Genomic DNA, 72,089 nt, shown 5'->3' on the forward strand with positions numbered 1-72,089 from the left:
GGTAGAATGCCCTGTGTTCCATCTGCAGTACCACAAAAAAAAAAAAAAAAAGAACCATTTTAGCCACACAATGTGGTGCATGACTGTAATCGCAGTACTTGGAAGGCTGATATAGAAACACAGATTCCAAGCCAGCCTCAACAACTTAGCAATATTCTGTTTCCAAATCAAAAATAAAATAGGGTTGCAGTATAACTCTGAGACAGAATGCTCCTGCATCAAATTTGATAGTACTATACCCCCCCCAAAAAAAACCCACAATTTCACATATTCATTCCAATTTTAGATTTGTTTAAAATCCCATATTTTGTCTGGAGCTCAATATTTAGTATGTGAATGTGCTTTCAAGAAGAGCCAAGCTCAATACTTTAGCAGTCTAAGAACAATACCTAAGCCAAGGTCCTGAGCTCAATTTCTGAAAGGAAGTAGAGGTATTTTGGGGAAAACCCTGTCATTAATGTATTTAAAAGAACTTAGTAAACTTCCTGTCTTGCATAATATCCTCCCTGTCTTCTTTATCCTCTTCCTTTCTCTTTCCTCTTTTATCTCTCCTCCTTCTCCTCCTCCTCCTTTTTCTCCTTCTCTTTCTTCTTCCCCTTCTTCTTGCTCCATCTCTCGCTCTCTATCATCTGACATCAGCTGCATAAAGGAGTCTGAGAATTATCCCTTGTTCTCCTCTTCACCTATAAAAGGAACTGACTGATACTCAATAATTATTTATTTCTGAAATTGATACCACAAAATGTATAAAATGAAGACATTACACTTCTTTCCTGAAAAGCCGGCCATTTTGTAACAACAACAACAACAAAAACAATGCAGCCAAACACTGCCCTGTGCAAAAGAACAGATATTAACAAACAACTACAAAAAATAGCCATACATCTGTCCTGTAAATTAAATGAGGCCCCTGACTCCTGTCCACTCAGTGCTCTGACACCTTGTAATAAAGAATTTCTTGAGGTTGCTGGAATAAGAGCACATGCAGAGTTATTGTACTGTGTGTTGTGAAAGGTTGAAAATAAACCAGTAGCTGTTCAGTATATAGCCTGCATCCCTGTAATTGGTGTTTCCTAGTACATTGTCTGGCAGGCAAACTACTAAAAATCCAAAGTACCTGGCGTTTTTAATCATTGCGGTAGTAAACTCTTGGCATTTGGTTTACTTTTCTGAGCCAGACCATTTTGTACTACTCTTAAATATTTTGGCTTTATCTCTCTGTTTTTTTGATACAGATAATTTCTCTTGTTATTTCCCTGTTTCCCTTATTGCTGCCCTGTGTTTAACTGCAATTTGCTCTAATTGAGTCATCCCTGTGATCATGGAGAATTTGTTTAGCATTTCAGTTTTTAGCCATAATCTCATTTTAAATTGTTTATCCTGATGATTAACATTATTGCATGAAGACTCAATAGAGAAAAATATTATGTGGGAAATTCATTCTTTAGTAGTTAATACCAGTCTTTAAATGCTGAGCGTCAAAACCTCCTATGTGTCTTTGATCCTTAGAAAGCTTGTCAATGAAGACAGTTGTACAGAAGAAGCTGTATTGTAACAGACAACATTTTTTTTTGACAATTGGCTTTGAATCTTGATGATTTCAAAATTTGCATAAATGATCTGAATCTCAACAAGCTCTAAATTATAACAGCTTGTCATCAGAGTGATAGTTGTCTACAAATGTAATAAGTCAGTTTTAAAATATGTCTAACTCTGCAGTAATGTAATATCACAGTGGTAACTTTTAATCAATAAACTGAAATAAAATTAGGAAATATATAAACCTGCATGAGTTCAGCGAAAACTGTGAGCAGCAACAAAAATAAGGAAAACATAAAAATCCAATTGAATCCTGTGGGAAAGCTTAAAGAAAATTCAGCTGAGGATCTGCTCTAATATTTCTCATGGGAGTGAATGGACCACACTACAGAGAAGAGGTACTTGGGAATCTATCCAGAGGGGTTTAACACTGGAAATTTTCATCAAACATAAAGAATATTACACCCTTTTTCTTATTATCTGATGTATGTATCATGTTCTCTTTTTTATCCTACTAAAGACTATCTGAAGCTGTTGGATTGGAGGCATCTCTATTCTACGTCCAACTTGCAGTTAAGAATGCGGGCAAATTACTCAATCTCTTTATATTTTACTTTGACCAGTTAGAATTGAAGTGCAACGAGATCAAATTTAGGTCATTTCTGTCTCTAAAAGTCTATATTGTATGGAGATATCTAGTCTGCAGTCAGTTACACACATAATAGTTCAAAGAATTCAGGATGAGTGACACAGACTTGAAACTTTTCTTTATATCTATGCTTATTAAAGCTCAAGGCTAGATGGGTTCAACAAGCTCTATTTGTACACAAAGAAGAATACAGGACTCAGGAAATAATCTAGGACTTTCTAGGACTTGAACAAGAAACCAGAAACCGAGATTAATAGGAGAGTGTTATTTGTCTCAGAACAAAACAAAAGAAAGTTGGATTTTGGAGGTCAAAAAAGAAAACTCTGAACATAGAAGCAGGTGATGAATTATGTTGAACACTTCTGGAATATTGTAGACAAGAACAGAAAACATACCTTTGGATCCGGCTGCATGTAGATTAATAAAAGTTAGCTCATGTAAGTAGTGAAAACAAAAGCTCAATCAGAGAGGACTAAGGAGTGGATGGAGGTGATGAGGTAGATATGATGTGCACAGGTAGCTCTTTCTAGAAGGTTGATTCTTAAGGGTAGGAGAGAGACAAAGTAGAGCTGGGAAAGTGGTTCTTGTTCATCATCTTCTTTGCTCCATAGTTGGAATTGAATGACATTTTTTAGGACATAATTCAGTAGGATGGAAGAAATCAATGGTGAAGAAGAGAGATTAGATAATGATTCAAAATAAATAAATTCTCAGTATATATATGACTCTGGGCTCTAACACACAAGGAAGTTGACATCTGATAGGAATGGAGTTGCTGCATGTGCATAATAATTATTTTTATAAGAACATTTAATTTATAAAATAGATTTAGGAACCAAAATGTGTGTGTGTGTGTGTGTGTGTGTGTGTGTGTGTGTGTGTGTGTAATAGGTTTGGATGTAAAATGCATTTTTTTATTATAGGTCCTGGCCAAAAACATTTTAAATTAAAATGTTTTTAAAGATCTGCATCTAAAAAATGCAGGATGTGGGATAATCATCAGAAATAATATAAATTGAAAAAAGCAAAATGGGACAGAATTTTTGATACAGAAAATTAAATAACAAATTAAAGAACTTCAGAGAGTGACAGCTAATCGACATATCTAAGTTTTTAGTTTAATTAATTAATTAATTAGTTTGTTTGTCTATTGGACTGAGAATGGAACCCTGGAATGTTCTACCTCTGAACTACACATCTTTATTTTTTTTTAGCCCCATTACTTGGGAGGCTAAGACAGGAGGATGACAGATTCCAAGCCAGCTTCAGCAACTTAGCAAGACCCTCAGAGAAATTGTGAAGTCTTTAATTTAACAGTCATTTGCAATGAAATGTTGCTTCAATTATATAATACAAGAACAATGCATTATAGTGTGAAAAAACAAACATAATTTAAACACTTAAAATAATCTTTATTTATAGGACACTTTTTCAAAATATGAGTCACAATCTGTTACTCAGTGATAAGTAGTAACTAGATTAGGTACAATTAAATTAATGTTTTTGAGAGAGCTTTTTACTAGACTATCTGGGTCTTTCCAAGGAAATCACAACAGTCCTTAGAAGTAGAAGAGGGCACCAGAGAGGGGATTCCCTTGAGAGTGAAGACTGACGCAGAATGTAAAAGGCTCCACTGGCCAGTGCTGGCTTTAAAAATGTGAGGGGACCATGAACTTTGAGGTATGAATGGCCATCAGAACCCAGGAAAGGCAAAAAACCTCCCAAACGTTTCCCCCAGTGAATCCCACTTTGAAATTCTAATCCCTATAAGGTATTTAATTTCTATGTGTGCTTTTCTATATTTTCATTGATGTATTTTTGTCTTGCATTGTATTGTACTGCAGAGTGGGAGTGACTCGTGATGTGCTTACACTTGGTGAACTTCCCCCCAGCCCCTCCCGCATTCCTTCCTGTTCTCCATACATGATCTTGAGATTGACATTGGTGTTCTCACATATGTACAGAACATCAATGGACGTTTCTCCACCATTACTTCTACCCCCCTCACTACCACCCTCCTCTAGACCAACTCCTGCACTCCCATTATCTAAGTCCCTCTTATTTTCCAATTGCTCAGAAGCTTCCACATATGAGAGAAAACATATAACCTTTCACTTTCTATGGCCAATATCACTTAGCGTAATGTTCTCAAAGTCTTCCAAGTGACATAATTTTTATCTCTTTATTTCTGAGTAGAATTCCATATTGTGTCCACATCCCATAATTTTTTAATCCATTCATCTGTTGATGAAAATGTAGGGTTGTTCCATAATTTGACTATTGTGAATTGTGTTCCTATAATCATGAATATGCATATATTACTATACTCTTCTGATTTCTGTCTCTTTTTGAAGATACTCAGGAATGGTACAGCTGCATCATGTGGTGGATCCATTCCCAGTTTTCTGAGGATTATCCACTCTGATATCCATGGTGGCTTCACTCTTTGCAATACCACCAACATTGTATGAGAGTTCCTATTTCCCTACATCTTCACCAGCATTTATTGTTGTTTGACTTTTTAATAATTATCATTCTAATTGGGGTTAGATGGAATCTCAGTGTTTTTTATTTGCATCTCTATGCTTGCTAATGATATTGAATATTTTTCCTTATATTTACTGGCATCTATATTTCTTATTGTGTGGAGTGTCTAATCAATTGTTCATTTCTTGACTGGGATGTTTGTTTTTGTTTTGTTTTATTGCTGAGACTTTTAAGTTTTGTGTATGCTAGATATTAGTCCCCTATCAGAGTAGTAGCTGGCAAAGATCTCCCATTCTGTAGGCTTTCTCTTTACATTATTGATGGTTTCCTTTGCCGAAAAGACACATTTTAGTTCAAAGCTATCCCAATTATTAATTATCATTTTTATTTCCAGAGCTTTGGGGTCTTATTTAGGAAGTTTCTACCTGTGCCTATGTATTGGAGTGCTGTCTAGTAACTTTAAAGTCTCCAGTTTAACTTCCACATCTTTGATCTTTGATCTTTGCCAAATTTGCTTATAGAGAAAAAGATTCTTTAAAAATTCTATCTTCTGAGTTTGTTATGGGCTCTGTCTTCCTGACATACTCATTTATTTTACACAATATGTAAATTGTAAATATGCGCTCCTTTGTATCATTACTTGATTAATGCTTCTGCTCTAAATTGTAAGCTCTTTTATCAAATTGTGTCCACTTTGACCTGGTTTTGTATTGCACTTAAACGATAACTACTCAGTGAATGAACAATAAATCAATAAAACAAAAGCAAATAGCGCCACCCTTCTTATCTGGTAGGGAAGAGAGAAAGAATGACTATAATAAAAATAATGGAAACAAACTCTTTAGAAGGCAAAGTGATATGTGAGTCTGAACCATTATGGGCCAGACGTACTAATTCAACTCACACAGATTTGAAAGATAGAGTTAAGGGAATGTTGGTGAGTGAAAGATTCTGGGTTCAGTGAGCAATGTAATTTAAAGTGAGTTGATGTGAAAGAGCAGGTCAAATTACAGACCCTAGAATCACAGTCTGAAATGGTATAGAGAACAGAGGGATAGAAGAGGAAATAAGCTCTGGGAATTTTGTGGAGTCAAGTCTATAGAAAGTTCCAGATACCATAAAAACCTGTATAAATAAATTCTATGCTATTTTGTCTGGTTTTGTTTGTTTGCAACGAAGAGACTGATTTTTTCAAATATATGAGTGATATAACCTTTAAGGTATTATAGGAAGTTAAAACATAAGGCAATTATACCAATAAAATGATATTCATTCAACATCTATTCAACAAATGACTTTGTGTTAATTACTAGAGTCCAAAATAAACACTAGAGAAAAGAAAATGAGAAAAAATACAGGCATGATTTTTGCTCTCATTCAAAAGTTCTTTTCAGCTAATCTTTATAGTTATTTTGTCTCCATGGAAATATTACAAGTTCATTGAGGGCAGGGGAAAAAATCATTTATATTTCTCCTGTTTCAATCATGATAAAGAATTGGGTAATCAGTAATTAAGCAATAAAACTCAAGGATATGTATCAATAAAATAGTCTAGAAGTTTCTATTTGGCAAGAATTGATGGAATGCAATACTGATACCTTAAATCATTACAGATCTTGCTTATAGAAAGATATGAAAGGGAAAAGAGATTCAGGTTTAAAATATTCTTGGGGGGTCTTAATGATCCATATTATTTTTTGTGGCACTACAGATTGAACCCTGGGGCATTCTACCTCTGTGCTGTACCTCAGCCCTATTTTTTATTCTTTATTTTGAAAAAGGGTCTCACTAAGTCTTGGAGTACCTCACTATGTAGCTGAGGCTGGCCATAAATTTGCAATCCTACTATCTCAGCCTCCCAAGTACTGGGATTACAAGCAGGCATCACCAATCCTAGTAAGATTCTTTTATCAAATAAGCACAACTGTGAAATTTTATATCATGTTCTGTGTTGTCTCTCCACAGAGTATCATTTTAAAATTGAAATTTATCAGTACAATGAAAATTGAAATTTATCAGTACATGAAAAGTTTCATGTGAGTTGGCATGATAGTTCCTTGACTAAATTATATGGGTTATCAGGTGAAATTGACAGAGCTGAATGAGAACAGCACTTACAGCCTAATTCCTACCAGAAATATACTGATGAATAATATTCCTACCCTGTTCTCTTCATATAAAACATTTTTCATTTATTTTTTTTTTTTGGTGGTACTGGGGTTCCTGGAAGTCCTTCTACCTCCGGGCTACACTCCTGGACCTATTTTTACATTTTTATTTGGAAACAGGGTCTCCTAAGCCAGCGCGCACAGCTGGCTTTGAACCTGCGCGATCCTTCTGTCTCTGCCTCTCAAGAGCGGGGATTACAAGCGTGCGCCACCACGCCCAGCCTATAAAACATTTTTCAATTGGTTTTATTGTCACATATTTATATACAACAACAGCAATTATAATTTAAATTTTTTGTCATATAAGCTACTTAAAACTTACTTTTAAGAGCATGACATAGCATTTTTATAAGGAAAATAAAAATCTATAAACGTTGACAGGAGGAACTCCAGAAATCTACAAATATAGTTAAAGACTATATACTTTAACTTTTTGACAACTTAGGAGTATTTGGTTGTACTTCTACAAAAGGAACTCTTAAAAGTGGAAAGGTGAGAATTACTATGTAATTCGTAGTATATATAGTGCCGTATTATCCAAAATGGTAGCTGCTAGTCATGTGTGACGTCTTAAATTTAAGGTTTATCAAAATTATTTAAAATTTAAAATTCAATACATCAGCTACATCCGCCACATTTCATGCATTAAAAAGTTGCATGTGGATAGTTGCTATGATATTTATAAGACACTACATGTATAGAATATTTTCGTCATCTTAGTCCCATGAACAACACTGCTTTAGTATTAGTATTTGGTATGATTTCTGGACAGGTAACAAAATTTTTTGAGGAGGAGAAGGAAGAGGAATGTCACAAAGTGAGAAACCGATTCATTTAACTATTTGTACAAATAACAACTAAGTGATTTTCAGAGAGTCAGTGTTATTGGAGCAGGTTTAAGTGGGGTTGGCATAGTCCAAAGGGAATCAGCAATCAGGAGACTATATACTTAGTTGTTTCTAAAATCGCTTTATTATGATTCACCAAGGCATGTTATGACGCACCATCTGCATTTTGAGATGGGATAACTTATGTATAAGGTGATATGATTATAAAATTGGATGCTTCTAAAAATGAGCCCTAGCATATTTCTAAGAATGGAAAACTTTTATTTTCCTTCAGAGAACAATGATTTTCATTATCCAACAGTGTCTAGATTTATTTCCAAACCATGCTTAGGTGTGACCTCTATACCCAAAGTTTATCCTGATATTATACACAATGGACCTATTCCAATAATATTGATCCTATTTTAATATATGTGGAATCCTTATAAGAAATTCCAATAAAATATTAATTGACTTCAAAACAACTATTATAATCAATAGGATATATAAATAATATTAATTGCCAGTGGAAATACTGATGTCCATTCTAAGGAAGACTTTAAGATGTAATGTTCTAGCCCTGAAACCAAAGGTTATGCAGATATGTAAGCCAGGGGAATTATAGTTAATTTACACTGAGGGATTTTCTTTTTCCTTTTTTTAGTTGCTTAATCTGTATTGTCCTTTTTGAAATATGTTATAATTTGCAATTTGTTTTCTGATATTACTTAATTCCCTTGAGGTAGCATCATATCTAATGTTTTAGTCAGCTTAGGTTTCTATAACAAATTAGACTATACTGGATGGTGTAAACAACAGATACTCACTTCTCATAGTGTGGAGTTCTGAAATCTGGGAACAGGGTGTCAGCGTGGTTGGTTCTAGGGAGAGCTTTTTTCTTGGTCACCTTCTCCCTGTGTGCTCACATGGTCAAGAGCTTGTTCTCCTATCTCTCTCTCTCTCTCTCTCTCTCTCTCTCTCTCTCTCTCTCTCTCTCTCTCTCTCTCTCTCCCTCTCCCTCTCCCTCTCCCTCTCCCTCTCCCTCTCCCTCTCCCTCTCTGTCCCTCCCTACATCCTATTAAAACAACTAATTCTACCATGGAGGCCTACCCTTATGATATAATTTAGCCCTGATTACCCCAAAAATGTATCATTTTTTTAAAGTGTCATTTTGGGGATAAGGAATTCAACATATAAATTTTGGGAAGACAAAAATCATTCCATTTTCCTTGCCTGACATAAAATATAGTTCAGAAGAAAAATAATGACTTGGTTTGCATGAAGGTGATCCAAAAATATTTTTATTCTAAGAGTATAATGGGTTGTTTTTGTTTTTACTATTTATTTCAACATCTATTACCTTTTTAAACATATTGAGTATGTCCTCATTTATAAAGAATAGTGGCTAAGATTTCTGGGTTGGGATTCTGGATCCACTGCTTATTTGTTGTATGCTCTTAATTTTCTATGACATAGTGGACACATATGTACAGTTGAGATGATAATATGAACATTGCATAATTCTGCTGGATGTGTTTTAGGAGGCTGAGACAGGAGGATCACAGGTTCAAAACCAGCCTCATCAACAGTGAGATTCTCAGCAAACTATGAAGACCCTCTTTCCAAACCAAAATTTAAAAAGGGCTGGGGTTGTAGCTCAGATGTAGAATGTCTGTAGATTCAATCCCTAGAAAACCACAGAGACACAGAGACACAATAACATACACACACGTACACGCACATACACAATATTATCTTATTCATGTTTTTTTAATGATTGAGTAAGTTAATTACATTTAAATCACTCATAGGGTATGGTTTAATGTAAAAGTTCATTGAAAGACAAGTTATTACCCTTTCTAGTCTTTGAGTCTTTGATTAGTGTAATTGATTATATATATATATATTTTTTTTTTGGGGGGGGTGGTACTGGGGTTCCTGGAAGCCCTTCTACCTCCGGGCTACAATCCAAGACCTATTTTTACATTTTTATTTGGAAACAGGGTCTCCTAAGCCAGCACAAGCAGCTGGCTTCGAACCTGCGCGATCCTCCTGTCTCTGCCTCCCAATCGTGGGGATTACAAGCGTGCACCACCATGCCCGGCTAATTGATAATATTTTATTCTTCTTTTTCTAGTATTACTTTCTCATTCACTTTGTTTTGTTTTCAGTGTACTGAATGTTGAGTCGATTCTAGAGGTATTGTTTCTCCAAAGTATACACACATCACTTTTTCTTGGTGGTGCCAGGGATTGAACCCAGGGTCATTCTACCTCCAAGCTACACCCCAGACTGATTTTTTATTATTTATTTATTTATTTATTTATTTATTTATTTATTTATTTATTTTTGTGGTACTGGGGTTCCTGGAAGCCCTTCTACCTCCGGGCTACACTCTCAGACCTATTTTTACATTTTTATTTGGAAACAGGGTCTCCTAAGCCAGCGTGTGTGGCTGGCTTCGAACCTGCGCGATCCTCCTGTCTGTCTCCCAAGCGCGGGAATTACAAGCATGCGCCACCACGCCCGGCTTATTCTTTATTTTAAAACAGGGTCTCACTAAGTTTTGAAATGTGTCACTAAGTAGCTGAGGCTGGCCAGGAACCTAGATCCTCCTTTCTTAGCCTCCCAAATATTGGGATTACAAATGTGAGCCATCACACTTGGCTTTGAAAGTCAACGTTCTTTATACATTATTTTGCATTATATATTTGCTTATTATATATGCAGATCCTCCTCAAAGGGCGGGGCTTACATCTCAACAAACCTTCAACCTTGAAAATGTCATAAGCTTAAAGGTCCTGAATATATCTAAATTTTTGAGAGTTAGCTAAGATTTTTTTAATTTTATCAGTGTTATTTTATTTTTATTGGTTTTTTAACTTTTATCAGTGCCTCCTAGTCTCACATCATAATGTGGCTCACAGTGATAGTGACATACGTGCACACAATACTTGGTGAGCTTCCCCCAGCTCCCTCCCCACTCCACTCTTCCCCCTACAGAATGAGGGTATCACCTCCATTCACATTGTAAACATGCAAGAGAATCCCAATGCCTCGCCTACTGTTGAATACACCCAGCCTGGCCTAGCCCCATGGCACACTGTCCTGCATTGGTTGTCAGCTGCATGCTGTTGTGGCTGACTGGGAGCTGTACTCTCTCCACCTGCTGAGCACTGCAAGAAGTATCTTAGTGCACATTGCCAGCCAGGGAAGAGGAAGTCTAAACTCTGAGTAGAGTTGTTTTTGTTTTATTTTCCTGGATGCAATCATTTTTACACCATTGTAAAGTCAAAAACTCATAAACTAAACCATCATCCTTTGGGAACACAAAATGTAGTGAAAATTGATGCAGCGGTAATTGAGCATGATTGGAAAGATTTTCAAAAGGAAAATGAACTATATAGTCCCTTAAATATGATTATTTTTCAACGTCTTGTGAGTTTTTGTTAGATTTTGGGGAGATGCTGGGGATTGGACCCAGGGCCTCAGCATGCTTAAAGTTTTATGTTTTGATTTACGATATCTAATTTCTTCCAAGATTCTTGCTTGATTGTTTAACAGTATCTCAGACTGAGTAGGTTGTCAAAATTGGCAACTTTTGTCTCTAGTGTATACCTTTTTAATGAAGAAAATCAGTTCCAAATATGGATGTTATATGGACAAGAATGGGAAAGAAACTGATCTGTGCCTTGAGAGGTTGGGATAGCAGATGCTTGTGCTGGGGAGGGGTAAGGATCCGAGGCTGGAATAATGAAGGAACTCATGAAGATGGTTAAACCTCTGTGTTTTCAGGTGAGAAACAATAGGGGTTAAAAATTTATCAAACTGTACATTTGATGATGTGTGTTCTTTTCTTGTAGAAATGAAACCCAGAGACATTCTATTTCTGAGCTTCACCCCAATCCTATTTTTTTTTAATTTTGTAATCAGGTCTCTCTCACTAAGTTTTTGAGGCTAGCCTTGAATCCTGTGCCCTACAGGTGTGCCCCACCATGTCTGGTTTTTTCTTATAGTTATACCTCAGTAAAAAGATAAACATATACACATATTCATGTGTGCATGTACATGTATGTGTGAAGGCATTTAAATTTAACTCATTATCCAAACTTTCATAAAAATCCATTTCTCCCAATATGCTAAAACTAAGTTATTTAAAGATAGCAAACTTATTAAACACTACAAAATTTTTCAAACCAATTTATATCAAAGCATGATGTTATTGAAAGACTTAGATTTATGCATCACTCTTGCGTGATGGAATGCTAAGTAGATCCCATCCACTGCTTCCTTCAGAAGTACTTCATTTCCAAAATGCCACCGAAGCATAAGTTAATTAAATTACATAAATTCCAGGCAGTGATGGGAAAAGTAATATTTGATATAAGTGCATATTCCTGCAAAAAATCTCTCCACTGCAATGTGTGCTGATACATCAGCTACTCAACTGTGCTGTTTAGTTTTTGTTGTTGTTGTTGTTTTTAATCTACCAAGGGGAAGACACATTTAAGTGGGTTAGTTATCCCTCGGCTTGGGAAGTGCTATCGTTTTTGTTGTTTGCTAATAGTCCTGTAGGGCAGTAGTCATTCAAAGCCAGGCAGGAAATACGATGATATAAAACCTTGTGTTTACAGTGCAAATGCTCAGAATTCACGGTGGTACTGTGTCATAGGTGGTAGGCTCCTACAGGCATTCCATTTCACTTGATTCATGATAATGTTTGGTGTTTTGAAATTGAAATCAACTAAAATTAATTCTACTTGTGAAACTGCCCTCTAGGATACTGTCCGTGCCTATGTGTACAAATGTTCTAATAAAGCGATAGCATTTAAAAGCTTGACAAAAATGTAGCTATCAGCAAATGAAACATTAAAAATGGCTTTTTTAGCAAGTAAATTTCAGGGAGGTGGTGGTGTAAAATCTAGATAGAATTATGTATGACTTTCCAGACATTCATGTAATATTATTATATCAGTCATTTTCTATTCAGCTCGAGTATTTATATGCAAATCAGCACATCTATAATTAAATTAGGCTTTTGATTTCTATTTAACAATTTGTTGAGTCATAGAGTTGGGAAAAATGTGGACTCTAAGGTAGTTTTATACTACCTAATTCAAATGAAATTACAGAGAACAAGTATTTAATCATAAAATTTAAAGAAAGTTTTTTTGCATGGTTATTTTATTTACTTATTCCCATTCATTTATCTAATTATTCCACAAATATTTATTAAGTACTAAGGCATTATCCTCATTGCAAGAAATATATGACATGGTACCTTAAAAAGTCAGTAGCCCTTCAGTCAGTATCCCTGCTATAAATGACAGAGAATTTTAGGATTTAGTGGTAGAAGACCAGCTCTGCCACTTATATTGTATAATTTTAAACATTGGCCAATGCCTTAGTTTCCTTGGCTCCAAAATAAATATATGAATAATGCCTATCCCCAGGGAGATATTTAAAGTCACAATAGCTGACATATATACTTTATAAAGTGAAGCTTTCCTCATCCATTTGTTTCTGTAAGTAATTCTGATATTATCCATCTGTAGTTACCAGAACAACACAGGGAGGAATTAACCATGATATAAATAAGGAACCAAGAGTGGGTTAAAAATAATTGGCCCAAAAGTTGTATTGGGTTGAAATCATACTAGTACAAATAATAGTTCAGGAAATCTCAGTAAATTATTGGAAGCTCTAGAAACTCAGTGGAAATCTTTGTATGTATCAGGAAGCTTAAGAAGAAGCTGTTCAACCCATTTCATTTTAGGAATGCATTAGAACAAAAACAGCCATGAAACCTGAAAAGGACTCAGTCAATCTCTTTGGTTGTAGAACTAAGTTCCTGCTTGCTGACAAATTAGAAACTGTCATTATCTTTGCTTGTCAGGAGGTATCTGCCCAGCTACTGATTATTTCAGGATTATACCTATGCTATCACATCTGCATTAATTAAAAACATAAACTTGAAAATGATTAGATATTCTTGATATGTAAGGTGCTAATTTATTTTGAAATGTTCTTCATAACCACAAACTATGCAGGACAGAGATGTAATTTTTAGTCTTTAAACTCACACGAATATAGCCTAATGAAGAGAAAATTATAACTGTTTTATATAGTTAAGGATCAACTATTAAGCTTACTTGTAAAACCAGCTTTTTTTAGAATGTTGTGATTGATATGTAGTATAATGTTTTTATACATATATCAGTTATTGGTTCTCTATCAGGAGAGTGGCTTGAAAATATTTTCTCCCATTATGGAGGCTATTTCTTCAAACTCTTTATTATTTCCTTTGTTGTCCAAAATGTTTTTAATTTCATGTTATCTCACTTATTGATATTTTTATTTTTTAGGCTTTTGAGTCTTATTGAGGAAGTCTTTGCCAATGCCTACGAGTTGGAAAGTTGGTTCTATTTTTTCTTCCAGTAATTGCAAAGTTTGGAGTTTAATTTCTAGACCTTTAATCTATCCTGAGTTAACTTTTGTGCAGGTTGAAAAATGGGTCTAATATAATAATTCTACATATGGATATCCAGTTTTTCAACAGCATTTGTTGATAAGACTATTTTTTCCCTCCAGTATATGTTTTTGTCTCCTTGTAAAAAAATCAACTGGTTTAAGGATTTACCTCCAGACCTTCTATTCTATGCAATGGTCTATATATCTATTTTTATACTAATATCATGCTGTTTTATTACTGTAGCATTGTAGTATATTTTGAAATCATATTAAAGATAATGATTTTCTTTCTATGCTGCTGAAATGTATTTTATTAATATTTTCTCAGTGAAAACAAATGTTTTCTCAAATGTTTTATAAACATTTGTTCTAGTTTTTTTAAATAAATAGGATTCCAGAATAATATGATAATAAAAGAATATAAGAATTAGTGTGCTTAGACAACTGCATCAGTTATTCAAAAGTTTGGTTCGAACAGCTACATATAAGATTTATGTGTATATTTAGTGTGTTTATTTATATCAGTTATATATAGTTATATTATTATATGTAGCATAATATCTATATATATGTATATATGTATATATATATATATGTATGTATATATATCTCACAGTATGTAAATATATACTGCTTTTTTCTGGGTATTGCTTCAAAAAATTAGTCCATGCATATCCCACCCCAATTACCCAATTTTTTAGACTACTCCAAATTGAGACTATGACAATTCCAACTGGAAAACTGAACCTCATAAAATTATTATATTATGTCAAGTAATATTTCTTTACATTTGCATTCAATTTTCCTCTTTCTTGCTTCAAAGCAGGTTCTTTTACACTGAATTCAGTTAAAATATATTCTTGGCCTTCATAATTGCAGAATCATTCCTTCACCAACTTCACAATTTTTTTTATTCTTGCTCTCTGCAATCTACATCATTTAAACCTGTCCTCAGAAGATAGACCCCTGTTCCTTTGATGTCCTTTGCATGCAGTGATTTGGATCTAAAATCCTTTCATTTTCTCTTTCTCGTGGTGAAACAATACTATATGTAAGAAAAAGGTAGAGACTTAATAATTTACACAAAAAATGATTTTGTATGGTTTATCATGGTTTTCCAAAGATGTATGTGTCATTTTGTTTGTGTTCAATTCTGAATAGTGTAGCATATTAATTTTCTTATTAAAGCAATTCATTAAACCATGAACACATCTGGCTAAATATTTGATCAAAGGGAATGTATTATAGGAAACAAAGCCTATAAACAAAACTAAAACAATTAATTAAACACATGCTAGGGTAAAATTCTTCTTCATTAAGAAGCCCAGGTGAATAAAAAATTAATATTCATGAATCTGTTGTGTCTAGAAACACACTTTTTCTGTGTTTCAGAAATAACAAAAATCTGTCTTTTAAATACGTTCTAGTAATTCCCACACTGTTGTCCAGCCTTTTATTTGTAGCCACAAGTGGTAGCTCAAAGTTCTCCTTGGCTTCCTGTCAGGAGGATGAGGAATAACGTTTTCTGTCTGATAGTTGCTAAACAAAACCACTTCACCCTGAGTCAGTGCTCAAACAAATGACAGTTCTGTCACAAATCAATGCTAGTCTGCCTGTTGGTTGCTTCTGACTTCTCACTGAATGAGCCCCATCCAGGGCCCTGAGCAGGCAGGTTGTCTTTCTCAATGTAGACAGGACAGGCTCAGAGTATTATTTTTAATACAGTTTCTGCATGAGATGTGTTTGAAATTCATATGTTGACGTGTATATATTTAAACAAGGACTCTTTTCAGCAATGAGGGTTGACAAACGCTCAACTTTTTCTTTGCCAGGTGATGTGGTGCACACCTGTAATCCCAGTTTTTTTCAGGAGGCTGAAACAGGGGAATAACAAGGTGGAGTTCAACTAGTGCGTGTTAAGAAAAACCTGTCTCAAAATAAAATAAAATAAAATAAAAAAAGATTGGTGACGTAGCTCAGTGGTAGAGTGTTTGCCCAGATTGCACCAAGCCCTGGGTTCAATCCCCAATACCACAAAAACAAACAAACTTTGTCCTCAAATTTCTATCTATTGGCAGGAACAGTTTTGGAGAAACTACAAGATACATCATTTGCTCAAATATAGCTTCAGAAGATAAGGGGCCAGTTGGGAGAAAACATTCCTTTCTTCCTTAAAAAAAAAAATGAATTAAAGCCAGAATCCCAGCATTTGGGAGGCTGAGACCTGAGGATCCCAGTTCACGGACAGCCTCAGCTGCCTAGTGGCCCTCTGCAACTTAGTGAAACCCTGTTTCAAAATAAAGAATGAAAAAATAGGGCTAAAGATATAGCTCAGAGGTAGAATGCTCCTGGGTTTCATCCTCAGACTCTAAAAAATGAGAAAATAAAGAATCACACACACACACACACACACACACACACACACACACACACACACACGACACTTGGGGGTATGCATACAATTCTCTTCTTTTGTTTTCTGTTAATATGCTTTTATTCTAGACTCATATCATAGTGTAGTTCAGAATGACAGGGACACATGCAGGGAGCACTTGGTAAGCTTCCCCCAGACCCCATCCTCAGTCACTCTCCTTACCCACACAGGATATTGAAATTGACATTGATACATTTACATATGCATAACATCAGTGGAAGTAATAAAAGCACAAGAATGGAAGGATGGTTCTCAGTATCTACATTAGCACTGACTATTTGCACATCAACTACATTGAGGTAACGGTTTCAAATTCAGAAATAATGTAGTTCAGAATCCTGGCAACCCCAATTTGACAAGTCACTTCTCTTCAGAATCTTGGTATCCTCATGGGCAAGATGGAAATAATAATTCAAACCACTGTTTTAATGATTATATAATATGAATGATATCTATCTAAGATATTGTCTGCTATATTATAGACACAATAATTACCCATTTAAATGTGCATTTTTCTCTTATAGATTTATTTTTTTTTAACTTTTCTTTGTGTGGTATTGAACCCAAAAACTTACACATGCTAAGTAAGTCTACCACTGAGCTATTTCTCTAGCTCTTTTTTATTTTGATACAGGGTCTTGATAAGTTACCTAGGCTGACCTCAAACATAGGATTCAACTGTCTCAGCTTCTCAAGGAGCTGGGAATTACAGGAGTGTGCCACCATGCTAAAATCCCTTTTATTTTTATAATAAAAAATAGCATACATACATAATTCAGGTAGGACAACTTAATAATGCAGAATATAAAATTGCAGAATACTGGGCTTTAAAAATACTATAAAGAATTAATTTTAGCTCTATCATTTTCTACTTTTTGAATTCTTCAAGTGTATTTTTCTCTGTCTTTAAAAGGAATTAATAAAACATACTTTTCTTTCATTGTCAGAATTATTGAGAAAATTGAATTTAATAACATATAAAAACTTATATTCATTTAGTTTCTAACCTTTTATTTCCAAAATCATGTATACAACTTACATGTATGTGAAATATACATTTACTAAAGATTACCTCTCTACCAAGGTATAGTTCTCTTAGCACCTGAGAATACATATTAAGTTATTTAAAATTTATTTTGATATTTTTACTTTATGGAGAATGTCGCTTTGTCTCTAGAGACTCATTGAAAAAGAACAAAACAAATACTGTGTTGGTTGGGTTCTCTAATGGCCTCCAAAAAGGCTCACGTGTTGAAGTCATGTCCCTAGTGAAACAATATTCAGAGGTGAAATCATTGAATCAGGGCTCTAATCTATCAGTAGATAAAGCCACTGAAGGTTTGATCATTGAAATGGATTTACTGGGTGGTAACATAAGCAGGTTGGGCATGGCTGGAGCAAATCTGTTGCTGGGGGTGTGGATTTAGGGAGCACATCTGTACCTAGTGGCTTCTGGTGGCTTCTTTGCTTCCTGGATGACATGAAATGGGCTACTATTCTCTGTCACTTGCCATGCCAACGTGATGTCTGGCTTGAAGTTGGCTAACAATGGATTGTACCTCAGAAGCTATGAGCTCAAATACACTTTTCCTTCTGTATGTTATCTGTGCCAGGTATTTTGGTTTCTGAGTTGGAAAAATGAACTAAAACAGGTATAAAATAAATAATTGGATTCTGAACACATTGAGAAAGATGATTTGATGATTAACCTTGGGATTCATGACTCAATCTCTCTTTTTTTCCCTTTTTTTCTTTCTTCTCATCAGCTGTTATTTTGATTAGACCTACAAATTAAATATTTTTCTTATATATAGTAGAATTTTAAAATATTAATTAAATACTTAAAATTCATGCCTTCATTGTTACTTCTCAAATTTTCCATTTGAGATATTGTCTTTCCTTAAAATCCCCTAGTTTTTATTTTCAGTGGCAAAATCTCTTGATTATTGTGTGACAATGCCATATTCTCAAACTTGTTCAGAGTTAAAATTTCTGGAAAATAGTTATTTCCTCTCGGAATACTGAAAATAATATCACACCATTTATCTCATTTAGATACTAAAAGATATGGTCTACTCAAACGTCACTTCCCAAGAGATGATCTAGCTTTTCTCTCTGCCTTCTTTGAGATACTCTCTTTGTCTTTGATTTCTTAAAGTTCCACTTAATTGGTTGGGGGGAGGGATCTCTTAAGCTTTTCTTTCTACTAGTACTTCCAATTATAATGGAGTTTCTTTCCTCTTATATTTAGTGACGTTATGACGTTATACTTTTCAGAACCTAATCTAGGAATCTTGAATGATTTGGATTGAATATATTTTAGGAAAATATATTTTAATTAGATTCCAAATTATTATCAGGGCACACTGCCAGTCCAGAACCACCTTAATTCTATTTCTTGGAATGGGAGCCAAGATGAAAAGGGAATATAAATTCAATACCTAAAATATGAAATATTAGGACCACAGTTGTGACTCTTTCAGGAGTCTTTTATATACAAGTGAGAAAGGAAGAGAATCTAAGAGTGCTTTCAGCACTCCTTTGTCCTCAGGCAGATTTTTATGCCTATTTATACCCTCATTGAAACTATAATATTTAAAGGTATCTTGGCCTTATTTATCAATCTGTGTGTCACAGTCTAGTTTTTGTAGCAGTATGAGCCCTAGTCTCACATTTCTTTAAGGGTGTATTACCCCAAACATTCTTAGCACTAGCTTTACTCCCAAGGTTATATGGGCTGTGAAGCCTCTTTTAAGTTTTAGCTCTATTTATTTTAGCCCTTGAAATTTTATGTATTTTCTGCTGAACTTTGCATTAATTTATCATGTATTTCTTTGTGGGGTGTGTGTGTGTGTGTGTGTGTGTGTGTGTGTGTGTGTGCGCACGCTTTATTTTTCCCATATTTTCATCAGTTTTAATATCTTTCCCCATTATTTACATTGCATCTGGTGGGATTCTTTCTCTATAGGGTGAAACACTCCTCATTTTAGTGGATACTCCGATGTGCACAGCACATACACCAGGCTATCAGTTGGCACCTATCTAAAACTACAGACAGATCCTGAAAACAACCATCAATACAGAAACCTTCACTCTGCATGCAGCAACATGAAAACTTTACAGTATCCCAAAGGTACAATCCCACCCCTGGATACATCACCAATGATACAGTCCAGCAAGGGTGAACCAACTCAGCCCTTAAGACACCTTAATTAATTTCTGACAGCTTGACTGGGCTGAGCATGACATCTTTCAAGAACTCGATGTATCTAAGATAATCAGGGATTTTTCTATGTGAATATATTAAAGACACCAAGTCCACAAAGTACCCCCCCAACAACATGAACATCTTTGACTATCATCTTGCCTCAACCCTTGTAGAGTCTAGTGTCTGGGTGCTTTATACTGATGGAGGGCCCACCAGAATCCCTAACCCTATACACTGCAGTGGGAAGTGCCATTAATTCCTTAGAAAGTTGAGCAGCTTTTATCTATTTGAAATGCCATTAGTGAAAAATGAAGTTGGAAGTATTAAATAATTATGAATTATCAATAGCATAGACTATCATGGGATCAAACCAATAATTTAGGAATAAATCATAGGAGAGCAAATTCAAGCATTAAAATATAAAATGATTAACTCTTTAATGACATTTAAGTTCTACAGCTAGAATTTTAAGTTTTTAGACAATATTACTTAGATTAAAAAAGTTAGCAAGATTATTTTGACAATACATAGCAATTTCCAAGGCTATACAATTTTAGGCAAAGGATTTTTTTAAGCACACCTTTTCCAACTTGAGAAGAAAAAAAAAACAAGAATTGACAAATTATAGTGAATGTCACTCTGTAGCTTATTTTCAAATTCAAATATAACACTGTGATATAAGTCAGAATTCAAAGAATAAATGCCTCATCCATTTGTACTGGATACTGCCATGAAAATTAAAATAGATAAATGTAAAATGAAGGGAAACTAGCTATGAAATCAAAAGGGACCTTGTAGGTTTAAATAACTATTTTGTGTTACTAGCAACAGTAGTCTTTGGTTTGGATTGACAATCAAAGTGAGAGTAATAAATACATTTCAGCCAGCAAAAACATTGCTAGCCTTAAGAAAAGATGTAGAGAAAGTGAGAAGATAAGGATCCCGGTGCGGTTATGCATGCCTGTAATCCCAATACTTAGGAGGCAGAGACAGGAGGATTGTAGGTTCAAGGCCAGCCTCAGGAACTTAGCAAGATCCTGTCTCAAAATAAATTTAAAATAGGGCTGGAGGTATGGCTCAGAGATAGAACGTTCCTGGGTTCAATCCCCAGTATGAAGGAGGGAAGGAAGGGAGGGAGGGAAGGAGGGAGAGAGGGAGGGAAGGAAAGAAGGAAGGAAGGAAGGAAGGAAGGAAGGAAGGAAGGAAGGAAGGAAGGAAGGAAGGAAGGAAACGAAACAGAGTGAAGTCCCATGAGTCCCTGTCCTAGTCATCTTATTCCAGCCTCTGAACTCAGCACCTCTATTCTAGAGCACAGAGTGAGTGTTATCAACCTAATGTCTTTTCCCCAGCTAGTCAGATGTATCCTGTGCCGTTTCATACATGTAGGTTCCTCATTACTTTAGTCTCAGTTTCAACAGTAGAATAAGGAAGTTTGACCTGGTCTATATCATTATTTAGAAAACTCTCACTCTTTATCTCTACCTCATTCTTAACAATGCTTCAAATTAATGTTTCAAGGGGTAAAAACAGCATAAGACAAAATACTATCCTTCCCTGAAGCTAGATGTTAGCCCTGTCCTTCCATGTGCATTTGACAATAAAACATTATCTATACAATAGAGTGCTGAAAGGTGCTAGGAAACTCTTTTCCCCACCTCATCCTAAATAATGCAGTATTTATGTTAGAGTCTAGAGGACAAAATAGAGAGTATTCTGAAACATTCCAGATGTAGCAATGGTTGAATGTGAGAGTAGATCACATACAGATAAGAAGCCTCTCAGTGGACACCCTTTCATAAGAATAACAGTGTTTAAAAGTAAGTGACATGGTTTCAGGGTCTAAACTATAATAAAACCAAGCTGGGCAGCGTAGCAGAAGTGTTCCTGACACCATGGAAATTCTCTCAAATGTTACTAGCATCAGCACATATTTTTGAGCAAAATATTTTGCACCAATAAATGATCTCAGAAAAGAGAAACATGAAAATTACTGTGAAAAATCAATTTGTTGTTCTTTTTTTTCTCATCTGTTCAATAAGCAAATAATTTTCCAGGGCCAAATAAATAGAATCAGTTGACAAGAGAATATTTGAAATACCTTTGGAAATAATACTGACAACTCTCAGAATATCTAGGACAGATAGTAATGTGAAGAAACTGAAGACTATAGTTTTATTAAATCTGATAAGTGCATTAATTTATTTTACAACTATTATAGACAAGTCAGATTATAACAAGATATGAAAGGGTATAAATTACTGGAACCCATATAAAAGTAAAGAAAAAAACATAGACTTTCTATATGTAGTACCATGGGTATATAGTAATACTCAGTTAAGTCCCTCAGCAGAGACAGATTTTAATTTGATTAAATTAATATTTTCATATATAATATGCAGTACGAATTCAAGAGAACAAGTAATCCCTTCATTGGAAACAGGGCCCAGTTTTGACTCTATTTAAATCTGTGTGCAAAATGAGTCAGAAATTATCCATCTGAGATTTCCAGTTTTGGGTCACATGAAATAAGCTATAAAACCTGGATAGAATTCATACAGAATCTCTTAAAATACTATAAATAAATAAATAAATAAATAAATAAATAAATAAATAAATATAGATAGACAGACAGACAGACAGACTAGAGAAGTCTGAATTCAAAGATCTACCGAACTCATTTTGAATTTATCTTTTTTTCTTTTGCTCTAGCCTAGACCTTCCAAGACAGCCCAAAACATGGAAGTGGGCATGGTATGGACAGAGGAAACAGCAGTAGGGACCCTCTAGTTTGTGCTCCAGATATGAGAAGAGGGGTTGGCAGTTAAGAACAGCAACATCAGCAGCCAGGCCTTGGAGGAACCTGAACTCTCACGAAGCACTCTCTGCTTCTCCAAGTTAAGTAGCAGTGTCCTCAAGACAGCAAGGCTTTTGACTCTCTTTATCCTCCTGGTTTTCACTCTCTCTTTGCCCACTACCCCCAGATCAGAAAGAGAGCACCAGAATGGGATAGATAAATCCCCAGCTTTCTGGCTAGAAGACCAAGTAACTGGACAGTACTGGTGAACTCAAAGAGAGAGACGAACTCGGGAAAGCTGTTTCTTTTCTCATATAAATTCCTGAAAGTGGGCAGAATATGGCTGAGACATAGATTTTTCTTGGCCTAACCTACAAATCTACAGCTCTTATTTTGTGCTTCTTAAGGAAATTTTAGGAAGTTCACTTCCAAACTCTGTGTTTTTTTTTGTTTTGTTTTGTTTTGTTTTGTTGTCCTTCAAGTATGCCAAATCCCTGAAAAGATTATATTTTAAACTTCTCTTTTATGTCAAGGATTTAAAGTGATCCTTTTGAAATGTCCACTTGGGTCCGCACTTATTTTTTAGGATCAAGCGTATGTTGCCTTCCCGTTGCCTAAGGCTGGATTGATTGCAATTTCTGGAAGCAGAAATGAAAAACCTCTGCATTGAAAAGGAGATTCTAAAGTTCAGTAGCTTCTTAATTGAATCTAAGAGTGATTTACCTATAGAACTTTGCATTAAAGATTTTTCCCCGTAGTCTCTGTCTTCAGTTTGATTTCTTCCCTTTACTTGGCCACTCCACAGAAGAAATCCTCTAAATAATCTACCATGTATTCTCATGACAGTAGGCTTTCCACATGCTGCTTCCTCTGAATTATAAAAATATTCTTGCTTCATAATTCACCCTAATAAGCTCTCCCCATTCCACTAGAGGATATTAGGATACACTTCCTTTGATAAACCTGATCTAATCACTCTCTTCTTCTCCCAAGATTGATCAATGACCTTGTCAGTCAACCCACCCAACATTTGTCTTCACAGTACATTGAGGTCTGTCTTTTGACTTATACTGTCTATTTTAATTTTGGCTACTTATAGCACAACCATATTCTCTCATCAATTCATGTATTTCTAACTTTTTTCTCTTATAACAAAAAGCCATTGAAATTTAACATATTTTTGATGGGCAAATATAAAATGAATGTATGATAAATGAATTAGGTATCCCTTGGCTTCAGTACCTTCAGGATAAGACGTCTATGAAGCATTCTCTATAAAATGTTTTTTCATTTTATAGCATGTGAAGTATTTCAAAATGTGTTATTTACAAAAGCTGGCAGAATAGATGAAATCCCTTCTCACATAAGAGTGTGCAATTGTTTTCATAACCAGTTTAGACAACACTGAGTAAACTCACACCCACTCTACCTGTAACATCTCTGCTATGATGTTAGCAGAATTCCTGAAAGCAAACTGAAGTTATTTGCAAGTTATGCGATTGAGAATTGAAAATGTTATAACTGGTATACTATTTGAAAGGAAAAAAAATGTTGAGTTATCTTTATTTAAAATTAGATGGAAATAGCCTTGCAGGGTCATAGAAATAGACCAAGGGGGAGTAACTTCAACAATCTAAAGGAAAAAAAAAACCCTCATACATTTAATGATTTTACATATTTTAATTCCTTAAAATCTGAAGTAGTTATACATTTGGAATCCATTAAACCATTTCATATGTAATTAGTGGGCTATTGTTTAAAAGAAGGTCCTATGTATAAAATTCAGTATAATAAAGCAATCATTATTTGCTAGTTGCCCAGATGAACAAATGCATATGTATATAAACAATCAAGCACATGTGAACACACATAAGTACATATAACACACACATACATATAATAGGTATAAAAAAGCATTAAGTCAGACAACAAGACACAAACAATTTAAAATTCTTAATTACTCTCTTTAAATTGGATACAATGGCAAAGGTCACGAACAAGCAAACATAGAGCTATTAATTCAAGGAAAATAAAAATGTATTATGCACTGGGAACTGTTCTAAGAGTTTCACAGATTTTATAGAATACAATATTCAAAATATTGCAAAGGATATTTTCCCTTATATATATGGAAACCTGTACAGGGAGGTTAAGTAACTTGCCTAAGGACGTATAGTAGATAAACAAACTATTGGTAGTAGGAATCTTGAGTTTAAGTTCTTAAAAGCAACATTCTTCCAGGTATTGAAAAGCAAACAGATGAACAAAGGTATCCTCATCTCTATCTGTTAAGGAGAAATATTTTTCCCCTGAGAATGGCAATCATTTTTGTTTCCTGAACATGAGGATCAATGATAGGGGACACTGAGAAATGTCAGCAAAGAGAATCAGGGCTATATAGAAACAAACTTGTAACTGTGCTTGAAAGAAACAATCATACTTTACTATTTAATAGAGTATGCACTATAACATATTATAAATGTGGCAAGCTTAATATTCCAGAATATATGTGATTAAGAAGCATGCTATTTTGCATGTAAATAATATAAATAGGGATCTCATGATAATCCAAGGGTTACTTTACAAAAAATCAATAAAATTTTTGAAATGAAAACATTGTTTTATGACAAATATTTTATGTACACTGCCTTTGCTTCAAACGTGACTTCTAGATATATTTTTCCTTTTTCTTTATTTATTTTTGTTGTTGTGTTATTTTGAATAGGCTGCATGTATATATTTATATTCATATATTTAGTAATTATTTAACATGAGCAAGATGCCTTTTACCTACAATTTATATGATCTAATTTGATAGATGTAAAAATACCCATCACCCCAATATCTATACACCTCTGATAAGAAGCTGAAGGGTTAAAATTAAAAAGGTACATGAAAAGGGATGGTTGAGAATGTGGCAAAAAGGAACTGAGTCCTCAGATGCTTTGCTGAGATAATCCTTTCTGCATTGAACTCTTACTGTGCTACTACCTATAATTGAAATTTCATATCAGTTAATTTGTATTGTAATTTTGAGAGGCTCTCATTCTTTTCAGAACTGATAAACTGCAATACTAAAAAAGGTTTATTTTTTCTAGTATTAAACAAGGATCTTTTTAAAGTTGTTTTACTTTTATGTGGATCATATTTAAAATGGCATACATTCAGACTGTGCTTGGTGCTCTCCCCCCACCCACTTCCCCTTTTCTCCCTCCCAACAATGACTGTCCAGGTTAACCATGCTACATTCATACTTTTAAACATATTCAAATGTAGCTCCTCCATTAATCAACCTCAGCCTGTTTCCTTTCCTACCCTTCTATTCTAGCTTTGCTGAGGTTTCCTCTCCATTATCTGGAGTCCCTCTTGTATCCCCAATACTCTCTAGTTTGGGCATATTAGAGAAAACATATGTTTCTCTTTCTGTGCTTGGCTAATATCACTAAACAATTTTCTCCAGGTATTTCCATCTTCTTGTGAATGACATGATTTTATTCTTCTTTATAGATGAGTAGAATTCCTTTGTGTGTATTTCCCATAATTTTGCAATCCATTCATCTGGTAATGGAGGCCTAGGATGGTTCCATATTTTGGCTATTAAAAATTGTGCTGCAATATTTGTATATGGGATTAGGTAAGGGTCCAACTTTATTCTTTTCCATGTAATTATTATTTTTCAACATTATTTAGTTAAAAGATTATTATTCCCACCACCAAATGTTCGTGGAAACCTTGTCAAAAATAACTTGACAATATAGGAAAGAATTTAGCTCTAGGCTTTTATTTAACTCCAATGGTTTATATATCTGCCTTTAGAATAGTACTACACTGTTTCAATTATTGTAGCTTTATATGGTTTGAAATCAGAAAATATACATCTTCTAGCGTTGTTCTTTTTCAAGATCGTTGTGGGTACCTAGAGTCCATATTCCATATTAGGATAGATTTTTTTCTGAAAAATAAATATATAAATATATGATAGTTTCACCTAAAAAATAGAAAAAATAGATTCTCTGGTAAGAAAGAAAGCAAAAAGAAATATTGAAATGTTATCTTTAAGTCATCAAAAGCTTGGTATCTGACAAATGAAACTGTTATGTGAGATTATCATTTTTAATTTTTAATAAATTGCTATAATACTAGATGTCAATCACTAAGCCAAGCATGGGAGGGAGGGATAGGGAGAGAATGGGGTGGGGATCGGGTAGGGGCTGACTGGGCAATGTGTGCATGTATGTCTACAAAAGTATGTATCCCACTATGATGTATGAATACAGTGCACCAATTAAAAAAATTAAATAAATATATAATTAGTGATGAGAAAAAAAAAAGAAGACAGGTGTCTTCTTCATACATTCATAGGTGCCTGGCACATAGTGGGGCTGCAGCAAAGAGGGCTAGCATAGGAGATGAAGAATAAAATTAGTGTATGGTCATAAAAAAAATAAATAAATAAATAAAAAGGGCTGGAAGCCTGGCGTGATGGCACATGCTTGTAATCTCAGCATTTGGGAGGCTGAGGCTGGAGGATTGCAGTTTGCGGACAGCCTCAGCTACTATTAGTGAGGCCCTTTGCAACTCAGTGAGACCCTGTTTCAAAAAATAAAGAATAAAGCCAGGCATGGTGGTGCACACTTGTAATCCTAGTACTTGGGAGACTGAGACAGGAGGATTACGCAGGTTTGAAGCCAGCCTAGGCTACTTAATGAGGCTCTCAGCAATTTAGTGTTTCCAAATAAAATATAAAAGAATAGGCCAGGGGTATAACCCAGAGGTAGAATGCCCCTGGGTTCCATCTCCAGTACTGCAAAAAATAAATAAATAAATAAATAATTTTAAAAAGGACTGGGGTGCCTCTCAGAATTAGAATGCCCCTGGGCTCAATCCCCAGTACCAGTAAACAAGCAAGCATAGCATTTCAATACTGACCTTGGGACAAGCTTGTTGCCAAACACAGGCCTCAGTTTTCCCTTTTAAAAATGGGTAACAATATCTACCCCACAAGCCACTGTCCTACCAAGCAAAGTACTTAACATTGTAAGCTTTAGTTATAATTGTTTATAAACAGTTATAAATTACTGGGAGTGTCCTGCTTTGCTTTCTTTATCTGGTGTCCTTGCTGTGAGGATAAAACCCAACCTTGCCTTTTACAGTTCCTGGCAGTTTGAGCCTTTAATCCATGCCAGACACACCAAACGGGTGCTTAGATGCTCAGTAAAAAATGTTTGTTTGACGAAGAAATGTAAATAAGCATATATATATATATATATATATATATATATATATATATATATATGTATACACACATATGCTACTACATTTCAAGCTAATACTAATAGTGACTGATATTTTCTTCGGAAAATACACTGGATTGCTACAATGAAAAAAAAAATTGTGCTGCTATGATCATGGGTATGCATATGTTACTGTAGTTCTCTGATTTCAACCCCTTTGGAAAAATACGCAGGAGTGGTATAGCCAGATCATATGGTGGATCCATTCCTAGTTTTCTAAAGAATCTCTATACTGATCTCCATAGCAGCTGAACTAGTTTGTACTCCCACCAACAGTGTAAAAGAATTCCTCTTTCGCCACATCCTAGCCAGCATTTGTTGTTATTTGATATGCTTGCCACTCTGATTGGTGTTAGATGGAATCTCAGCATAGTTTTGATTTGCATTTCCCTAATGGCTAGTGATGTTGAACATCTTTTCATGTATCTATTGGCCATTTCTCTCTCTTCTTTTGTGAAGTGTCTATTCAATTCAGTTGCCCATTTCTTGACTGGGTTATTTGTTTTGCTAGTGTAGAGTCTCTTGAGCTATTTGTAGATTCTGGATATTAGCCCTCTATCAGAGTCGTGGCTGGCAAAGATCTCCCATTCTGTAGGATTTCTCTTTAGGTTCTTGATGGTTTCTTTGATGAACAGAAACGTTGATGCTATTCCACTTATTAATTCTTTCTTTAATTCCCTGTACTTTGGAGGTCTTGTTGAAAAAGTTACTGCCTGTGCCTATATGTTGGAGTGTTGAGCGTATGCCCTCCTCTAATAACCTCACAGTCTCTGGTCTAATTTCTAAGTTTTGATACATCTCAGGTTGATTCCTGAGCATGGTGAGAGGTAAGGATTTAGTTCCATTGTTCTACAAATGGATAGGCAGTTCTCCCAGCACCAATTGTTGAAAAAGCTGTCTTTTCTCTAGCTTATAAGTGTGGCCCCTTTGTCAAAGATTAATTGACTATAGGTGTATGGGTTTGTTTCTGTATCTTCTATTCTCTTTCACTGGTCTGTGTGCCTGTTGTGGTGCCAATATCATGCTCTTTTTACTACTATTGATCTATAGTATAATTTGAAGTCAGGGATTGTGATGCCTACTGCATGGTTCTTATTGTTGAGAATTGCTTTGGCTATTCTGGGTCTTTTCTTTCTCCATATAAAATTCATGACTGATTTTTCTAGGTCTACGAAGAATGTCATTGGTATTTGGAAAATAATTGCATTGAATCTGTAAACCATTTTGGGCAGATTAGCCGTTTTGATGATATTTATTCTGCCTATCCATGAGCAAGGGAGATCTTTCCATCTTCCAAGGTCTTCTTCAATTTCTTTCTTTAATGTTTTATAGTTTTCATTATAGAAGTCTTTTATATCTTTGATTAGGTTTACTTCTAGGTATTTTATTGACTTTGAGGTTATTGTGAATGGCATTGCTTTATTTCTTCATTGTGAATTCATTTAAACAAGGATCTTAAAAAGGATCTTGTATAAAGAAAAAAATGAACATGAGTAAAACATAGGGCCACACACACCACAACTGATCCCCAGGTGCCACCTGTGGGCTCGCTCTCTCTCTCTCTCTCTCTCTCTCTCTCTCTCTCTCTCTCTCTCCCTCCCTCCCTCCCTCCCTCCCTCCCTCTCCCTCTCCCTCTCCCTCTCCCTCTTTCTCTATCAGAAAGAATTATCAGTTTTCTTACAGTGATATCTCAGGCACAGTTGGCACAGGCCTCAGGATATCCAGTCTTCTACCTCCAAACCTCTGTAACCTAAGCTTCCTTGTGAGGATCAGGACACTGTAGGATCAGGAGCTGCTGCTAAAATATCTGCCTGTAGGTTTCTTTAAGTGGAGGCGCATGTCTCTGACTTCTAGATCTCAAAGGATCAGTGGCATATGCTCAGTTTCCACCAGTAATGAACTATGAAAATTCATTCATCTGAACTTGAAAGTGAGAGATAAGTAAGCATGCCTGGACTGATATATCCTCGTTACCATGGCTATCAGTCCATGACAACTTGGCATTCCTTCCCAGGCATCCATCCTGTTTGAGTCTCTATTCTTTCCTCTACGGGATGGAATGAGGTCTGGAGAAGAAGGTCATCTTGTGATGTGTGGGTCTTTCAGAACATTGAATTATACTGCTCCCATCATTTTAATTCAACTTTATGGCTTTCATAAAAGTCTCTGGTAAATTCTAGATAGATATCTTACACAGGAAATATCAAAGGGAGAGAGGGTAAGTTCTTTTCATCTGAAAGCTCAGAGTCTGGTTTTGTCCTTATTGTTAGTTTTTTTTTTTTTTTAGTTCTTGAAGAAAAACTTTATTTATATATTTTTTTAATTTTTCAATTTTTATTGGTGCATTATATTCATACATCATATTGGGGTAAAAAACTTGTGTGTACATATCTGTACACATCACTGATTTAACCCCTACCCAATTCCCACCCCATATTTATATTCTTATGATATTATTTCTTTTATATAAATTAATGTCCTTATTGTATCTTGTCACAATGCCCTGAAATTCTATCATAGCACTTCTGATAGTTAGTAAATGTAAAAATAATTGCATCATATGTGTGTAAAGTTCATATCTTCCACTATATTAGTAGTTTTAGAGTAAAAGGACTGGGTCTGCTTTCCTTACCTCTCTATCACAGCAACTGTTGCAATGATCCCTAGAAAAAAAATGTTTCTTTCCTTTCCAACTGGCCTGGAACATTTTTTTTAATGTACAATTCTATCCATTCTGTTGACCTTTCTGTCTAATCTGGGAAGAGCAGAATTTATATTATTGTCCTTTTGCCAGTATGCTAGCTTAGGAGGTTCTGGTCCACGGATGACTGGCTCCATTGTTTCTTGGCCTGTGGTGAGGCAGAACATCATGAAGGATGGCTGTAATGGTGTGCTGGAGAAGAGCTGCTCACCTCATGGCCTCATGGTAGCAAGAGAGAGAAGAGGAACAGAGACAGAGGGAGAGAGAGAGAGAGAGAGAGAGAGAGAGAGAGAGAGAGAGAGAGAATGAATGATGTTACTACATTATTTCTGTTTTAATTATTTTGCTAAAGTAAATATGCTATTTTTAGAATTAATTTATATCTTTTATCTTTCAATGATCTGATTTTGGGTTGGAGGGTTTCTGTTTGTTTGTTTTGATTTTGGTTCTTTACTCTGTACTCTGGGAGAATACCTCAGTTTTTTTTTCCTCCACAATAATCTGATTACATTTACTATAGGGTTCACTTATTTTTTCCTCCTGGCACAAATATATATTTTAATTAAGCCTTCTTTTAACATTTTTGTGTTTATCCATAAATCTTTCTCAACAATTCCACTTTTAATTGCCTGCTCATATTTGCTAGTCTGGAGATATTTTTTATTAGTGAATTTTTGAACTTAGTTCAGAGAAATCAACGGCCTTACATCCTTCCAAAAATGCAAACATTATAATGGTTTCTCTGTGGGCCTTATCATCTTGTCCGGGGATAGATCATTTACATGAATGTTCTGCGGAGTCATTTTCTCAATATTTGTTCCACCATATTTTTTCCCACGAACTCCATGTTTCTCTCTATGTTTTTTTCTTTAAACTTAAGAAGCACAATTTCTCAACAATGTCATTTGGCTGCCTGAGTTTGATTTTCTCTGGCCTCTAAAGCTTAGCTATTTGAAAGGTCCTGCCGAGGAAATAAAGGGGAAACTAACCCACCACCTAGATGGGTCCCAACATCTTCCTGATTCCACCATTTATTGTGAAAGGGAGGTGAGGCTGAGACCTAAACATGTGTAGCAGACACTGTCGATAAAGCATTCCTTTGGTGAGTTCTGCCACACTGATTTCTGGTTGGTATACACCTTACATGTCTCACCTAGAATCAGTCAGTGTAAAAGGCATAAAATAGCTCCTGAATTTATTTAAGACCAGTAACTGTCCTATTTTTTTTTCTGGCAAAGTTTTTATTGATGAGTTTTTCTCAGTCCAACTCATTCATCTTATAGTTCATTGAAATATCTCTCATATTCTACACTGGCAATAGCCAAAAGCTTAACCATTTATCCGCATACCCCCCCCCACTGACTGGTGTGTGTGTGTGTGTGTATTATTTTTAGTATTTCCCAGTCACCTTACATGCTTTAATAACAAGTAGAGAAGAGAGAAGGCACAGAAAGAACAGCCAGTGCTAATGCATTTTTAAATGAGAACCCCAAGCCAGGTATGGTGGCACACACCTGTCTTTCTGGTATTTAGGAGACTTAGACAGGAGGATTTCAGGTTCCAGGCCACCCTTAGCAACTTAGTAAGGGCCCTAAGCAACTTAGTAAGACCCTCTTTCAATGTAAAAAGTCAAATAAGGCTGGGGGTATAGCTCAGAGGTAGAATGCCCTCCAATACCTAAATAAATAAATAAATGAATACCCCATAGCAATATAACAGTAAGTTTCCTAAATAGATAAAATATATCTTACAATTAAGACAAAAATATTCCTGAAAAATACATGCACTATAACTGCTACACTCAGCATACAGTCACCATAAACTTTTAGAGGAGGCTATCAGCATGACTGGGTGGGTTTTAGTAATCCCAGTGTTGAACAATTACCCTACTACCCTACTTTTATTTCTTTATTTCCTGTACATCAATATACAACCAGCTATTCTGTAGTTTGAATGATCACTTAGAAGAGAAGGGGGGTTCATTTTTTATGCTTTGGAGATAAACGATGCAGTCAGTCATCCTAAATTCACATGGATCATTACTGCATTCACATTAATTTATGCTCAATTAACATGCTTCAAATCCGTTTTCTGTGGAGCTCAGCCAATTGGCGTTAGAGCTTCTGGCTCTTCAAGGTTCATTTTTCTCTCATCACTGCTAATATGAGGAGCTACAGTCTTGATTCTTATCATTAAAGTCTTTAGGGCATTTGTTTTGTTCATAAAATGAAAGGGGCCAGCGTGTGGTGGGATGGCAGTGTCCTGGCTCAGAGACACATGGTACCCCCTGGCAGCTGTCCCCAACACAGATGTGATAGTTACCGGGCAGTGGGGTCACAGCTGCACCTCTGTGCTAGGGTATTTGAAAGGTCAGTATGAGGAAGGCCACCATGGTGGGAAAAGGAGAAGCTGGTTCACTGCAGGCAAATCTGCATTCTGTTCTCCTGCACAGACTGAGGGACTCCACAGGTCTCTCTTCCTGCAGTGCAAGCCAGCAGGAATATGGCTCTTTTCATGTTCAAACCTTCTAGAAATAACTTTTTAGGAAACTGACAGTGTTCCCAGGGCTCTGTTAAGCATGAGAGAATATATAATCCCATTTTGTCCAATGTGTGGGTGAAAAGTAAAATGATCATCAAAGTTGAATGTATTATGAATTCATGCATACAGACTGCTATTTTATTTATTGAACTAAATAAATTCAACTTAGATTCCTATGTAGTTTTCAATGCTCTGGTTAAAAATGAAAAGCTGTTTTTATTAAAGTGCCTAAGACATTTCTTTTTATTTCTTCCACTTTGACTATTTTGGGTTAAGAGGATTACAATTAATGATTTTACTAAAGGAAAGACTTTTGAACATAAATTGACGAGGTATTCAGTAGTAATTTACTTAGATAATCAGCACAAAGAAAGAGAATAAGGCAGTAGCAAGAATAATTCTGATTTTTTTCCCCTCTTTGCTGCATCCATTTATCACTGGTCAGCATCTGCTTGATTGTAAAGCAGACACTAATATATGGTCCTCTCAAATCCACTCTTGGTGTTATCACTAAGAGGAGATGCAGTTTCCAGACTAGAATACAAGGAAGTAGGGGGTATACTATGGTGGTATGAATAACACAATTAAGTGCTTAGCTGTTCTGCAGAACTGAATACTTATCAAAAGAACTTAGATCAGATCTTTTTGCTCCAAGTCCCATGTTCAACCCCAGATGAACACTATTAAGAGGTTCTGATAGAAAGAAAACTATAGAAGGAGCTACAGGTATTTCACTGTTTTTTTGGTCCAAGGCAGTGTTGCGTGTCCTTTAAATGTTATCTACATCTCAAGAAGCAGGTGGGTGGGTACCATCATAGGCACAGTTCACAGACATGGAAGCGGAGGCGCAGAAAGGTGAGCCCCAGATAACAGGGACAAACAGGGACAGGACATCTGCCTGGTGGGAGGAGGCTGCAGGCTAGCCAAAGGCCATGTGACCAAGAGAACTGAGTCAGCTGCTTCATGAGAGGTGGAATGGCCAGGGAATAAAATTAAAAGAGGATCACCTCATGGGTCAGACCAGTAGTCCACAGGAAAGGACCCATTCATTCTTCTCTAATAAAAGATCTAAGAGTGTACTCTGGCAAATTATGACTCTTCTCTGTGATGGTCACCTGAAGGACTAAGCCACAGTGACAAGTACTCCAACCACTGTCAGGTACTACCTTGTTTCCCTCATGACTGGCAGGTTCCACAGAAATAGAAGAGAATATATTTTTAAGGACTTAGGAAGAAGAAATGAGGAGTGCTATGGGTAGGTAGAGAATGTTCCCTGAAAAGCTCATGCATTAATGATCAGAACTGATCTGATTAAATCACACCAGGAGGGTTGGAATCTCTTCAATGTGTAAATTGTGATGCTCAGTGGGTGGTAACCTAGGCAGGTGGGGTGTGGTAGCAGAAGGTGTGGCCTTGGGAACTGTGCTCTCTTTCATTTATTTATTTATTTTATTGGTGCATTGTATTCATACATTTTAATGGGATACAAGATGATAGATGCTTAGGAGCACACATCACTCATTCCGCCCTTCCTGGCCTCCCACCCCATTCCCTCTGCCCTTCCTCCTTCTCATGCTGGCTCAGTGGCTGACTGGGAAATGTTTCTGAATGTGGTTTTGTCTTTGGCTCCCCTTGCTTTGCTTCCCCTCTTGCTTCTGGACAAATAAGTTTTCTTTTCTCTAAGTTGTGTTGTCAGTTGTTTTGGATTTTGAGGGAGGGAGGATTAAGAAAACTAAAGAATCTAGAGGACCAGGGTTTAAAATAAACTGAATTTTTTGTCAAAGTGAAACCAGTGAAAGAGAGTTAAAAAGGGATGAGGTATCCATAACTACATGACAATTTCTTTGAATTTTAAAATTTAAAAAACATGGTTTTTATACATAGTCACATAGTCAAGCTCAATGTTAGTTTGCCCTCTGTTAATTTCAATCTCTCTGTCTCTCTCTGTCTCTCTCTGTTTCTCTTCTCTTCTCTCTTCTCTCTTCTCTCTTCTCTCTTCTCTCTTCTCTCTTCTCTCTTCTCTCTTCTCTCTTCTCTCTTCTCTCTTCTCTCTTCTCTCTTCTCTCTCTTCTCTCTTCTCTCTTCTCTCTTCTCTCTCTCTCTCTCTCTCTCTCTCTCTCTCTCTCTCTCTCTCTCTCTTTCTATTTCTCTGTAAGTCCAAGGGAGGAAGTAATAAAATATACCTTGAAGATTAAAAAAATTCCCTAGACTCAAATTTGGGTTTTCTCAGGTAGGTTTCAATTTTTTTTTTTTAATTTTAGTCCAGGTCAAATTATGAAACTCTATGTTCCAGAAGTAGGAAAGAGGAGAGGGAGAATGAATGAAGGAATCACTTCCATTGACAGTAGGAACATATATGAGGATACTAATATCAATCTCAATGTCAGTCTTCCTCTGTATGGGGAATTGGGACGGGGCAGTGGGGAGGGAGCCAGGGGAAAGCCCACCAAGTGCTGCATGTATGTATGTCACTGCCATTGTAAACTACATTATGATGTGAGACAATAATATGCCAATTTAAGTATAAAATTAATTAACTAATTAATAAAAACTATGAGACTCATCACCAGTATGACATGAAGTTTCAAGCCAAATTGGAAACTTGGTAAATTAGCACTTTTGTTTGACCTTTGAATACACAACTAAGAATACAACACAGTTCCTTTTTTTTTTTTTAACCAATCTCTTTTTCTAAGCATTAGATACTTTTTAATGCTTTTGTTTGTGAATATAAATATCTAAAGTAGATAAAAATAAGTAATTTATTTTAAATGAATTTGAAATTGAGCATGGTTGTACACTCTTGTAATCTTGGGAGGCTGAGACAGGAGGATCATAGGTTCAGTTTCCAGCTAGCCTCAGCTACTTAGTGAGGCCCTCAGTAATTTAGTGAGACCCTGTTTCAAAAAATAAAGAATAGAATATAGGGCTGGAGATAGAATGCCACTGGGTTCAATCCCCAGTAAAATAAATAAACAAACAAACAAATAAATAAATAAATAAATAAATAAATTGAAAAAGATCAAATCAATAATTCATATATACATAAATCCAATCATTAAGATAATTATATTTTGGGGCCGGGTGGTTTATATATTATATATTTGGGGCGTGGTGGCGCAGGCTTGTAATCCCAGCACTTGGGAGGTGGAGACAGGAGGATTGCTCTGGTTCGAAGCCAGCCGCGCTGGCTTAAGAGACCCTGTTTCAAAAATATAAAAAAATAGGTCTGGGAATTTAGCCTGGATGTAGAAGGGCTTCCAGGAACCCCAGTACCACCATCAAAAAAAAAAAAAAAAGATAATTATATTTTGTTAATGACACAAAAATAGAATCCTAATATGTTGTTTATAGTTGTAGGCATTAAACAATAGTTGTTTTCAGTGTGTAATATTGAGAAAATTAAAATTCACTACACTCTCCTATAAACACAGGAGACTATAATTCAACATTTCCAAAAACATGAAAGTTAAGTAGGTAGGAATTTTTCAAATTAAAAATTTTAACTTGAAATGCTAATAACAACTGTTCACTTTTATTTTTGTAAATATAAAAATACGGCAAGAAAGCCAGCCATGCTGGCTTAAGATACCCTGTTTCCAAAAAAAAAAAAAAGTATAAAGCAGGTCTGGGAGTGTAGCCCAGAGGTAGAAGGGTTTCCAGGAATCCTAGCACCACCCAAATAATTAATTAATTAATTAATTAATAAGGCTAGAAACAAAGTCTGAAAGAAGGAATGGAATTTCTATAAGTTGTTATTACTGTCAAGCGCCATATATCATGTAAACTTCATGCTGAAGTCTAGCCCTGTAGGTCTTGCCTGGTATTTAATGATGTGGGTAAAAACATGGGCTTCTACAGCTTCCAGCTAGTACTATCTGGTTTCCAAGGACCAAGTAGAACTTCTATTTTTAAAGGCAAATTCACTGTAATTTAAAAGGTGTGATGAAATATTATAAAATATTATACTGAGGTATAAAAAGACAAACACACCAGAGAGTAGTAGTTAACATATTAGTGATCTGGAAATTAACATTGGCATAAAGTACACATGTCTATATTGCTCTTTTTATTATACTTTAAAACATAACTGTTAACTTTGGTTGTTTTCTTAATGAAGCAAGTTTTAGACTCATCTACTGAAAATCTTAAGAGATAAAATTTCATGCTACAGTGAAAAGGGCTAAAACAAAAATACTATCAACAAATATTGTAAAACGAAGATATGTGTTGTTAAAATTTTTAAGAAAGAAGTATTGATACAAGAGTATTGTAAGTATTCTATAAAATGGGTTTTAAAAAGAACAATATTTCTCAGATATATTGCCTTAAGATATTTGCTAAATTATATTTTTCTATGTTCAAATATATATACATTTTTGAGTCAGTAAAGGAAGTTTAATGTAAAAGGTATTTTTAAAAAATGCTTTAGTAAAAACTTCATTTTATGAGAAAACGATGTAATCACTTGCAAAAAATAGAGAGACCATGCAAGAATGAACCTCATCCATTACGCCATTCATTGGCAAGTGATTGTGACAAGTTGAAAGGAGAAAAGCAAAAAGTATCACAGGGTGTCATACAGGCAGTTAATTTTGTTTTTAAACAACTTATTTCAAAATGTAAAAGAGAGTTAATAACAGCTTGTAACATTATTCAGAGTTTTCATACAATCTTTTGTTTTCAAGTATTAGCTGTGTGCCTTCTGCCAAAGAACTCAAAAGACCTGTTATTCTAAAAGATGAATACTGTCCTGCCTTTATTTTTAACCACAAAGACAAATGTTCCAAATTAGCTGACGTTTTCTGCGATGACAGTTGTTTAAGTGATATGCTTTTTAGTTTAATAGTTTAGAACCTAGGTGTATTTCATCTATCCATTCATAGCAAAAATGCCATTGATCAATGTTTAATAAAAATCTTTATCTAAGTAGCTCTTGTTAGTATAATTTTAAAAATGAAAATTTAGAAAAATTTCCATCAGCATGTGAGCATTTGATTTTGTAACTAAATATCAATGGTTTATTATCATAAAATTATTAGACCTCTGTGGTTCAACTACATAGAACTCAATTTTTCTAAATTATTTGAAAAGCCAGGCGTGGTGGCTCATGCTTGTAATTCCGGTGCTTGGGAGGCAGAAACAGGAGGAACATGCAGGTTCGGAGCTGGCTTAAGAGACCCTGTTTCCAAATAAACATGTAAAATAGGTCTGGGAGTGTAGCCCAGATGTAGAAGGGTTTCCAGGAACCCCAGTACCACTAAAAAATAAATGAATAAATGAATGAATAAATAAATAAATAAATAAATAAATAAATACATAAAGACATAAAGACATAAAGACATAAATACATAATTTGAAAAACAAAACTTTCTAGGTCTTCTCAATAAATATTTCAGTGATATTTAAATGAAATTTTTGAAGATATTAAAATATTTTTTGTTAGTTTGCAAGAAATATCTTCAAGAAAGATAAAAATCAACCAGCCACAGTTGAACAAAAACTTATCACAGTATCAGTGTTCACTCATTGTAGTCTATTATCTAATTATTTTATTTAAATAATATTTATAAAGGAACTGCTTCAATTTTGATAATTATTTAATGAACTAAATGAACTGAACTGAAAGTCAGACTTTAAAATCATTATGCTCTTTTAAAAATTAAACTATAACTTAAATTAAAAATATTGTGCTCTAAAAAGAACAAAAATTTAACATGACAAGTAAAATAACATTTATTTTTAAAGTAAAATATTTTATTTATATATTATCAAATATAACTTCCTAGTTTTGTAAGTTTAAAAATATACATAAGGTGTTTTATATAACTTAGACATAATGTACATTTGTTTAAAGTCCATTCTTGTTTTTTAAAAATTGAAGATTACAATTGTAAAAAAAAACTATAAGGGGGGAAGAGGAAAATCTCTAAAACACACAACGTACTTAAACATATCGAAGTCAACCACTAAGCCGAGCAAGGGAAGGAGGGATGGGGAGGAAATGGGGTGGGAATTGGGTAGGGGTTAAATCAGTGATGTGTGCATGTCTGTACACACAAGTTTTTTACCCAATATGATGTATGAATATAATCCACTAATAAAAATTTTAAAAATTATAGAAAATATTGATTTTGAGTTGCACTTTCCCCTGCAAACTTTGTCATTTACAAATGTTTAAATATTATAACCTTATAAAAAATTTGAATAATAAATGACAATGTAGGATGAACAGCAATGGCAGGCTATAGACTTAATATAATTTAAAAAATAAACGTTAAGGAAGTCAGGTTAGATTCAAGACCAATTTGAATTTCTAAGCTTAACTTGCCAGGCAAATTTAGACTCCCTTTCTCACAATTAGGAGTCCTATTTTAATATCTATGAAATATAGACAATGTTATATAATGTATTGTATTGTGAGGAATTTGATGATCTATGTAAAGTGCAGGGCTCATTATTATTTAATAAATAGTCATGATAATTTAATGTTAAGCAAAATAAAACCAGTTTAATTTCTTTAAAAATAAAGTATCATAAATTTATTCTAGATAAATGTGTATCCCAGAAATTTGCTTTTGGCTGATCTAAAAGTACAACATTGACCCCTTTAGCAGTGGAATTTGAAAACATGCACTTGTATACTAATACCACCATGTACATTTAAAAGAGTGGGCTGTTCATCAGCTCTTTTTCTAAAATGAGACTGACCTTCTATCTCTTTACCTGGACTCATGTTGAGTCAAGCAGCTTCCAAAGCCCTGCCATTTAGAACTTCTGAGAAATGTTAAGAAAGTGGTTGATTTGATTATCACACTTCAGTTATCCATTAATTAAGATCTAAAGGCAGTCATGCTGCAAATTTAAATTTGGGGCTCCTCAGTCACAGCTCTGGGGTAAACATCAGTGCCAGCCCTATCATCTTAAAATATGGTTCCTGAGTAAAATACAGGCTTTAGAAGCAGATGTGGGGAAAGAATGATTTCAACACAAAGTGTAGGGATTTAATAGCACCGAAAGGCCTTTAAGTTCTTTATTGCAAATAATGGCTGGTGCTTGGGTTTCTAAGTGCTTTGGAAGGTAAAGAAAAATTGAGCAGAGCTTGTCAACTAAGCGAAACAAATTAACGCATTCACTCTTGTACTATCTTTAAATGCAAATGTCTGTTAAGGCTGCTATGACTGGAAGGACATTCTGTTTAATGGCACACTACTCTGCTTAATTCTGCATAGTCTCAGCAGCCCTCCCAATGATTTTCTCCAACTTTCACACAATGCATGATTTCTGTTTAGCCTATAGCTTGCTGGGTGTTGATAATTTTCCACTTTTATTACTAGCATTATATTTTTTCCCAATGAAAACTATGCACCAGGACAGTTGTCTTCTCGTTTATAATACTCTCGAGTTCCATGGCACCCTTTCTTTTTTGGATCCCTCCCTGGACCACTTTCCTTCTTACTTTCCTCATGTGCCCGCAGTAGAAGCTGCTTGGTGTTTCAGTCCACATGCTCACTGCCATGACCCCAAATACCTGATGACCACAACTTAGAGGGAGGCAGATTTATTTACTCACAATTCTGAAGGTTTCTAGGGTTTTCTTCCATGTTGGACTGGTCAAATTTGTGAAGCTCATGGCATGGTGATGAGACACAGTGAGACCCAAGCTAGGGGATGAGGGACATTTATTTAGTCACCAAGGCCACATCCACAGAGACCTACCTCTTCCACCCACACTTAATCTGACTAAATTACTACTCAATATATCCATTAATGAATTTACCCACCAATGAGATTTTAGTATTTAACCTCAGAATATTTTTTTACATTGTCAATACATGACCTTTTCTAGAGGACTTTTTTCATGGAACCCTGAAAAACAATGACACTTTGGAAGTTGCTTGAATCAGCACAGGTCTAGGAGAAAAAATGGAAGCTCAATCCAACTTTAGAATGACCTGATAAATGGTTCTATTTTTTGTATTTTTATTTTTATACATGGACGTACGAGTGCATAGACAAGGTAAAAATGGAAGGAGGTCATTGGCACTAGCTAATGATGGTCTCACAGGTATGAACCATTCCTGCCAGGATTTGCTCTGATCACAATTCTGATGGCTACTTTCTGATCTATAACACAACTCCTCCTTATTTGTCCTTCTCTTAGTCATATGAAGACATGAACCCTTTTCTGTCCAATGTTGAATGGCTTTATGTTAGCTTGCCATCACTATAACAGATCCCTGAGATAATAAACTTATAAAGAGAAAAGGTTTATTGTTGCTGACATTTTTGGAGGTTTTAGTCCATGACCAGTTGGCCCTTTTGTTTTGGGGTCCTTTGGAGAAACACTACTACACTATAGCAGAAGAAACTTGTATAGCTGCACCCTTCACCTCCTGTCTAAGAAGTAAAAGAGAGAATAAGGAAAGGTCAAGTCCCACTGTCCCCTGTTCTCTCTCGATGCATAATCCCAGTGAACTGAATGTGTACGATGAGTGAACACAAAAACAAGGGAAGAAGGTGTGAATAACATTAACAGCTCTTTTATGACTTTTTATGATTTTTTCTTCTTTTAGTTTTTGTAGTACCAGGGATTAAACCCAGAGACAGTCTACCTCCAAGCTATACACCCAGCCCTATTTTTTTTATTTTTTATTTTGAAGCAGGGTCTCACTAAATTGCAGAGGACCTCACTAAGTAGCTGAGGCTGGCTGTGAACCCTGATCCTCCTGTTTCAGACTTCCAAGTATTGGGATTACAAGTGTGCATCAGCACACCCAGTTTATGATTTATTTTTTGTCAAGGAGAAAAACAGATCAGTAAAACAGATAATAAACTTACATTATTATTATCTTCACAAATTTACGCCAGCCATTTCCATCAGAGCAATAAACTACCTCCTGCTAAGATATATTCAAATGTCTGACAAATGCCTCACTTTCATTAGGCCAAATACTAGATTTTTTCCCCTAGTTTAGCTGCTGTAGTATGAATAAAATTATTCATTTTAAGTCAAGTAAGTTCTAAACCACTGACTAAAGAAAATACTTCAGTGTTTCTTAGTTGTGCTTTAAAAACTCTTTTCCTGTGAATTTAATGGTTAAACTCTCAGCAAGTAGCTAGCAACTGCCATCTAAATGGTGACTCATACAATAATAATTTTGTAATTTGAAACTTAGAGAACTGAGTTAACTAGAAATGTCCACATATTCCAAGAGTGTTATTCACAAGATAATCAAAACCTTAAATGATATCCAACAAAGATGGATATTGTCGTCAGTCGTGCCAATTTTGAGCTTTTGCAAAAATGGTGAAATGTTTTATATTTTAGTATGTGAATTCTTTATTAAATATGCCACCTGTTTTACTATTGCTGATTTCTTATATTTTCCAGGAATTATTAACATTTGGCCATATATTTATAAGTTTTAAAGATAAAATTTTGGCCATCTAGCTCATGTTGAATAAATCATTGCCAAATTAGAACAAAAAATTGTCTTAAATTCCACTGTTGTTTTATGGACGGAACCTTGTAGAAACCTATGATAAGTCAATTTTTATGACAGTGATTCCAGAGCTTCAGATATAGATTTTTATCTTAAATTGTGGGACTAAATCTAAACTAATTTGTGGTATCTCTATCTCTAAAGGATAAAGTAAGCATTGAAATGAAATAAGCATTTAATTAAATGTAAACTTAATTTATATAAATATGAGATTTCTTAATTATATGACAAAATCTTTAAATCATAATCTTCAATAAATGTTTAATATGTATTATAAAGAAAGAAACTTTTTGACTGTAACATGAATTTTAGATTTAATTTAATATGATAAATTCATCTGGTAAGTTTTCTTTCGCAGAAGCAGTTAAAAAATTGGGTACATTTTAATAGCGTTTCAAATGTATTATTAAAATAATCTTTTTTAACTGCGTGCCCATAATATATGACTTTTTATAAACTAGAGCTAGATTAACTATTTTTTGAAAGAAGTAGGATCTTATTAGTGATCACAAAGCTTACAACTCATGCCTTTGCATAGTAGAAACCATAAAAATCTAATGAAGTAAATTTTAGTTTAAGTGGAATATATTGAATTATTACTCTACCACCTTTAATCCTTTTTCTATTGGAAAAAATGCAAATTATTTTCCACCAATTATATTTTTCATGTTCTCTTAAAGTTGGACATTTAAGATCAAATGACTCTTGCTTTTTAGAATACTTAAGAAAAAATTAAAGTTCAAAGTATTCAATTGTTAATTGAAAAGATATGTGGTATAGAGTGGACGATTTTAAGAAAGGGCTGAAATTTCACTGTGGTGCCCAGTAGTTTAAAATTATCAACACTAGTGGTGTCAAATCAATCATTTTGATGGATTTAGTATGGTAAGTAAGATGGACCATACAGAAATTAGATTTATAAAAATAAAACTACTTTCAGCTAAAGATAAATGGAAGATAAGAAATTGTCCTTAATAAACAAATGTTGTGAAATCTCAAAACATACAGGAAATAGATACTCAGGCATATTATCTATGGTCTTACAATAAAAAATATTATTTTGTAAAATATTGTTTATAAATAATTAAAGAATTATTATAATTGAAGAATAAACCAGCAACAAAGTTAATTAAAATATGTTACAATGATAAAAGAATTAGTCACTATCTCTAGATGACTCAGATTTTGCAGGAATAAAATAAACAGGCAGATGACCTAGTAATTAGCAGCGCTGTCCACTCCTGTCTCTTGAATTCTGATCACAGTTCACAGCTGGATTCACCTAATTTAAATATTCCTCATAAGCTGTATAAGGAAAGACTAACTCGGAGTTTTATAAGGACAAAAAAAAAAAGAGAATAAAGCAAAAACAAAACAATAGCCGGCTCATGCCATGGAATAAGAAATAGATAGTCAACATTAAACATTATAAATCTAAAACACTTCAAATAAGATACAACACTTTTTTCGGTTCATATCTAGTCTCTCATTGCTGTGTAACTGAGAGAAACTTAGTGATCTTAGATATGGAGGTGAAATGTAATAAAATGTACCATGACACTTTAAGGGCTTCAATACAAGAAAAGCTATTTTTTTTTCCATACTTGAGTCCCATTTCAGGCAGGGTGGAGAAGAGGGGAGGAGAGGAATCAGCTCTCTGCAGTTATTCAAGGTCTCATCAAGTGGTACTTTCATCCCTCTTCTATGGCCTTAGAGTTCTTGACTGTATTTTGTGAATGTGGCCAGAAACAGAAAGAAAAACGAGGTCATATGGATGATTGCATGAGATGATTTAGGTTTTGTTTCTGTTCTCTGAAAGTGGTGTACTTCTGCACAGTTCTCTTAGGTACACAGATAGATGTGACTCCTGTGGCCCCAGGCACATGTACAGAAACCTGGGAAACAGAATCTAGTTGTGCACCCAGGAGAAAAACACTCAATAGGCCCAAGGCATTATCTCTGCCATTCAAGATTTATAGTTTAAATAAAATTTGGGGGTCAAATTCTTATTTTTCCTATGTAGACACCATTCTCACATCTTTATGTGTGAATAAATGCCACTTACCATAGTTTCTTAAGAATGCACACATTTCTGTATGTGTCTCTTACAGGACCATATTTTATAGACAAGATTGATGAATCATCCACACAACTCGTGGCTTGCTTCTGAATATCTTCCAGGGTTCTCTCTAGATACTTAGCTGAGAATATGAAGACCTAAATACTTAGCCGAATATGACAGAAATTAAGGCTTTTACTCCTGAGGCTCTTCAGTGATGACTGCAGTAAAGTCTTCATTTGGGTTGCACAGTGCCCTAAATGTTGAAAATTGGCAGATTTTTCTGAAGCCAAATCCTATACTCTCTTTCTCTCTGATGAACTTCTAAGAATCATTCACGGTCCTACTTGTTCTCAGCTTCAAAGAATCAAGTGCCTTTGACAAAAGATTAACTTTAGATAAGAATAGTCTTAAAGCTGAGGTTTTTGTCTATTTGAAGCTAAATAATGCATGCTGGGATACTGAATGAGTCACTAGTTTTAAATATACTTGTGGTGGTACGTACTTGTAATCTCTGCATTTGGAAGGCGGAGACAGGAGGATCGCAGTTTGTGGCCAGCCTCAGCTACTTAACGAGGTCCTTTGCAATTCAGTGTTCCCTTTTATAAAATAAAAAATAAAAAATAGGGCTGGGGATGTAGCTTGGAGGTGGAATGCCCCTGGGTTCCATCCCCAGTACTGCAAATAAACAAACAAACAAACAAACATGTGCTTATTATTGCTGATTTCTTAATTTTTGAATTTTAAAATATATATTGAATATGAATATGAATATGTATATAGAAAAAGAATACAGCCGGGCGTGGTGACGCATGCTTGTAATCCCCACGCTTGGGAGGCGGAGACAGGAGGATCGCCCAGGTTCGAAGCCAGCCGCGCTGGCTTTAAGAGACCCTGTTTCAAAATAAAAATATAAACTAGGTCTGGGAGTGTAGCCCTAAGGTAGAAGGGCTTCCAGGAACCCCAGTACCACCAAAAAAATAAAAAATAAGGAAAAGAATACATACACATATGTGCAATCATTCATATGTATATATGAAATAATTTTATTTAACCCCGTATATGTGTGTGTGTGAGCACGAGTGCGTGCGTGTGGGTGTATGAGCTAACAGATTAGATCTTATGATCATCCTCATTAGATTTTGCCAGAAATGAAGACCCTCCCTGCTATGCTAGGCCCTGCTTGAGTTCAGGAATCACCATTTCTTAATGGACACTGCTTCTGGTACAGGTCATTCCAGCAATCCATTGCCTCCGTTAACAACCAAGACTCACTTTATGAGTTCTAATGTCCACTGTAGGGGCCAGGGTGGATGCTGCCCCTCTTGTTTCATGGCAGGAGATATTCTGCTTTGTCACATTCTATATTGCCCTGAGGGTAGGCAGCAACATGCTTATCATGCCCCACAGCTCAACAGAGATCAACTTGACAATTTTTCACTTGAAATTAATGAAGTTTGAGGCACTGGATAGTATAGAGATATTAAGTTACTTGTCCACTATTGGCCCTTTCCAGATCCATCTCAGAGAATTTTATGTGGCTGCTTCTCCCCCCCCCCCCCCGGGGACCATCTCCAACTAAACACAAGTGGCTTTTTCTCTATCTCCAGCCTCCAAGTAAAATTCTAGCTCTGATTTCCTTAGAGAAGAGAAAATTTCTGTTACCCATTTTCCTAAGTCCTTATTTAATTCCTCAGCATTGACACACTTCCCAAAACAATACTGTAAATGACTGCTTCTTTTTGGGAAATCACATCTTCACCGGACTAAGATCTAGTCCTTCAACCTTAGTGAGATGATCACACACAGAAGCCACACATTCATACAGGCAGCCATCCTTTAATATGTGTTAGGTGCCACTATGAACAAGACACTGTCATTATCAAAATAACAAAAAAACAAATCTCTGTTCTCATTGAATCTGTTTTCTTAGAGGAAGATGTCAATAAATAAAAAGCTTTGATGAAATAAATCTGTATATAGGATAAGATGGTAAATGAGGCAAGGTAAGTGGGTTATGACAGATGCCACAGAGGCAGTGTAGTCACAGGCTACAATACCCGCATGTAGGTTACCAACCCCAGAGGAAACAGAGACTACATGTGGTACACCAAAGAGGGTCGTTACAAGCTTGGCCCAATTCTTTTTATTGCTCATAAGAGAGTAGCAAGAAAGCATGGAGACTAATTTCCATTGTCTTCATCTAATGACCCCTGAGTTTGGGTTACCCAAGGACTTAGAGAATTATGAGAATAGCATGAACAGACTCATAGATATTATCACTGTTACAGGGCCAGATTTCTTCAACATCATTTTTTTTAATATTTTTTTTATATTTTCAAGACTAATTATATAATATTCTTATTTCACTATCCTTTAGTTTCCAAAGAACCCCTTTGTACACACACATCTCTTAGCCACTGGAAGAACATATAACAGAGTGACAAACTCTCAAGACATCTTTGGGTTAAGTAGATGCTAAATTGGAATTGTGTTAAGCTAACCTTTTCCTTTTAAGAACATCATTACTTTTGCAAGTACTAACATAATCCTTTCTGCATGATATGCTGATATAATGATAAATTTCAAGATAATTATTATTGCTTTATAAAGAGCACTCTTTCCTATCAATGTAATATAGTTTGTCCATACCGTGTTGATATTTAGTATACTATTGGGATTTATTGTAGATTTTACTCTAGAATCCAGTGAATAAAAGAATTTAATATGCAAATATTTGCCTCAAAGGTACTTGTAAAATACCTATTATGAAAATACACCTGAAATTTTAAAGTTAACTAACACCTTATTTTATATTACTTAAAGATCTAACACTATAGGCTTGGAAAATTCATTTTTTTAAGTTAGCAATTGAACCTGTATGAACTGTGAAATGTCTCTTCAATCCTTTCCTTTTTCTTTGATTTTTTAAGAATTATAAACATTTATTTCTATTAATTGGTCCATACATTTTTTAATTTTATTCTGTCCTATTTTCCATAGTTTTGGTCAAACTTATTTACTAATTATTAATGTGATTATGCTTATTTATGGTTTATAGTGATAATTCAATACTTAGATATGCAGTATTTCCATCTTAAGCATTTTTAATACATTTTTATTAACATCCATCAACTATATATATATTTAATATACTGTTATCGGTGCATTGTAACTATAGATCATAATTAGGTCCAGAATGATAGAAACATGTAAGCACTTGGTATGTTTCCCTCCAGATCCCACCCCACTCCTTCCTCTTTCCCATTTATATTATTTATAATAGTCAAATTAGAACCAGTTTAGCTGCCAGTCAGCAGATGAATGGATGACAAAACCAGTATATACACAGCATGGAATTTTACTCAGTCATAAAGAAGAACAAAATTATGCCATTTGCAGGAAAATGGATGGAATTAGAGACGATTATGTTAAGGTAGGTTAGCTAGTCTATTTTGTCATTATCTATGTGGGGTTCTAAAATGCCTCCTGTATTTGAATGTTCAGATGTCTCCTATTTGGAAAATTTTCTGCTGTATTTCACAGAAAAGGTTATCAAGACTGTTAGCTTGTATCTTTATTTCTTCTCTAAGTTCCATGATTCTTAGTTTTCTTTTCTTTTAATGTTGTCCCATAATTCTTGTACAGTCTGGTCATGGTTTCTCTCTCTCTCCCTTCCTTCCTTCCTTCCTTCCTTTCCTTTAACTGTTGGCCAAGTGTTCAAGTCCATATGTCTATTGTCAGGCCTGAGATTCTGTCTTCTATTTAGTATAATTTATTGGAGAAACTTTAAATTGAATGTTTTATTAGATTTATTGAGTATTTTATTTTCAAGATCTATTTGCTTACTTTTTTTTTTTTTTTTTTTTTTTTTTTTGGTGGTACTGGGGTTCCTGGAAACCCTTCTCCGGGCTGCACTCCCAGACCTATTTTATAGTTTTATTTGGAAACAGCCAGCGAGGCTGGCTTCGAACATGCGCGATCCTACTGTCTCCGCCTCCCAAGGCCGGGGATTACAAGTGTGCACCACCATGCCCGGCCTATTTGATTACTTTTAATGTGTATCTTATGTAGTCAAACATCTTAATGGGGTACAAGATGGGTTATCTCTTTAATAAAATGATGTTTTACATTCTTTATTTTATCCCCTGGTTCATTTCTTAGATCTTCTGAGAATGTGTTAATCACTTTAAAAATCAGCCTTTGTTCTTACTCTCGAGTTGTATCTACTTCATTCTCTATAGATTCAGCTGTGGAGGGGGAGGTAAACTTTTCAAGGTGTCTTGTTTATTTGTTTTCTTACTTTTTCTGTGTTTCTATATTGCGATTTTCCTGTCTGCAGGCATGGGCTTCTCTCCTGCTGTTTTTGGACATCTCTTTTTTAAACTGATTTCCCCTTAAGATTTCTCCTGAGCCAGGGATATATTTCTGTGCCAAAGGAACCACTCACTGTGCTCACAGTACTTTAAACAATCCTAAACACTACTTTGAGGGTAAACCATAGTCACCTGTAACTGTGATTGCTTGATAGCAAACCATATATCAGCATTCTGTAAAAATTTATTGAAGGTGTTCTCTATAATTCTACTAGTTCAGAAGTAGGAAGGGCGAGTATAATCTGTAAGATTAAAACAATAGTTTTAAAGAAAATGAAATACTTTATACTATTGAGGGGATGAAAATAAAAGAGAAAGAAGGAAAGGCATAGAAAGAAAAGGAAAAGAACAAAATATAACTGTAGTAGGAAAATAAAAGATGAAATAGAGGGTAAATAATGAAAAAAGGGGAAGAAGAAAAAATTGAATAATTCTGATTAGTCCACCATTACGAAGAAAGAAGAAAAATGGCAGAGGGGACAGTGAGGGAGAAAAATTTAAAAAAGGGAAAAATGATGAGAGGAAAAAAGGGGGAGAGAGTATAGAGAAGAGAAGAAAGCACGTGATGAAAAAATCCAAATGATATAGTTCAATTCGTTTTTTCTTAATCCAGGTATGGTAGCACAGATCTGTAAACTCAGCCATTTTGGAGGTGGAAGCATGTCTACCTTGGCAGCCTATGTTGACACTATCTCAATATAAAGGGGTCCAGAAAAGTACCTCAGTGTCAGAGTGCCACTGGGTTCAATCTCCAGCTCCATGAAACAGAAAACAAAACTAAATAAACAATCAAAAGCCCAGGAGGGAGAAAAGAAGATAAATAGTAGAGCCAAAAGCAAACAGAAAAAAAAGGAGAAAGAGACTATGACCAAGAGAGAAGTCCAGTAGAGCAAATATCGCTAATTAACACATGACAACAGTGAAGACAGAAGTGGATAAAAGTAGACTAAGGATTGTAAGATCAAATAGTGAAGATAAATATATCAAAAGGATGCATAAGTGACACCAGTAAAATAAGAAGGGCTAACATTAAAGAGGCTAAACCTACTCTTTGCTGATATATCTGAGATGGAGGGAGTTCTTACTGGGACATCCAGCTTTGGACTATGAAGAGGCATGGTAGATACCCAGGCCTCAAATGTATAACCTGTGAGTGTCACTGTATGGAGGTAGCAACTGCATTGGCCGTCGCAGCTCAATATGTAGTTCTTGCTTTATCTCGTTCAGTATTTTGCTTCAAACATTTCTTGAAACTCAGGTCCTTGCATCTGACTTCACCCTACCACCTCCAGCTGGAGCCTGGGCAGCTCAATGTTTTGATGGCATTTCTGGGTTCCTCAGAACCTCTTCCAGGGAATGAGGGAGCCATCCAGTTGACTTACAACCTATTGCATGGTCCTTTCTCAGCTGGGAGAGCAGCTTTGTGTTTAGTAAAAACATCATGTCTCTTGGGTTAATTCCACATGCCTCTTCCTACACTTTTCCAGGACATTTGGGTAGTTCTCAAAGTTCCCCGCAGCGGTACACTGGATTCTGGGTAGAGCTAGAGATATATCCGGGTCTGCATATGTTCTACTTTTTACGTATGTGTATGTGATAAAGGAATTCTATCTCTGAGCTATACTCCCACACCTTTTTGTCTGTTCTTTGAAAAAAGGTCTGGCTAAGTTGCTGAGAGTCCTCGAACCTGAGATCCTGCTGTCTCAGCCTCCCAAGTACAGGGATTACAGGCCTGTGCCGCCATGCTGAGCTATGTTCTACTCTTAATTTCCCTCTTCAGAGCAGGCTGTCACTTAAGTCTGCATTTTGTTTTGCCAGAATGAAATGTCAGGCTTCGGCTTTTTACATGTCCACTTCAATGCCCGAGCTTGTCTCTTTCTTCTAAGTTGTTTGATGGTCATTTAAATAGGAAATAGGAAATTAAAATTTTACCTGCTGGAAATGAGGTTGCCTGGACCTGTGTGAGGATTTTACTTTTCCATCCAACCACACGTGTAGAGGGTACTAAAGTGTGTGTTGCTATTCAAGGGCAGGTTTTTCAGGAAGGTATGTACAAAGGGAAAGAGAAGAGCCGTACCTGAAGCTCATTAAGTAGCTCACAGATTTCTGAGGGAGAAACTCAGAGAGAGATCAAAATAATTATTTTAGGTATGGAATTTATCACCTGGCATGTACTGTACTTGGAAATTTTCAGAAGTATAAATACTTCACAGAAGATTTTAGCCTAATCATACTTTTGCCCTTCCACCTCTTTGCTTTATTAACTATACACAGGTATACCTGCTTACACACACACACACACACACACACACACACAAACACACATATACACACACACACACATACACAACACTGTTCTTTCTCCCAGGGAGCACGAGTCTTGAGAATATGTGGGAGTAAAGGCAAATGATATATATTTTTTTCTTTTCTGATTCAGATATCCTAAAATAAATAACTTCTTAATTTACAAAAGTCACACACAACACCACATTCCTTTGCACTTATGGATTAGTCATGAAACCATGAGCAAAGGCTTGAAGAATCAGATTCATATTGCCAGAGTGAGGTCAGTATAAAGACAGAACTCACAAGAATAGAATGAGAATAACGAATCGTGGTGATTTTTACAGAATATGTTTAAATTGAGGCAAGCATGGAAAAACATTTGCAAGAAATTTGACAAGAAGTGGATATACTTATCGTGAATATTCAGTGCATGTGTTTCATAGAATATTAGCTTCCTAGGATATAAATGATGGTTGTGTAAAATGGGCTAATATTAAAAAAGCATTTGAACGTCTTTGGGCTTAAACAATGTTGTACCAATGTATTCAGTTTACATCATCTCTGAGCCTTACATACAGCAATGTATATTAGTACCATTCTTCATTGTGGATGGTAAAATGCAGCATTTTGCGATCATTTTATCATGGTTTCTAATTTTCTACGTAAGATATATTTCTAACAATGATGTTTAGTTAATAGCCTTGATATATGCTGAATATAGCCTTGATATATGCTTGATATATGCTGATATATACGTATGTAAATGCTTGAATGAAAGATATTAATAAAATGTAGGATAACCTGATTCAGTCCAACTACTAACAGAAGTGAAGCAAACTTGAGCAATGTGACATTTTAATCAAATTAGCATACTTTTTTTGCAAAGGGCAGAATATTCAAGGACAGGCCCTCTCACCTCTGCTGAATTGGAAAGCGGTCTGGTAATGCATAGTAATGGCAATATCCCATCCTTCCTTTGCACTCTGGGAATCCAGCCACAGGGAAGGGCGCAGGAGAAGAGAGAGTTTATGTGCAAAGATCTCCATGTTAGCATTGCAGCTGGTCCTCTCTACCCCATGAGTTCAGCATCTGCTGAGTGAACCAACCGCTGATCAAAAATATATAGAAATGAAATTTCATCTCTGCTAAACACATACAGTTTTTGTTATTATTCCCTTAACATTACAGTATAACAGCTATTTACGCAGCAGTTACTTTTTATTAAGTATTATAAAGTAACCTAGGAATGATTTAAGGTATTTGGGAAGAAGTACATAGGTTATAAGCAGTTACTATGCCATTTTATAAGAGATATTTGGACATCTGCAGGTTTTAGTATCTGCTGGGATTTCTGGAACAAATCACCCTTGTATATTTAGGGCCAACTGCCATATATACACATAAAAATCTGAAACAAATTTTCTCTGGTAGGAATATTATTAAATAAATTATGGCATAGCTATAAATATAATGATATATAGCCATTAATATCATGGTATTTATAGATGGATGATTTGGGTAAATTTTCTGGGTTTAAAGTTAAACAAAAAATTAAAAAGTATAAAATTTTGTGTGCATATATACTTATATGTTCATAATTTTATTTACATTAATCTTGTAAAATACCTTCAATCAGATATACCAAAATTTGTTTTTTTTTCATTATGCTACTTCTTGGTGTGTGTCTAATTATCTGTATGATTTTATCTATTGACATTTTCCAATCTTCTTCTTTCTGGATGTTTATCAGAGAAAATATATAACCAAGTACACTGCGGTTGTTAGCTCTGAAAAGATTTAGGCCATCCTGTTTTTAACTCAGAATTAAAAGGTGTTCCCAAACCTACTCCTACATTTAAAAGTTCACATCCAGAGCAGAAGGAAGAAAAGGTACTCATTTACAACAGGTTTTAGCAGCTTGTGAACAATCTTGTCAATGCAAATAGCTGAATACATATTTCAACATTTAAAAATTAAGTCATTTTTCAAGCTCAGATTTCCAGTAGCATAGTTGGCACAAGCATCTGTGAAGGAAAATTTATCATGTCAGAAGATAATTGAAATTGTGGCTGAAAGGTTCCCAAGAACAACCTTTTTATCTGTGGCTTAAATAAATGCTTTCCATTTCAAAGGCAACTCTAACTGTACCATATAGCTCAAGCGATCAGTAAAAGTCGACAACTGACTTCAAGGAGTCTTGATTTTTATGTGATTTGATCAACTCACAGAGTGTAAATTCTGCCGCCATAGCTAAACATATGCACAGGCTTATCTGAATTCCTATATTCCCGGCATCTGGTAAAATATGTTCGTGTCACTAGCTTCTTTCAAGTAGTGTTTATCATCATCTCCCTGATTGCCTAATATAAGTTTACAACCCGTCTCTTAGGTGCACTAGTACATTACAGCTCTCCCACGGATACCATAAACAGCGACATCTTTGGTAATGAATGTCAGAATCACACCAGCCTAAGAGTATATTATCTATCTCTGTGTCTCATTTTCGACATACCATGCTAGGATCTTATTCCGAACTCCTTACTCAAACAGACCTTAATATACCAAGTTTGTACTAGTTGCACAAGGAAGGCATTTTATAAGTCCAATCCATTATAAAGACACTCAAAATGTCTCGTCTGAAAAGCCTACTATCTCAGTCCTTTCTTATTGTTTTCTACAATTAATTTGTACCCTACCATGGAAATTTTCAAAAGGAGAAGATTTTAAGGCTGGAAAAGAAATTAAAGATACTAGTCTAAACATTTAATTTTTCAAACTAAGAAACTAAAGATATAGGACATTATTAACATAGTTTTTTTTTCTTTTAATTATACTAGAAACCTGTGATATATCTGGAGATACAAGTAAGGTATTTTGACATCCAGTCTGACACTAATTCCGTTAGACCACATAAACTTGCCAGCTAACTTGAAATATCACAAATTGGTCTGTTTATAGTAACCACATTTATATATTTAAAAACACATATCTACTCTTCTTTTGCCCCCTCCCTTCTCTCTCTTTTCTTGTTTCCTCCCCTTCTTCCTTTTACTTTTTCTTCATATTCATGCATCTCTCCACACCTCCCTTCCTCTATCCCTTCTGTGTATTTTGTCATTTTTATTCTCCCTCCCTCCCTCTTTCCTTCCTTCTCTCCCCATCCCTCTCATGTCTTTTCTCCCTACCTTCTTCTTCACCTCCCTTCAGCCCTCTTCCCTTAAAGCCTGATTTGCTTCACTACTGAACAATATTATCAAGCATCTGTCTGAGGCTGAGACAGGAGGATTGCAGGTTTAAAGCCAGCCTCAGAAGCATAGTGAGGCTCTCAACAACTCAGTGAGACTTTGTTTACAAGTAAAATATAAAATAGGTCTGGGGCTGTAGCCTGAAGGTAGAAGGCCCTCGGGTTCCATCCCCAGTACCACACACACACACACACACACACACACACACACACACACACACACACACACAATTTGGACAGCATCTTCTGTGTAACTTCCTCTCACCTCAGTATTGTTTTGGATGCACATCAGAGCCAATTATTCTTTACTGTCCTCTCCCTTCCTCAAGTCGTGTGTCTCTTGCGCATGCATGGGCTACTTTAGGCCATTGATATCACAGTGGGAGGTGTCATTTGCAAGTGGTAGAGTTCAACATCAGTAGATTTGATCAAATAGTGGAAAAGGGAGAGAGATTTGGTGGCAGAAACTTTTATGCAATAGAAAATAACAAATGGCGACTTGTATTTTCTCTACAAAATTATGATGATAAATACTTTGGGGACTGGGGAAAATAGGACCTAAAGACTACACAGATCATTTGCATGATAGAGCAGTTAACTTCTGTTATGTAATCGTTGTCTTCACAATGACTCAAGAGTAGTACTCATCTTAATACAATAATGGGGGTGTTCAGGAGACTTAGGCAAGGAAGAGAAGTCCATGCTTAAGCCCCAGAGAATATTAGCACCTATAGCTCCCTTCAGATACCACCAGACCAGAAGAAGCCAGTTTTAAAAGGAAACCTTAGGGGTTACATGAATACATATAGAAATTTTAGATTCAAATAAATTGGGATGTAAACTAATGTTTTGTTATGGTGTTAATTTAAAAATGATAACTATGGTGTGATGGTGCAAGCTTGTAATCCCAATACTTGGGAGGATGAGACAGGCTGGTCTCAGGTTTGCAGCCAGCCTCAGCCACTTAGTGAGGACACTCTGCAACTTAGTGAGACCCTGTTTCAAAGGAAAAAGAATAAAAATAGCACTGGGAGTGTAGCTTGGAGGTAGAATTCCCTTGGGTTTCATCCCTAGTTATACACACACACACACACACACACACACACACACACACACACACTAGCTAGGAAGATTATGGAACAATATAAGGAAATATTAGTGAGATAATACTGAATAAAGATATGAAGAAAGCTTTTTGTAAACACCAGTATATTTTTAAATGTTCTTCAGTTGCCTATAAGGTAGTGTATAAAAGTAGTGACATTGATTCCCTTGTGAGTTACCATGGTGTCTTGCAAGGTAGGATATGACAGATGGCTTTGTACTTATGTGGTTTTTTAGAAGTATTTTTGAAATATGTGGCAAATATACTATTTTTATAATGAGGAAATAATAACTTAGAAACCTAAACATAGATGGAATGAAAAGATATGATTTAAGAAAAAAATATTTAATCTATTACATGAATATCAACTTATCCATTTACATTGGTTATTTGTATATCTGTGTGTGTGTGTGTGTGTGTGTGTGTGTGTGGTGTTTGCACAATTATTTTTGGTCAACTCTATTGGATGCTCCAGCTCTTTCTCATTTCATATACAAGTTATATTGTTAATATTTCTTTCTAGAACTTTCCATTTTTATCTCTCAATAGTGTCTTTGAATAAACAGAAATTCTTGATTTTAATGAAACCTAATTTATCAAATTTTCTTTTATGAACAATAATTTGGGTTATATCAATGACCATCCTAAAGCCATGCACATATTCTATGTTATTTCTTTTTTTTTGTGTGGTACTGGGGGTTCCTGGAAGCCCTTCTATTATCCAGGCTACACTCCCAGACCTATTTTTTTTATTTTTGGAAACAGGGTCTCTTAAGCCAGAGCAGCTGGCTTCGAACCTGCACAATCCTCCTGTCTCCGCCTCCCAAACGTGGGGATTACAAGTGTGTGACACCACGGGCCTACTATGTTATTTATTTTTGAAATTTTGCACATTTTTATGCTTACTAATCCATATGAAATTCATTTTTGTGTCATAGACATTAGAAATTAAGGTTCATCTTTTATTTTACAGGAAGATATCCAATTGTTCCAGTGTTATTCTCCCTATACATTATTTTCTCACTTTATTCCAGTGGCATGTTCATTTTAGATCAAATGACTAAATATTTGTGCATATATCTCTGCAATTTAATCTTTTCCATGGATTTATTTCTCTATTTTACACCAAAACCAGCCTGCTTCAACTAAAATAATTCACAATAAGTCCTTTAAACAGATATATAAGTTACTCAACTTTATTCTGTTTAAAGATTGTCTTCACAATTCTTTGTTCTTTGCAAATCATGAATATGTAAAAATTTGTCAATTTTGCAACAAAAACAAGCACACACAAGCTGGGCGTTGTGGCCCAAGCTTGTAATCCCAGCATTCCAGAGGCAGAGACCAGAGGATCGCAGTTTGCTGACAGCCTCAGCTACTGAGCAAGGCCCTTCACAACTCAGTGAGACCTTGTTACAAATTTTTTTTTTAAAAGACTAAAAATAGGGCTGGGTGTAGCTTGCAGTTACGATGCTCTTGAGTTCCATTGCCAGTACCACACCAACACAAAAAAACCCGCACATATCTACTCTGATTTTGACTACATTTGCAATTAAAATATAAATTTGGCAAGGACTGACTTGACAATATAATAATTTCTAATTCATCAGTATACTATATCCACTTCTATGTCTGAGGGTTTAATTACTCTCCTTAGAGTTGTTATTTATGTACTTAGTAGTTTGCATGTCATATTTTAATTAAAAGACTAAAAGTAAGTAGCTTAGTATATGCTTATTACAATAGTAAGTGCAAATATTATTTACAATGTTTTTAACCCATTGTTTTCATCCAATATTTTATATTTAATTCCATCTTTGCCACAAACATGTGAGTGAATGCTTTGATCATTCTCATTAAGTGTAAGCCTGAGATTAGGTAGAATATGTAAGTTACTTAAGGCCACACAGGTGGCTTGTGATGGTAGCAAAACACAAGCCTTGACCTAAAATCAAAGCCCATGTTCATAAAATCTCTATGCAATGGTTTTAAGTTGGCATTCCACTTGTATTATACTGTGGACTATAGCAATAGCCACATTCCTTATATTTGTTGCCAATTTTTTAATAAGTATTGCTAAACTTTCTGATGAAAATAGCTTTGGAGAGAAAGTATGACATCGTAGGAAATGTTAACCTAAGTGTCCAGTGTCCCTTCCCTACCTTTCCCAGTAACCAGATATTTAAATAATCAGTAGAACATGATACTTTCATCCAGTGCCTCGGCAACTTCTTCACTGGGTGACTCTGAGTACTTTAAACAGCTCTTTACAAATTGTATTATTGCTTTGAAAGCTTATTTCTATAGTATATAAAGCTTATTTCTTTAGTATATATGTTATATATGTATATATTTGGAATATTTGAAATAATGATTATTTTGTAGCCACAGCCACGGATAAATGCCTTTTTTTTAACCAGTTAATTTTCATCAATTCTATAGAAGAAAAAACATTAAGATCTTGATTTCTAGCCTGGTGCAGTGGCACACACTTGTGATCCCAGTACTTGGTAGGCTAAGAATTATAGGCACAAAGCCAGTTCAGCAACTTAGTGAGACTCTCTGCACCTTGTGAGACTATTTCAAATTAAAAAATAAATAAAGCTCAGAAGTAGACCACCCATGGGTTAAATTCCCAGTACTCAAACCAAATAAAGCAAAACAACCTTCTTTTCTTTATGTTTTCTATTTGGTAAGATGACAGTGTATCTGGGTTTTCCCCAGGATGGGTCCGGTTAATTCATATTTGCCTCATTGAATGAATGAAAGAACCTCCTTCAGCTCTCAGCTGAGAAAAGATAAAAAATTATATGTATACTTAATTGTAGGTAATGCTTGACTTCCTAGCTTTCCATTTAACGAAGAGTAAAATTTCTCATTTAAATATTGCCTTTTTCAAAATATTACTTAGACAATCTCTCAAAATATGCCCCTCTAAACCATTTCCGTATATTTTGAATTGACTTAGTGTTTGCAAATATTAATTTTCAACCATATTGCAGTTGATCCTTTGCAGCATAAAAACATGAAATTCTACATACCTAAGGAACAAGATTCACCTGTTCCTACAAACACATCAAAATAGGTACCATGTTTGTGTCACTCAGCAGTATTGTTTTGTTTGCTATTATTTTAAACATAGATTACCAAACTTAAGTTTTAGAATGCCAAATGGAAGAACTCTTGATATAGTAAACATGTTACAGAATATGAAGAAATATGCAAGTTCATGGCTAAATACCAACACTAATTACACCAAATGTGAATTGGGAGATGAGTGTGCTTTGTGTTGGCCTTAAATTTCTAGAATGTCGCCTTCTGTTCTCTATTCCCTTAGCGCTTCCATGACTGCCCCTCCTGGTTGTGGTATTACAGGGTAAATAGATGAGCAAAAGAAACCATGCCAGGCAGGAACCATCTGTCTACACTATCTTCCCAGAAGCACAGGGAATCTAGAAAGAGGTTGGCTCCATCAAGCCCATAAAAAGAGAAAATTAAGGTAATCATAAGCACTTCATTAAAAGCAGCAGCCTAGCTTTATAAAATACCTGCCTTCTTCCTAAGGAAACTGATTTTTCACTAAATGTATGGTCATAGGACATAACCATCTCAATGTAAAAAAAAAAAAAAGCAGAAGTATAGTTTTTAATATTTTTGTAACTGAAAATACTCACCTAGGGAACTTTTTCCTAAAAAGGTTAACATTTCTCAAAGGACTACTTACTGTCCCTCTTGCATTTATGCATGAGACATTTGAATTTCTTCCTTCCTGAAGTGTCTATTTAGTTCCCTTGCCCATTTTTTGATTGGGTTATTTGTTTTCTTAGTGCTGAGTTACTTGAGTTCTCTGTATATTCTATATATTAGTCTTCTATTGGAGAAGTAATTGGCAAAAATCTTCTCCCATTCTGTTGTCTCTCAGTTGAGATTCTTGATAGTTTCCTTTACTATATAGAAGCTCTTCGGTTTCATGCAATCCCACATATTGATTTAATCTTTAGATTCTTGTGCCTTTGGGTTCTTGTTGAGAAAGTTTCTATCTGTGCCTATGTGTTGCAGGGTTGTACCTATACCCTATTCAAAGAGCCTCAAGGTAATCCATTTTGAATTGACTCTTGTGCAGGGTGAGAAAGTGGGATTTATTTCCTTTTTTTTTTTTTTTCTACATATGGTTAACCAATTTTGCCAACACCATTTTTTGAACAGGCTATCTTTTTTCCAGTGTATGTTTTTGTCCCCTTTGTCAAAAATCAATTGGCTGTATGTGGATTTGTTTCTGGGTCTTCTATTCTGCTCCACTGGTCTATGTATCTGTTTTTGTGCCAGTGCCATGCTGTTTTTATTACTATGGCTTTGTAGTATAGTTTAAAGTCAGGTATTATGATTCCTCCAGCATGGATTTGTTTTGCCAGAATGGAACTAAATAGATTTTTATAATATTTTGATAGCTATATTTTATTTTACTTTAGATATTAGGGTTTAAACCTTGGGGCATTTTATCTCCAAGCTACACCTTCATCCCTTTTAATGTTTTTATTTTGAAACAGGGTCTCACTAAGTTGTTGGGGCTGGCCTCAAGCCTGAGATTATTTTAGCTTCCCAAGTATTGGGATTACAGGCATTTGTTACCACACCTAGTTAAGTGACAGCTTCTTAAGTGACAGGATTTGAATTTTATTGTTGCTTTTGGTATTATGTTTTTGTTGTGTTTTGTTTTTCTCAATGTTTTATATTTTATATACCAATTGTTTTTATTTGCTTGTTTTGGCCTTTTTCACTGGTGCTACTGATGCAGGAATAATTTTGTTTTTATTAGTACTGAAGCAGAATTCATTATACTTCTTTGGGGGAGGGGGAGGAAGTATCATTTTAATGGCCATTTGAGAGGAAAGTTACTATAAACATGATACTAAAATTTAATTTCCTCATTATTCAAATAATTAATTTGTTCAAGATCATCTTGTCTTGAGAGTTCCTTTTTATATAAATGAAGAAATAAAAGACGTTTTTACAAATTTCTCATTGAGAATGTAAATATTTTTCTCCTTTCAAATGATAACTTTAGAGATTCTAGGTATATTTATATTTAGGGAGAAATACATAGGTATTTTTAATGAAAGTTAGAAAGCATTTCGATTGAAAACAGTGTTAATGTGAATAAAAATGAATTGTGATTTTAAAGAAGAAATGAAAAAAGAAAGTTGTTCCCCAAATAATAATAAATGTAATAATAGCCTTAGAGGGAATCTAAGGAAAGATTTTGTGTTTGAAAGGCATTATCAGGAAATGTCTTCAGTTCACAAAGTCCTGAGGGTGATGCTAATTCCTGGTGGGATCTCACCCATTTGCCCTAAGATGTCTTTCTCACTGGAGGCAGAGGTAGAAGGAGAGAAATCTTCAATGACTCACTATTGTCACCAGAGAATTGCAAAATTCGTTGCCAGGAATTAAATGCAAGGATTTTAAAAGAAATTCTCTTCTTATACATTGTGAACTTGTCAATTTGATTGTATAAATTAATTAAGCTCTAATAGGTTAGCCCCAGAGAGCCAGCCTTTGAAGATCTGCTCTTTCCTATAATCAATACAACAATTTAACATTTAAACCTGCCTCTAGGGGGAAAAGACAGAGCTCACTGTGAAAGGATTTTTATATTCTACTCATAATTTTTTGCTAGTAATATGAATTTTTCTTCATGAGAAAATTTCATTACAGGAAAAATTATTGAAGAAATTATTATTTTCCTTCAAACTGAATGCAAAATTAGTTGGAATCAGCTGGGTACAATGGTGCCTACTTGTAATTCCAATACTTGGTTGTAATTCCAATACTTGGGAGGCTGAAACAGGAGGATCACAGGTTCGCAGCTAGCCTCAACTACTTAGTAAGACTCTGTTTCTAAATAAAATATAAAATAGGGCTGAGGGTATAGCTCAGAAATAAAAGAATACTGAATTTGGTCCCTGCACCACACACACACACACACACACACACACACACACACACGCACACACACAATCATAAAATTATAAAAGCATGCATAGATTAAAATGAGAAAATTATAAATTTTAGTTAAAAATATTAAATACAAGTAAAAATTGTAGAATTAAAGTCATTTGAAGGGCATAAATTGTTTTATACTACCAGTTCATCTATGTTTAAATTATATAAGTTGCCTGGGCTTGGTGGCACATGCCTATAATCCTACAATTGAAAGGCTGAGATAGGAGGATCATAGATTGGAGGTCAACTTTAATAAGACTCTCAGCAACTTATTGAGACCCTGTTTGAAAAAAAAAAATAAAATAGGGCTGGGATGTAGCTTGGAGGTAAAATCTCTAGTACCACATAAAATAAAATAAAATATATAAGTTATATGTACAACTTCAAAGTATATCATATTTAAGCCACCCTAAACAAAGAATAAAGTTTTTATTTATTTATTTTTTATTATTTATTTTATTTTATTTTATTTTTTTTATTGGTGCACTGTATTCATACATCATAGTGGGATACAAACTTTTGTAGACATACATGCACACATTGCCCAGTCAGCCCCCACCCGATCCCCACCCCATTCTCTCCCATCCCTACCTCCCATGCTTGGCTTAGTGGTTGACATCTAGTATTATAGCAATTTATCCAAAATTAAAAATGATAATCTCACATAACAGTTTCATTTGTCTGATACCAAGCTTTTGATGACTTAAAGATAACATTTCAATATTTCTTTTTACTTTCTTTCTTACCAGAGAATATTTTTTTTCTATTTTTTTAGGTGAGACTATCATATATTTATATATTTATTTTTCAGAAAAAAACTCTATCCTAATATAGAATATGGACTCTAGATACCCAAAATGATCTTGAAAAAGAACAAAGCTAGAAGATATATATTTTCTGATTTCAAACCATATAAAGCTACAATAATTGAAATAGTGTAGTACTGTTCTAAAGGCAGATATATAGACCATTGGAGTTAAATAAAAGCCTAGAGCTAAATTCTTCCCTATATTGTCAAGTTATTTTTGACAAGGTTTCCACGAACATTTGGTGGTAGAAATAATAATAATTTAACTAAATATTGTTGAAACATAATAATTACATGGAAAAGAATAAAGTTGGACCCTTACCTAATCCCATATACAAATATTAACTCAAAATAGATAAAAGCCCTAAATATAAATCTTAAGACTATAAACTTTTAGGAGAAAATCTGGGTCATAAAACCTCACAACATTGAAATTGGCAGTGATTTCTTGGATATGATTTCAATGGCACAGGCAACAGAAGAGTATACAAACTCCCTAAAAAATAAAAAATATTGTATATCCAAAGACAATGTAAACAGAGTTAACAGTTACCAATAGAATGGGATAAAATATTTCCAAATGCTATATCTGAAGGTATATTAATATTCCAACTAGAAATCCTAAAAATTAACAACAATAAAGGCAAACAATACCATTTAGAGATAGGTAAAAGACTAACATAAGTAATGAATCTCCACAGATAACCAATCTTAGTTGTCTGTTGGATGGAAAATCTTGTTTCTCTGGTTCTGGTGTGTGTTACCTATTTCTTCTTTGTAGTTAATCTCTTTGAGTATTTTCTCTAGTGCTGGTTTGAAGACATAAATTCCTTCAGTTTCTGTTTGTCATGGAAGCTTCTTATTTCTCCATCTAATTTGATAGAAAGTTTTGCTGGGTAGGAAATTTTTGGCTGGAAGTTGTTTTCTTTCAGAGTTTAGAATATGTTACTCCAAGCCCTTCTGGCTCTCATGACTTGGTTTGGGAAGTCTGGAGTGATTCTAATTGGCTTACCTCTGAATATCATTTGGCCCTTTGTTTTTGTTGCCTTTAAGATTCTCTGCTTGGCTTCCACATTGGTCATTTTGACAATTATGTGGCGTGGGGATCCTCTTCTCCGATCCTGTCTAAAGGGAGTTCTATAAGTTTCCTGGACATGTATATCAACCTCTTGCTCTATGTTTGGAAAATTTTCTGCTATTACTTCCTTGAAGAGATTGTTGATCCCTTTGGTTTCACTTTCTTTTCCCTCCTCTATTCCAATTATTCTTAGGTTAGCTCTCTTAAAATGGGCCCATATTTCTTCAATATCAGATTCCTGCTGTTGGATATTTTTTTCTAGATTAGAAACTATGCATTCATTTTTGGAATGATCATCTTCTAAGAGCGAGATTCTGTTCTCCATGTGGTCTAATCGGTTGTTTGTGCTTTGAATTGAGGCCTTTACTTCATTAATTGCATCCTTTATCTCTTTTTGGCTCTCTCTGAGTTCTTTTCGAAGCACCTCTATTATTTCTACAGTTATTTTCCTGATTTGATCTTCTAGAAATCTCTGATTTTCAGTTTTATCGGGTTCTGATGTTGTGGGGTTGTGGGCATTCATTGCTCCAGTATTATTCCTCTTTCCCATGATTTAGGAAGTTTGTGCCTTCTCTGGGTTCTTCCCTTGGGTCACTATGACTTCACTTAAGGTGTTCTGGATCTCGAGTCAGTAGTATCTCAGACCCCACTACTCCTTTACTGGGTTGTATCACAGAATCTCCGACCCAGAGAGTCGATAGAGGCTGCTTTAGACTATGGGGGGTGCCAGGTTGCACGTTCTCCTATGGTGTGATATCTCTGCCACCGCCACTCCCCCACTGGGTCAAGTCCCAGGGAGTACAGTACTGGGATTTCTCCTCTGTGGCCCGCAATTTGACTCACTGTTCTTGAGTACACAGATGTAGCTGTACTGGATTCGGTGAATTCTCTGCTGCTGCCGCTGGTAGCAATATGGTGCCGCTGCCACGCCCTCGGCCATGAGGCTGGCGTATTTCTTCTTGGTTTTGATTTCCACTCTGAATCCCTGCGGCGTGTGCTGAGCTCAGCCACTGGGAGCTTTAGATTTTACCTGCGGCAAGAAATCCCACCTGGCTGTTCCGCAGTGGCTCACCTCGGCTTGCTGTAGCCGTCCGGTGAATTCGCCGCTGCCGCCTGCAGTATGGTGCTGCTGCCGCGTCCTCGGGCATGAGGCCGGTTATCTCCTCTGTGGCTCTGAGCTCTGTTCTCAGTCCGCTTTCTCTCTGGAGCCTGGTGATTTTTTTTGTTTCTCTGGTGATGGTGTTTTCTGGCTATGAAAGGCGCTGATTTTGTGGTAATGGAGATTGGTTGTTAGCGGGGCTCTTAAGCCCCGCTTTTCTCGGTCGCCATCTTCCCGGAAGTCTCGTCGAATAATGTTTCAATTACTACAATACAATAAGATTCCCAAGCTTCCTTTTCTGTGTTTGCCAAATTTCACACACAAAGCTCTTAAAGTTAGTAACAGTATTTGGAAATACTTGTTATACATGATTTCACTATGTTCTAAGTTAAATATATACAATCATTTATGCCAAAAAAGTGGTAAGCAGTCATTTCCTTTAAAAAAAAAATGTAAGCTGGTCATGGTGGTGCACGCTTATAATCTCAGTACTTGGTAGGCTGAGATAGGAGGATCCCAGGTTCACACCCAGCCTCAGCTACTTAGGCCCTCCACAACTTAGTTTGACCTCGTTTAAAAATAAAGAAGAAAAATAGGGCTGGGGGTGTAGCTCAGAGGTAGAATGATCCCAGGTTCAATCCCCAGCACTATAAACAACAATAATAATAATTAATAATAATAATAAGTCATTAAAAATCTAAAAATCTAAAACTACCCTTAATTTGCTTATTATATTTTTGTTTATGTGAAATAATCTTAACACTTTAGTGTGGCTGTGGCTTTTTTAGAAATTGTTATTCTTTTGTTATAGAACTTGGTATTTTCTATCAGTGTCAAATCTGCTCTAAAAATTATATGATGCTGAAAGTGACATAAGATAGAGTGTGATGAATGAACCTGAGTCATAAGCATTTAAAATTGTTGATTCAGTAGCCAGGCGTGGTGGCGCACGCTTGTAATACCAGAATGTGGGAAGCTGAGACAGGAGGATCACGCGGGTTCGAAGCCAGCCTCAGCTACTTAGTGAGGTTCTCAGCAACTTAGTGAGACCCTGTTTCCCAATAAAATAGAAAATAGGTCTAAGAGTGTAGCCCAGAGGTTAAAAAGCCCCTGTGTTCCATCCTAATACCACAATAAATAAATAAATAAATAAATAATAAAATAAAATTGATGATGCCATATGTCCAGTGAAATACCCTTTTCTAATAATTGTTATTTTATTTTTTCTGACTCTACTTGAAATATTAATGTTTCCAATTTTGAAGTTACAAAACAAAATTTTATTACTGGATGGGTAATAACAAATAGATAAAGTAGTTAACTGTAGGGACCTCCCTAAATTTTCACTTTTTATTGAGAAAGTCCATTATAATGGTATGAGTCTTATCCAACATGTTAGATCAGTAAAATAGAACAAGGAACTAGACCTTATTTACTGCAGCTCATTTCTTTCTTTTCTTTTCTTTTTTTTTTGGTGGTACTGGGGTTCCTGGAAGCCCTTCTACCACCGGGCTACACTCCCAGGACGATTTTATATTTTTAAATTTGGAAACAGGGTCTCTTAAGCCAATGAGTCTGGCTCCTAACCAACTTGATCCTCCTGTCTCCGCCTCCCAAGCACGCGGATTACAAGGGTGTGCCACCACGCCCAGCTACTGCAACTCATGTCTATGTGACTTGTTTAATCAAATGAACACACTTAGAAGAACTTCATTATTTTTCTGACAATGCAGATTATGATTGATTTTTATTACCTCTTTTTATAGTATAGAGATTTTATTTTTTATTTTTTAATTGGTACACTATAGCCTCACATCATTACGACATTATGATAAGTGAGATTAGTCAGTCACAAAAAATAAGAAATCAGATGCTTTTTCTAATATGTGAAAGCTAAGGAGAAATGGGTCATAGGAGGAACTCTAGATGAAAAAGGAAATCCTATAGAGGAGCAAACAAGAACCTAAATGAGGGGATGGGAGAGGGGAAAAAAGAAATTCTCTAAAACACACAATGTTTGAAGTTGTACATATAACTTATATATTTTATTTTATGTGGTACTAGAGATTTTACCTCCAAGCTATATTCCAGCCCTATTTTATTTTTTATTTTGAAACAGGGTCTCACTAGGTTGATGAGAGTCTTATTAAAGTTGACCTTCAATCTATATCATATTTAAGCTACCCTAAACAAAGAATAATGTTTTAATTACTGCAATACAATAAGTTTCCCAAGCTTCCTTTTCTGTGTTTGCCAAATTTCACACACAAAGCTCTTAAAGTTAATAACAGTATTTAGAAATACTTGTTATACATAAGATTTCACTATGTTCTAAGTTAAATATATACAATCATTTATGCCAAAAAAGTGGTGAGCAGTCATTTCCTTTAAAAAAAAAAATGTAAGCTGGTCGTGGTGGTACACACTTGTAATCTCAGTACTCAGGAGGCTGAGATAGGATGATCCCAGGTTCACACCCAGCCTCAGCTACTTAGGCCCTCCACAACTTAGTTTGACCTTGTTTCAAAATAAAGAAGAAAAGTAGGGTGGGGTATAGCTCAGAGGTAGAATGCTCCCAGGTTCAATCCCCAGTACTATAAATAATAATAATAATAATAATAATAATAATAATAATAATAAATTAAAAATCTAAAAATCTAAAACTACCCTTAATTTGCTTATTATATTTTTATCCAACAATAAAAATCATTACCTATACTAATATCTTGAAATATTTTCCTTCTGTCTGCTTCTAATTTTATTTATTTTCCCCATTTTATTCCTGAAGAGAAGACAAAATTAAATGTTATCAGTACATTTTATTGTGTCTCATGCCACTCTATGGTGCTTATAGTCTTTATATTTGTGTGGGTACCACCATGCACTGATATATAGAGAGCTCATGCATTCCTCCTAGAAAATTATAACAATAAACTAAAACTTACTAACCACTAACAGCAGAGGAGAATATTTAGTCCATTACAAAGTATTCTTCCACTGTATATCCTTAAGTGTTTTACCTTTTTCTTATTTTTATTCTTTTATTTCTGCTGATGATAAATATTTTTGGCACATAAGTTCTTGGGGTATGAGTGTAGAGATGAGAGGAGATTAGTTTATTTTGCAAAAGGAAAAAAAATGTTTCATATACCTAGCCTTTTTAGGTTTTATATGGGTATGTTTTCAGTAATATAAGCAATTTCTGACAATTCCTACAATGCAAATATACTGAATGATTCCCCCTACTCCTTAAACCAGACCTATCATCTTTTAGAAAAAGTTTTTTTATTGTTAGTCGCTGTTGTGATTTTTAGTATTTTACTTTTTTGTGTTTGTGATGCTGGGGACTGAACCCAGAGACATTCTACATCTGAACTACATACCCCAGACTATCTTATTTTTTTTATTTGGAAACAGTGTCTAAGTTGCTGAGAGCCTCCTTGCTAAATTGCTGAACCCGTGATCATCCTGCCTTAGACTTCCAAGTACTGGGATTATAGATATGCACCACCATGTCCAGCTTGATTATAAGTATTTTAAGTCTATAGGTTGTACTTTTTTTATCTCTACCTATAGTTTCCTTCTATTTATAGTACTTACATATTTAAATAATATATATTCATTTATATATCATTTCACTCCAATTATAAAATTATCTTTTAAAAATAAATATATAGCCGGGCGTGGTGGCGCACACTTGTAATCCCCGTGCTTGGGAGGTAGAGACAGGAGGATCGCGCAGGTTCAAAGCCAGCCGTGCTCTCTGGCTTAGGAGACCCTGTTTCCAAATAAAAATGCAAAAATAGGTCTGGGAGTATAGCCCGGAGATGGAAGGGCTCCCAGGAACCTCGGTACCACAAAAAATAAATAAATAAATAAATAAATAAATAAATAAATAAATAAATAAATAATGGTGGTCTATGGGGTTGAGTTTATTAGCCCCATTTCATTATACATGATTCTGAAAAAATCATGGGTATTCTAAAAAGTAATAATATTTATAATATTAGGGTACTTATGGAATGAGAGCCAGACTACAGATTAATTTTATAAACTAGAGAAATATTTAGTTATCAACATGAGCCTTTTTTTTTCTTGGATTTGGGATCAGGATCAATGGGTAAAGAAGTAAAGAGGTACTCATCAATCGACATGCCAAGGTAGGTCTTATTTGCACAAGATTTTAATGGAGAATAGCTAACAACCTGTTTGTGATCTATACTTCGATTGGTACTTATTTTTTTTATTTTTTTTGTTTTTGGTGCTACTGGGGATGAAACCCAAGGGCATTCTATCTCTGAGCTACACCCACAACCCTATTGTTTTTATTCTTTATTTTGAAACAGTGTCTCACTAAGTTCCAAAGGGCCTAATTAAGTAGTAGCTGATCTGTCCTTGAACCTCGATCCTTGAACCCCAATCCTCCTGTCTCAGTCTCCCAAATGCTGGAATTACAAGTGTGCACCAACCACCATGCCCTGTTCTTGATTGGTATTTGGATTGCACAATTTTTTAAACGAATGTATTGTATATGTATACTTAAAATGTATTCATTTCTTTTTATGTGAAAACAACTTTATTTCAAGAACTTGCCAAGAAATAGTAATGGTGTAATAGTAGTAGTGTGATAAAGAATATAATTATTACTCTGGAAATATCTGGATTAGTGAAGGAAGAAAGAAATATATGCCCATTCTGGTGTTTGTTTGTTTGCTTGCTCCTTTGCTTGCTTGCTTTTAAATGCAATTAAATAAAGTCAAGGGATTAATATCCTTACAGATGGTAGAGTCAGATTTCCCTTGTATCTACTCCTGGAAAGTAACCCAATACAGCTTCCATGCCAATGTTGAGCACAATATGTACAGCAAGCGATCCTGACAAAGCAACTCAGATACTGTGCTAAATATTAGTATTAGTTAATTTTTATATTCTCAGGAACAAGTACTCAATAAACAAAGGCAAAAATATACAATGACTCTATATCCATACTATGGCAAAATACATTGGTAATTTAAATACAAGAACCCTGAAAAGAATAACAAAATAGAAATAGAAATAGAAAACAACTAAGTAAAAAATAGGGTCCCAAAAGCCTTTTTAAATTCTGAAAAATGAGAATTGGTAAAAAATATATAATATATATATATATATATATATATATATATATATATTATAATTTTATCATATTCAATGACCGACCGATAATTTTTTTTGGTGGTACTGGGGTTCCTGGAAACCCTTCTACCTCCAGACCTACTTTATATTTTTATGTGGAAACAGGGTCTCTTAAACCAGTGTGGCTGGCTTTGAACCTGTGTGATCCTCCTGTCTCCGCCTCCCAAGAGTGGGGATTACAAGCGTGCGCCACCACGCCAGGCTACCAAGAATTTTTTTTACTTTGCAAAAATAAAGAGCTGCCATATTTTATTTACATATAGGAATACAACTTCCACTGAGGGAGCCACCAAGACTAAGACAAACGGCTGGGGCAAGGCTTGATGAGAGCAGCCCTGTTTGTGTTTTGATATAGATTTGTCATGGCAGAGCATGAAAATTGCTTCACTGGGTGAAACATAAGGGATCTCGAGATGTTAAACTCATTTGGTATCGAGAAACAGTAGGCGGTAGAAGGTGTAAGAAGATGTGCTACCGCTGCAAGAATAATGTGAGAAGAAGAAATGAGAAATGGGAACTATGGAACCCTCTATGGAAATATAAATTTAATCAGAATGTAGACCAGTTGGTGACAGATTGGGGGGGGGGGAGAGAGAGGGAGAGAGAGAGAGAGAGAGAGAGAGAGAGAGAGAGAGAGAGAGAGAGAGAGAGAGAAGGTGAGTGTCTCAAGACTTTTTCTGAAAGGTAAACTATAGAAAACTTTTAAGTGTTTAAAGAACATTGCATTTTGTGGGTAATACTGAGGGGCACTAATATTATTCATTTAAAATATTAGATTATTCAAGGTTTCTCAGAGTTTTTACTATACTTTCAAAGTGTTCAATGAAATCTTTTTTTTTTATCTTTGAGAATTTGGGTAATGTATGTTATGCAAGACCCTCTTGAAAAGGGCTGACTGAAAATATATTTAAAGATGAAGGGAAAAGAATAATACCTATCAAAAATTTTCATCAACAAACCTGTTTGAAATAGAACCACCTAGCTCACTCTTGTGAATACCTAAAGAAGTAACATACAGTCCTTTCTTTAAGGGCATGTATGTTGTTTCAGAAAGTGTTATAAGACAAGGATTGGCAGGGAAAAATAAAAGCTAAGAATGACAGAATATACCAATAGATGTGCTGCTGGGCCTTACATTTTCTTACTGTAAAATTGGAGAGGGTTGGATATATATTTAAAGAGCAAGAAAATTTTTATTATTTTAATTTATTTTTTATTTTTTGGTGGTACTGGGGTTGGAACCCAGAGGCTTTCTACATCCGGGCTATACTCCCAGACCCATTTTATATTTTATTTGGAAAGAGGGTCTCACTAAGTTGCTGAGAGCCTCACTAAATAGCTGAGGCTGGCTTCAAACCTGTGCGATCCTCCTGTCAGCCTCCCAAGCGCGGGGATTACAAGCATGCGCCACCATGCCCGGCTGCAAGAAAAATTTTAAACAACAAAAACAAAAATCTAGATTACTTTGTGATTGGAAAAAATGGCTAAACTGCTAAACCAATAGTAGAGTTTATATTTACCAAGGGCAGCAAAATGTTTTTCATTTCAGAGAAAATGATGAATTTTAAAAGCCCTCTGGGTACAGAGCCAAAGTCTGAGACAATTTTTATTCCTTTACATACTTTGTATTGATTCTTCAGCCTAGTGACCTCCCAGTCTGGACTCATACCCAATAGGTTTCTTCTGATATTTCATTGACTTTTCTTGGAGTCTAAGTCTGTGAAATACCTTTCAGGTTCTTAAGTAACATGACTTATTTGGAATATTAAACACTGTTGATTACTCGCGCTTCACCGATAAGTCCTTGGCTCTTAGTTTCTCGGGCAATCCTCTCATTCTTTCTATATCTGCTTTAAAATCTTCACTCTTGTTTTGCAAGATTCTCAGGTGAATTTCCTTTCTTCTCACTCCATTTACTCTCTGACAGAGCTGGTATACTCTCTTGAATTTCTGACTGTGGTGTGATTAGACTGTTTAGCCATTTAAGCCCATAATACTCTCCTGACTTTTACAACAATTATCTTTATACCTACTCATCATCTCAACTCAGGGACAAAAAATCAAAATTTGTGGAATTGATCTTACCCTTTTAGTTCTATTAATTTTGCATTCATATGTTTGGTAATAAGAAATGCATTCTTAAGAGAAATACTAGTAGTCATCACTGGCTTTAGTCTCTAAGCAATCATATTCAGTAAGCTTGCTAGCCCATGACCATGCCTATTATACTTAACTTC

This window comes from Muscardinus avellanarius, assembly GCF_963383645.1.
Source record: "Muscardinus avellanarius genome assembly, chromosome: 2".
Lineage (NCBI taxonomy): Eukaryota > Metazoa > Chordata > Mammalia > Rodentia > Gliridae > Muscardinus > Muscardinus avellanarius.